This window comes from Lathyrus oleraceus, chromosome 7 (assembly GCF_024323335.1).
Source record: "Lathyrus oleraceus cultivar Zhongwan6 chromosome 7, CAAS_Psat_ZW6_1.0, whole genome shotgun sequence".
NCBI classification, from domain to species: Eukaryota; Viridiplantae; Streptophyta; class Magnoliopsida; order Fabales; family Fabaceae; genus Lathyrus; species Lathyrus oleraceus.
Genome location: NC_066585.1, coordinates 66793123 through 66865211, shown reverse-complemented (window position 1 = coordinate 66865211; position 72089 = coordinate 66793123). Strand labels below are relative to the sequence as shown.

Genomic DNA, 72089 nt, shown 5'->3' with positions numbered 1-72089 from the left:
GCCTTAGGCCTATTAGCGTTCTTCAGGAAAATGCATTGAGAGAAAGAGAGAAGTTTTTTTGGGTTGGAGGTAGAGACCAATGCTGAAGTCAGTTAGAACTTTGGAGGGGCACACTTTTTACACCTGCCAATCTGTAAGTCATAAAGTTTAGTACAACCACATGTAATCCTACACAAGAAAAAAAAGTTGAAGCATTTCTATTTCTCTGTAAGCAGGGAATTAACCCTTGCTGCTTGTAAATTTGTAATTCAAAGTTTCACATGCTCGTCACACAAGAGCAGACGACATGGCCATATGTATCTATAACCTGTCCATATATTTATTACATGTTATGTTGATCATTTTACTGCTATTTTTTTTAAACAATGTTGTGTATCTGATGCAATGATAATAGTTAAAGCTTTATTAAATCCAATCAAAACATCACATCACATGCAATGAGATTCATACGGTTAAACAAAGAAAGTGATGTTACATCAAAACAAACCACAACAAGTGGCCTTGCCCACACTTTCTCAAATAAAGAAAAAACACAAGTTAGGACAAAACAAGGAACTATTACAGTGCCCCACTTAAGCTCCCCCGATGGCTGTCACTGGTATCCCAATGACAGTGTGACACGTGTCCATGTCAGTTGTCAGCGAAGTTATATCCAACCGGACGGAGATATTGATAATGACGTGTCTCCTTGATCCGTCTTTGCCTCGTAGCCGGTAACTCAGGTACCGGACTGAATCTGGTGTAAGGCCAATATCCGAGGCCGGAATAAAACACCAGCCAAGTTGGGCCTGACCCATGATTCTCCGCTTGATGAATAGCTGAAGATATAGACATGAAGATGCTTCTGAAAAGAAAGTAGGATCGAGTAGGACGTGGAAGATGTTATTGTTCCATGGTGTAGTAGGTGTGGTTGTTGTGGTGGGTGGGAATTTGGTGAGTGTGATGAAGGGTCTTACGGTGGGGTTGAGACAGGAAGTATAGTTGTTTAATCCTTCTGTTGATACGAGGGTGAGCTCTAATATCACGGTCATGATGATAACTCATCAATAAACAGAGTAATGATATTAACAATGGAGAAATAAGAGGGATGAGAAGAAGTGTGGAATATTTGCAAATTATTATGCTCACTGAGTCAATAGTCACTCTGGAGTTTATGAAATATATTATTATTAAATTTTAGATTTCGGCTTGAAATTCCATACACCGAATATGAGATATATTATTATTAATATAATTAGAATTATTCTTAGATGAGAACCTCACTATATATATAATTTTCTTTTAAATTTTATCTTAATTATTGGAGTCAATTTAACTATGTCCTGCAATTCAACTAGAAATAGTTTTAATCGTAGTACATATATCTCATATTCATTTTTATTTTTTGCACTTCATACCAAGGTTGCGCTTTATACCAAGGTACAAGTTATTCATTTTTACAATTTATACTTATCTGACTTCATTAACTTGAAGGTTATAGTCATAACTTTACAGCATGTACATCGACCTCTTTGTCTATTAGAAACTCTCTTCATTGTATCATATATATTTTACGATAGATTTTCTCACACATTAATAATTTTAGTTTAATTGTAATTTTGGTTTCTTTATTATTATTATTTTTTTGAGTTATTATCCCTCCATTTTAAAATTCAATTTAATTATTTCTCTATTTTAATTTTTTCGGGATTTTAGTACACCTTTTTGTTTCAATGTAACTTTTTATATGTCATCTAATTTGATGATGTGAGATTAGTTGGTCTAATTGAAATACCTTATTTATAATTATTTTTATTTCAACTAGTATCTAAATAGGCACTCGCGTATTTGACTATCTTTTTTTTAAATTTCTATCGATAAAAATATAAGCAATATTTTTTATTTAAATATAATTATTAGAAAATACAAATATAATATGTGGAAGTTAATAATAAGGATAAAAATGATAAAAAAAATAGGCACCAAAATAATTTTTTTCATTATTTATAAAACAAATTAAATTAAATTAGAAGTTTAACGAATAAATTGTTAATATTATTTTATTAGAAGTATAACTAATGTATTGTAGTTAGCAAACTAATGATTTGCATGTAGAGGGTTTTGAACCAATGTAGTTAGTATAGAAAAGAACTGCTTAAGCATTTGAACCAACTAGCAATGTTGTTATTTTTAATGCAAGTGTCATACCCCAAAATTTGCCCATTAATCTTGCAAAACATTTCTCGAAGCACTCCAACTTATTCTGCAAGGCACTGACCTTAAAGGAACAAAAGCCCAGCTCACAACAGGCCCAATCCAGAAAAAGGCCCAAATTAGCTTGCTCGCTAGGCGAGCAACTCCTTCGCCTAGCGAAGCTTGCGAATACCAGAATTATTGGGCTTCATTCTGAGCCCATTAGGTCACAAATGGTCTGCTCGCTAGGCGAGTAAATCCTTCGCCTAGCGAACCCTTCGCTACAACGCTCGCCTAGCGAAGCTTGCGATATATCAGAATTTTTGGGCTTCATTCTGAGCCCATTAGGTCACCACAATCACTATAAATACCGACACTTCAGACACGAAAAGAGGGAGAACGAAAAACGGAGAAAGGAGAACCCTAGCAAGCAAACCCTAACACTCACGGGAGGCCAACCCTGAAGGAACTCGGCGGCATCAAGGTTTACCTCTGCCCAATTCAATCCGAGTTACCGATTCAAAGTCGCAATTCAATCGCAAACAGGTTTACATTGCTATTACTGCCTTATGTTCTTAATTTGCATATGGCATTATGATTAAATTTATGAAAATATCTTAAGTTTGGCATGTGAATTTTAGTATGTACCTGAATACCTTAAATGATTAACCATATAATTGCTGTAATGAAAGCCATAAGGCATAAAATTGGTTGAAATTGTACTGATATCAAAATCAGAATCCGCAGCCGCTCGCTAGCACATCGCTAAGCGAGCATGCAGCGAGTATTCGCTAAGCCTTCGCTAGGCGAGGCAGGAGCGAACGTGACAGTAGCTGACTTTTCTGTTCTGATTTTTCACTCATGTTTTATCATAGCCATGCATCATTTACCCGACCCTATTTACTGTTGTGATCTTTTTTTTTGTGGTGTAATCCTCGATTGCACCCCGATTTGGTGTTCTGACATGTTTCGTTGAGTTTTGTAAAGGTTCACATATCCCAGGAAAAGATTGCTTGTTAGGTATTCCACTTTATTTGTGGGATACCCTTGTGGAGATTCACCCTGAATTACTCAATTGATTTTAATGTATTAATTTTATGGCAAAGATCCACCCTAAATTGCTTAATTGATCTTAATGTATTAATTTTAATGTGGGGATTCCTCCTAATTACCTAATTGATTGTAAAATACGGCCTTTGAATATGTGATCTTGGACCTCTCTTTGTTGCTTTACGGTATTACGATATTATGGTCATGTCCCGCGAATGTGGGGATACCCTTAGCCAAGACCCTTCGATTAAATCATCATGTCCCTCTAAAATAAATCATAGCCCCTCGGATGTTGCCTTCGAATATATGATTTTGTCCCTCGATGACCCTTCGGTGTAGCCTACGGTTAAATGATGATAGTCCCTTCGAATGCTAAGGTATCCTTACAACCGTTGCTTTCAATGACCAATCGATGACCCTACGATGACCCTTTTACATCCAAAGGATACAACTACTTACTTCTCGATAGTAAGGACAGTTTTACCCTCACAAGGATAGGAAATGCCCATAAAGACCTTGGATCGGTATAACTCTTAATTGCTGGCTCACAACCTAAAACATTTTTCATATATCACCTTTTGCAAAATATCTACTAGAAAATCACCACTTGGTATACATTTATACTAAAATCATTACCAAGTTATATTTTTCTAAACCGTTTTCAAAATCAAACGAGATGAATACTTTGTATACATTCGTACAAGAATCATTACAAAGTTAACCTCTCTTTTCAAAACATTTTTAAGCAATTCACAAACACTTTTTCAGACAAACATAAGTGATCCAGCAATTAAGAGCCCATGGATAACCATGGATACAAAGGGTGCTAACACCTTCCCTTTGTATAATGCACCTCCCGAACCCAAAATCTAAATTAGGGTCTTTCCTGTTCTTTTCCACCTTTCCTTATTGGATAAAAGAAAAGTCGGTGGCGACTCTTGCTATCCGCGACATTGCGATTAAAAGCAAAAACACACCAAAGTCAGTTCACCGTATGACAGAACTGGCGACTCTGCTGGGGATCTTAAAGAGAGGTTACCTTAAAAACAAGATCACTTATTTAAATTGTCTGATTTACTTTTAAGGGATTGCTTGGGTATTTTATGCTTGAGTGAAAGATCCTACACCCGGATCTAGTGTACCTTAGGTAAGTAGCAAAAGATCATCGCGACTATCCGGCGTATACCGGAATGGTCAAAATGATGGCTACGGTTAATGTGACACTTTGGATGTCCTGATGTTCCTCATGTTTACTTGAGGAAAAATTTGGCTTCTGCGTGGTGTCATCAAAGCATTAACCAGACCTTTAGAACCCTAATTGACTCATCCTAGCCATTAGAAAGTAGTGAGATAACTGACTTCGGTTCCGACTGGGGTTGGTTGATACTCGATACTACACTCTTTGAGATTGGACTTTAGGGAAGCTTTGGTCAACCACTTGGTGTTGCACTGAAGTGGACTTAAAGGAAGGTCGATGATTTGAGATCCTTCTAGAACCCGGTTACTATTCTAGGACAGGTTGAACCAACCAAACTTCAGTGGGGAGGGTACTTACCTATGGAACTCATGCAAGCCTTAAACTCAGGAAGGATTGTTGTGTGACTCGCTTGTGCTTGTTATTTACTTAACATCATAACATCATAACATCATAACATCATAACTGTCATACGGTGAACTGACTTTTTGGGTTTTTAATCGCAATGTCGCGGTTAGCAAGAGTCGCCACCGACTTTTCTTTTATCCAATAAGGAAAGGTGGAAAAGAACAGGAAAGACCTTAATTTAGATTCTTAGGTTTGGGAGGTACATTATACAAAGGGAAGGTGTTAGCACCCTTTGTATCCATGGTTATCCATGGGCTCTTAATTGTTCAATCATTTATGTTTTTCTAGTTTGAAAAAGTGTTTGAGAAATGTATAGGAAATGTTTTGAAAAGGAGAATTTAACTTTGTAATGATTCTTGTATGAATGTATACAAAGTGGTTATCTCATTTAGTTTTGAAAATAGCTTAGAAAAATAGTTTGGAAATGTGTGAATTGTGAAAAGTATTTTAGGTTATGAATGAGCAATTAAGGGTTATACCTGTCCGAGGTCTTTCCGGGCATTTCCTATCCTTATGAGGGTAAAACTGTCCTTACTATTGAGAAGCAAGTAGTTTTATCCTTTGGATGTAAAAGGGTCATCGTAGGGTCATCGACTGGTCATTGAAGGCAACAGTTGTGAGGATACCTTAGCATTCGAATGGACTATCATCATTTAACCGTAGGCTACACCGAAGGGTCGTCGAGGGACAGAATCGTAATTTCGAAGGCAACATCCGAGGGACCATGATTTATTTTATGATGATTTAACCGAAGGGTCTTTGCTAAGGGTATCCCCATATTCGCGGGACATGACCATATTACGTAATCGGGGGTAAAAGAGAGGTCCAAGATCACATATTTAAAGGCCATATTTTAAAGTCAATTAGGTGATTAGGATGAATCTCCACATTAAAATCAATACATTAAAATTAATACATTAAAATTAATACATTAAAATTAACACATTAAAATTAATTAAGCAATTTAAGGTGAGTCTCCACAAGGGTATCCCACAAATAAAGTGGAAGACCTAAACGACGATCTCTTTTCTGGGACATATGAACCTTTGCAAAATTCAACAAACGGGTTAGCATACCAAATCATGGTGCAATCGAGGATTACACCGCAAAAGAAACACAACAGCAAAATGTCATGCAAAACAGTGTATGAAGATACGGGAACAGATCAGAGAAGCATAGCACAGAACAAACGAAATATAAACGGCTGTCCCGTTCGCCTCTGCCTCGCCTAGCGAAGGCCTAGCGAATACTCGCTACATGCTCGCTTAGCGATGTGCTAGCGAGCGGCTGCGGGTTTTGAATTTCAGAACAGTATGACTTCAACCTGCGGCATGGCTTATGGCATCCAACACATAATTACATGATTCAGCATTCACAATATTCAGGCACACTTAAATTCACATGCAAAACCTCAAATATGTTTATGAATTCGATTATAATATCACATGCAAGTTAAGAACATGAAGCGGTATCACATGCAAATTAAGAAAATAAAGCGATAATAGTAATGCAAACCTGTTTGCAATCGAATTGCAACCTTGAATTGGCGAGCCGGATTGAGTTGGGCGGTGGTAGCTTCGGAGCGGAGGAGCGGCCTTTAGGGTTTCTTTACTCGGAATCCTTCAAGTTGATCTCCAGGGTTTCTACGTCAGGGTTCCGTCCGTCTTCCTCTGTTTTTCGTCCTCCCTTTCATTACTGAAGTGCTGGTATTTATAATGCCCTTTTTCATGACCTAATGGGCTCAGAACGAAGCCCGAAATTTTTTGTTGTCTGTCAGCCTCGCTAGGCGAGCTGGTAGCGAACGTTTGCTTCGCTAGGCGAGCGTGTAGCGAACGTTCGCTAGGCGAGCGTGTAGCGAACGTAACGTTTGCTAGGCGAGCGTGTAGCGAACAGGCCAGTTTGGGCCATTTTCTGGATTGGGCCATTCGTGAGCTGGGCCTTTGTCCCTTTAAGATCAGTGCCATAAAATGAGTCGGAATGCCCCTGAAAAATGTCTTGAACTATTGATGGGCAAATTTTGGGGTATGACAGCTGCCCCTGTTCAATATTCTTGAACCGAGAGAGTCAGAATGGTATGTGCCGTTCGTGGTCTGGAGGTGAAAGATTATTGAACACTAGAATGCCCCAACAATTTGCGCTTGTCCATCAGTCTTGACGGAGATGGGCTTAAAGATGCCATCCAGGAAGTTTGATGAGGAGATTTCCAGATTGTGTCGTACGTTAGACGATATCTGGAGACATGGGTGTCACACCGGGTCGTACATCAGACCGTATAGTGAGTCATCCATTATGCTGTCGACTTCGCCGGGGAGTCGGAGTATGCTATATACTGATGGGGATAAGGGATCAGAATGGATCATACACTGGACCGTATCTGAATACCAGAGTGAGCTGTTCGTTAGGCAGATGACTTTGCCGAGGATGAAAAATCAGAATGGATCGTACGCTAGATCGTCTCTGAGTTGAAGATCCAAATGGGTCTTATGATAGACTGTATTGGAGTTGCAGGATGAGCCGTCCATTAGGCTGAATCTGATGATAAAAGGGGGTAGTCGTACACTAGACTACACTTCAGAAATGTACCGTACACTAGGTAGCATCTGAGGAGACGAAGGTCCAATTGGGTCGTACATTAGACCGTATCTGAGCAGACTGAGCCGTCCATTAGGCTGAATCTGATGATAAAAAGGGGGTAGTCGTACACTAGACTACACTTCAGAAATGTACCGTACACTAGGTAGCATCGAAGGTCAAATTGGGTCGTACATTAGACCGTATCTGAGCAGAATGAGCCGTCCATTAGGCTGAATCTGATGATAAAAAAGGGGGTAGTCGTACACTAGACTACACTTCAGAAATGTACCGTACACTAGGTAGCATCTGAGGAGACGAAGGTCCAATTGGGTCGTACATTAGACCGTCTCTGGGCAGAATCCGAGGACTTGACGGTCTAACTTGGTCGTACATTAGACTGTATTCGATGACTGGAAGGTCTAACTTGGTCGTACATTAGACTATATTTGATGACTGGAAGGTCTAACTTGGTCGTACATTAGACTGTATTTGAGCAGCATCTGGTCTAACTTGGTCGTACATTAGACTGTATCTGAGCAGAATCCGAGGACTTTACGATCTAACTTGGTCGTACATTAGACTGTCACTGAGCAGAATCTGGTCTAACTTGGTCGTACATTAGACTGTCACTGAGCAGAATCTGGTCTAACTTGGTCGTACATTAGACTGTATCTGGGCAGAATCCGAGGACTTGACGATCTAACTTGGTCGTACATTAGACTGTCACTGAGCAGAATCTGGTCTAACTTGGTCGTACATTAGACTGTCACTGAGCAGAATCTGGTCTAACTTGGTCGTACATTAGACTGTATCTGGGCAGAATCCGAGGACTTGACGGTCTAACTTGGTCGTACATTAGACTGTCACTGAGCAGAATCTGGTCTAACTTGGTCGTACATTAGACTGTATCTGGGCAGAATCCGAGGACTTGACGGTCTAACTTGGTCGTACATTAGACTGTCACTGAGCAGAATCTGGTCTAACTTGGTCGTACATTAGACTGTATCTGGGCAGAATCCGAGGACTTGACGGTCTAACTTGGTCGTACATTAGACTGTCACTGAGCAGAATCTGAGGACTTGACGGTCTAACTTGGTCGTACATTAGACTGTCACTGAGCAGAATCTGGTCTAACTTGGTCGTACATTAGACTATATCTGGGCAGAATCCGAGGACTTGACGGTCTAACTTGGTCGCACATTAGACTGTCACTGAGCAGAATCTGGTCTAACTTGGTCGTACATTAGACTATATCTGGGCAGAATCCGAGGACTTGACGGTCTAACTTGGTCGCACATTAGGCTGTCACTGAGCAGAATCTGGTCTAACTTGGTCGTACATTAGACTATATCTGGGCAGAATCCGAGGACTTGACGGTCTAACTTGGTCGCACATTAGACTGTCACTGAGCAGAATCTGGTCTAACTTGGTCGTACATTAGACTATATCTGGGCAGAATCCGAGGACTTGACGGTCTAACTTGGTCGCACATTAGACTGTCTTTGCAGAATCTGACTTGAAGGTCTAACTTGGTCGTACATTAGACTATCTTTGCAGAATCTGACTTGAAGGTCTAACTTGGTCGTACATTAGACTGTCTTTGAGTGGTATTTGAAGATTTGAAGGTCTAACTTGGTCGTACATTAGACTGTCTTTGAGTTATTGAAGGTCAGAATGGATCGTACGCTAGATCGTATCTGAGTTGAAGGAGTCATGTGTTGAGATGAATCAGGATGGACCGTATGCTAGGCAGTACCTGAGAAGTGAAGGTCCAACTGGGTCGTACATTAGACCGTGTTGGAGTAGTTGAAGATCAGAATGGATCGTCCGTTAGATCGTATCTGAGTGGAAGGAGTCATATGTTGGGCTGAATCAGAATGAACCGTACGCTAGGCTATACCTGATAGTATTTGTGTATGCTGTATTTGCAATGAATATTTGGGATGGGCTTATAGATGCCATCGTTAGGAGGATGTCAGAATGGATGTTGACATGGAGCAGATCTGGAAGATGTATCTGAAGAAGAAAGTAGTCGTACGCTAGACTACACCTCGGAATGTACCATATGCTAGGCAGTATCTGAGGGATATAGTTGAATCTTGACTGTAATTGATAAAGATGTCCGTCTGAATGGACCTTTGTTTTGACTGTGTCAGGAGGATGATTAACCTGAAAAATAAAGTTAGCTTCATGCCATGTCATGATGCATGAGATGCAAATGTTGTATGCGTGCGAAATGATGTAATGAGTGAATTATGCGTCTGGAATAAATGAGAGCATTGTATACATGTATATGTTATGAAATGATGTAATATATATGATGCGGAATGAAAATTGTATGTAGGTATGTGATGTGAAATGAGTGCACTATGTGTCTGAAACGTTCTTCCAGGGGATTCTACTGGGGAAATAAATCTCAGTCTTCTGGTCGGAGATATTTGTATTGATGACCCTTCCTTAGCTAGGGGTATTTGACTTTTGTCTGATGGTAGAAGATATTCAACCGAGCCTGGCTGAGGGTAGAAGAGATGACCAGTATGTCTGGTGATGCCGACCTCTGCTGGGCAATAGCTGGTTCTTGTTGGGGAATAGAATTAGCAACGGATTCATTGGAAAGCATGGTTAGACCTTCTCCTCGATCCTGAAGTCGTGTAGTAATTGCTATTACTATTCTAGGCATGCATTTTTGGTAAACATTGATCATATTCAAATGCATATATCAATTCAAGTTAAATCAATGGACGTTTACGCAAACAAAACAGAGAAAGTAAAACAAAAGCATCTTTTTGGAAATGAAATTGTATTGATTTTGAAAGAGGGCCTATAAACAGGCAATTTGTGTACAAGGAGACAGAAATCCTAGTAAGAGGAAATTGTCAGGCAAACAAAGAGAAAGCTATGCAGAAAAAGTCCTATCGATTCTAATTCCACCACTGTCATTATGTCTTCAAGCCTCTCATCTCCCGCTGTCGGATAGAAGTGATTGGCTTGTTCAGTCCTTGGAACTTGGGTGAAGCTGACAGAGAACGGGACATAGTCTTACGCTTTAATCCCTAAATTTTGCCTGGACCGCCTTTTCAGGTTTTCAGTCCACCGGGATACCCTTTTTTGCTCAAGCCGCCTTTTCAGGTTTCCGACTTGCCGGGTGTACATTTTTTATGTTTATCCCTAACTTTTGCCCGAACCCTTTTGGTTCGCCGGGATGCTCTTACTTTTGCCTAGATACGTCGACCTAGCGGGTCTCTTTTATGCGTAGTATTTTTTGACTATGTCTGCGTTCACGGGATGCGGGAAGTCTTCACCATCCATTGTAGCAAGTATCATGGCTCCACCAGAGAATATCTTCTTAACTACAAACGGCCCTTCGTACGTGGGAATCCATTTGCCTCTGGGATCACCTTGTGGTAGAGTGATGCGCTTTACCACCAAGACGCCAATTTGATATACCTGTCTCTTGACCTTTTTGTTAAATGCCTGGATCATGCGCTTCTGATATATCTGCCTATGACAAACAACCGCGAGTCTCTTCAATCAAATTTATCTGATCGAGTCGAGTCTGTATCCGTTCATCTTCATCTAAGCCCGCCTCTTTCATGATTCTTAGAGAGGGAATCTGAACTTCCACTGGTAAGATGGCTTCCATTTCATAGACTAAAGAGAACGGAGTTGCCCCTGTCGAAGTGCGCACTGAAGTGCGATAACCGTGGAGAGCGAATGGTAACATCTCATGGCAGTCTTTGTACGTTACTGTCATCTTTTGTATGATCTTCTTGATACTCTTATTAGCAGCCTCCATGGCATCGTTCATTTTTGGTCGATACGGAGAAGAGTTATGGTGTTTTATTTTGAACTGCGGGCAGCGTTCAGTAATCATCTTGTTATTCAGATTAGTACCATTGTCAGTGATAACTCTTTCAGGAGACAACAGGTTTCTCAAATAGATATTTGATAGAATCCATCTTAGAAATCAATAAAGTGGTATGATTCAGCATATACTGTCTTAGTCGGCGAGCAGCCCAAGCCAAAGCGCAGCAAGCTTTCTCGAGCTGTGAGTATCTTGTTTCACAGTCGGTACCTTTTGCTAAGGCAGTGTATGACATTCTCTTTTCGACCAGACTCGTCATGTTGCCCCAGCACACCCTATTGAATTTTCTAACACGGTCAAATACATGATTAGAGGTCTTCCTTCAACTGGTGGTATCAGGATGGGAGGTTCTGGGAGATACTTCTTGATTTTGTCATTCATCATTCCATACCATCTCTCGATTTTCTTTTTTAGTAATTTGAAAATGGGTTTGTAGGTAGCAGTCAAGTGTGGAATGAATCGGGCAATGTAATTCAAGGGTCCCAAGAAACCTCTGACTTCTCTCTTGTCTATTTCAGTACCCAGATTTACAATTTCAATTGATTCCTCATGCGGCTGTATGGTCTTTTCTTCTTGTAGTAACAGTCTGACAAGTTCACCAGGGACTTCACAATCTTCCTCGCTTCCATCCTCGGCTTGGTAGATCGGATTTTCAAAGTCATAATGAACAGTAGCAGAACTATTATCAACAGGATCCAGAGTGGATATGGATCGGAAAACTGTTACGTGCGTGTGTGCAAGAAAACATAGCTTGTTTTGAAAAAAATGACAGGAAAGATAAAGAGCGCAATATTTGAATGCAAAAAGTACATTGATTTATTGAATATGAATATGCTTATGAAATGACAAAACCCTTGAAAAATTAGCTATTATGCCCCGGGTATAGACACAATGCTTTGAAACACAAAAATAGCAATAACAATTACTCCTGACTAAAGGAAATCGGGATAGTGTCTTCAGCCTTCCAATTATTGGGTCCGTCACCAATTGTTGGGAAAATCCAGCTATCCAAGTCATAATCGTTATCAGTATCTTCCACAGCATTGACAGTCTCGTCATGATTAGGCAGAGGGGCAGTGATGCCATTAGGAGTCTCCGGAGGATCAAAGATAGTCGCCTGTATCTTCCCACTTCGAAAGCCACTTTCAACATGTTCACCTGTTAATATAAGTTCAGTGAAACCCAATGAGGAACTCCTCAATAGATGGCTGTAGAATGGGCCAGTCAGTGTGCTCATGAACATGTCCACTAATTCTCGATCAGTCATAGGGGGTTTGACTCTGCCAGCCAAATCTCTCCACTTTTGAGCATATTCTTTGAAACTTTCTTTAGATCCCATAGTCATATTCTGCAACTGTAGCCGAGTAGGCGCTAGTTCAGAATTATACTGGTACTGTTTATAGAAAGCAGTTGCTAAATCAGTCCATGTGTGGATGTCAGAGCTCTCGAGCTGATAATACCACTCCAATTGTGTGCCAGACAGACTCTCTTGGAAGAAATGGATCCAGAGCTTCTTATTAGTGGTATACGGCTGAATCTTTCTCACGTAAGCTCTCAGATGCATCTGAGGACAAGATGCCCCATCATACTGAGCGAAAGCGGGGACCTTGAATTTGCGAGGAATGATCACATCGGAGACTAGACCCAAACTTTCAAAATCCAGATCGGGCGCCTTCTGACCTTCCATAGCTAGCATGCGTTCTTCCAGCAACTTGTACTTGCCATCTTTTGGAGAGTACTGTTCATTCTCGTAATCTTCATCGTCATCCTCAGGGTTGAAAGGATCAGCATTCTCATCTTCTGAATCTGTCTCTGTTTCCTCTTCTTGATCCTTCGGAATTCTGATTTTGATTCCCGCAGCCTGTCCTTTAAGCCTTCTTCCCGGGTTAATGTAACTCACAGCTTTCTTGTCTTTCTTTTTCTCGAGCAAGAGAGCTTTCAGTTCCTCCTGCCCCCTGGATAAGTTCAAGATCATCTCCTGGAGTTGAGCATTCTGAGCATGGAGATCCTTGACAGTTTGTTCGAGGTCCATTTTTCTGTGTGGAGGAAAACCGTGAGAACACTGATCCCTTTAGAGTTCCTGTTATGCTATGTTATGCTATGCAATGCATGAAATGTTTTCAAGGCCTTTTGGAATTTAACTTTGCATAAACTACCGAAAAGGGAAACTTTTTTTTTTGTTTTTTGTTTTTTGTTTTTTTTTCATACAAAACAGAGCAAAGTTAAATCCCTAAGTCCTTGAAATGGTTAGTACAATGTTATGATGTCATGATGTTATGATGTTATGATGTTATGAGGTTAAATAAATAACAAGCACAAGCAAGTCACACAACCATCATTCCTAGGTTTTAAGGCTTGCATGAGTTCCATAGGTAAGTACCCTCCCCACTGAAGTTTAGTTGGTTCAACCTGTCCTAGAATAGTAACCGGGTTCTAAAAGGATCTCCAATCATTGACCTTCCTTCAAGTCCACTTCAGTGCAACACCAAGTGGTTGACCGAAGCTTCCCTAAAGTCCAATCTCAAAGAGTGTAGTATCGAGTCTCAACCAACCCCAGTCGGAACCGAAGTCAGTTATCTCACTACTTTCTAATGGCTAGGATGAGTCAATTAGGGTTCTAAAGGTCTGGTTAATGCTTTGATGACACCACGCAGATGCCAAATTTTTCCTCAAGTAAACATGAGGAACATCAGGACATCCAAAGTGTCACATTAACCGTAGCCATCATTTTAACCATTCCAGTATACGCCGGATAGTCGCGATGATCTATTGCTACTTACCTAAGGTACACTAGATCCTGGTGTAGGATCTTTCACTCAAAAATACCCAAGCAATCCCTTAAAAGTAAATCAGACAATTTGGAATAAGTGATCTTGTTTTTAAGGTAACCTCTCTTTTTAAAGTTTCCCTAGCAGAGTCGCCAGTTCTGTCATACGGTGAACTGACTTTTTGTGTTTTTAATCGCAATGTCGCGGTTAGCAAGAGTCGCCACCGACTTTTCTTTTATCCAATAAGGAAAGGTGGAAAAGAACAGGAAAGACCTTAATTTAGATTCTTAGGTTCGGGAGGTACATTATACAAAGGGAAGGTGTTAGCACCCTTTGTATCCATGGTTATCCATGGGCTCTTAATTGTTCAATCATTTATGTTTTTCTAGTTTGAAAAAGTGTTTGAGAAATGTATAGGAAATGTTTTGAAAAGGAGAATTTAACTTTGTAATGATTCTTGTATGAATGTATACAAAGTGGTTATCTCATTTAGTTTTGAAAATAGCTTAGAAAAATAGTTTGGAAATGTGTGAATTGTGAAAAGTATTTTAGGTTATGAATGAGCAATTAAGGGTTATACCTGTCCGAGGTCTTTCCGGGCATTTCCTATCCTTATGAGGGTAAAACTGTCCTTACTATTGAGAAGCAAGTAGTTTTATCCTTTGGATGTAAAAGGGTCATCGTAGGGTCATCGACTGGTCATTGAAGGCAACAGTTGTGAGGATACCTTAGCATTCGAATGGACTATCATCATTTAACCGTAGGCTACACCGAAGGGTCGTCGAGGGACAGAATCGTAATTTCGAAGGCAACATCCGAGGGACCATGATTTATTTTATGATGATTTAACCGAAGGGTCTTTGCTAAGGGTATCCCCATATTCGCGGGACATGACCATATTACGTAATCGGGGGTAAAAGAGAGGTCCAAGATCACATATTTAAAGGCCATATTTTAAAGTCAATTAGGTGATTAGGATGAATCTCCACATTAAAATCAATACATTAAAATTAATACATTAAAATTAATACATTAAAATTAACACATTAAAATTAATTAAGCAATTTAAGGTGAGTCTCCACAAGGGTATCCCACAAATAAAGTGGAAGACCTAAACGACGATCTCTTTTCTGGGACATATGAACCTTTGCAAAATTCAACAAACGGGTTAGCATACCAAATCATGGTGCAATCGAGGATTACACCGCAAAAGAAACACAGCAGCAAAATGTCATGCAAAACAGTGTATGAAGATACGGGAACAGATCAGAGAAGCATAGCACAGAACAAACGAAATATAAACGGCTGTCCCGTTCGCCTCTGCCTCGCCTAGCGAATACTCGCTACATGCTCGCTTAGCGATGTGCTAGCGAGCGGCTGCGGGTTTTGAATTTCAGAACATTATGACTTCAACCTGCGGCATGGCTTATGGCATCCAACACATAATTACATGATTCAGCATTCACAATATTCAGGCACACTTAAATTCACATGCAAAACCTCAAATATGTTTATGAATTCGATTATAATATCACATGCAAGTTAAGAACATGAAGCGGTATCACATGCAAATTAAGAAAATAAAGCGATAATAGTAATGCAAACCTGTTTGCAATCGAATTGCAACCTTGAATTGGCGAGCCGGATTGAGTTGGGCGGTGGTAGCTTCGGAGCGGAGGAGCGGCCTTTAGGGTTTCTTTACTCGGAATCCTTCAAGTTGATCTCCAGGGTTTCTACGCCAGGGTTCCGTCCGTCTTCCTCTGTTTTTCGTCCTCCCTTTCATTACTGAAGTGCTGGTATTTATAATGCCCTTTTTCATGACCTAATGGGCTCAGAACGAAGCCCGAAATTTTTTGTTGTCTGTCAGCCTCGCTAGGCGAGCTGGTAGCGAACGTTTGCTTCGCTAGGCGAGCGTGTAGCGAACGTTCGCTAGGCGAGCGTGTAGCGAACGTAACGTTCGCTAGGCGAGCGTGTAGCGAACAGGCCAGTTTGGGCCATTTTCTGGATTGGGCCATTCGTGAGCTGGGCCTTTGTCCCTTTAAGATCAGTGCCATAAAATGAGTCGGAATGCCCCTGAAAAATGTCTTGAACTATTGATGGGCAAATTTTGGGGTATGACAATAACATATGACATTGTGCTAACCATTTCAAGGACTTAGGGATTTAGCTTTGCTCCGTTAAACAGGTTATGGCTTCCAGGAAGACTATCCGGATTAATCTTGTAGCAATCTCTCCTCAACTCAAGAATTTAGTGTCAGAACTTCCCGATCATGCTCAGTTCATCCAGAAACATGGTTCTCTTCTCAATTTGGTTACCACTGGTTTCAAAGAAGATATGATGAGAGTTCTATTCCAGTTCTTCGACCCTAAACATCATTGCTTCACATTCCCAGATTATCAGTTGGTACCCACATTAGAAGAATTCTCCAGACTGCTTGGGATACCTATCCTTGATCAAATACCTTTTGGTGGTTTAGAAAAGATTCCGAAGTCTGAAGAAATAGCCGCAGTTTTACACATGACAAAGTCCGACATTGAAACCAATTGGGTAACAAGAAGTGGAATTAAGGGTTTACTTGCCAAGTTTCTGATAAATAAGGCCCGAGAATTCTTAAAGGTTATGAATGTCCATGCTTTCAAAGACGTTCTAGCATTACTAATCTATGGTTTGGTGTTATTTCCTAATCCAGACCAATTCGTAGATATGAATGCTATTAAGATATTTCTCACTCATAACCCTGTGCCTACCTTGCTTGGAGACATTCTGCATTCCCTTCACACCCGTACTATGAAAAGGCAAGGGACTCTCATGTGCTGCATACCTTTATTGTCTAGGTGGTTTATTTCGCACCTTCCTCAATCAGTCTTGAAGAATGAGCAGAATTTGAAATGGTCTCAAAGGATAATGTCGCTCTCCCATTCAGACATCCGTTGGTGTCCTCATCTCAAAGAAAATGTTATCGTCATTGATTGTTGTGGAGAATTCTCTAACGTACCACTCCTGGGGATAAGAGGAGGTATTACTTATAACCCAGCTTTAGCCCTACGCCAGTTTGGTTATGCTCGAAGAGATGGTCCACATGAAGTAATTATTCAAGGCACTGTGTTTGACTATGACAACGACTCTCAAGGTCTCCGTCAAAGGTTTGTACGAGCCTGGGGCATGGTGAAAAGAAGTACTTTAGGACAGAAAAAATTTATTCCTATGGAACCTTATCTCAGATGGGTACGAGCCAGAGCTCGTGAACTTGTCATGCCATACCTTGCAGTCGGACCGCTGATTGTTGAACCAGAAGGGGAAGGAGGTACTCCTCAGATCATTCCTTATCCTGATATGCCTACCGATGTTGAAGAATTAAAGAGATCCTGGATCCAGTTGAGAGAGGAAAGGGATACTTTTGAGACTCAGTTTGTTGCAGAAAGGAAGAAAGTGTTAGAGCTCACCAGCCAGCTTAATGAGGAACGAAGACTCAATACATATCTTCGCCCAAAAAGAAGCCGTCCCTGGGAGACTTGAGCTTTCATTGTATTTTTATTTCTTGTAATGAACAATGATTAAAGAAACTATTAATAAAAATTTCTCTCTTTTTGGTAGTTTACGCAAAGTTAAATTCCAAAAGTCCTTGAAAACATTTCATACATTGCATTGCATAACATAACATTGCATAACAGGTATTCTAAAGGATCAATATTCTCACGGTCTTCCTATTAAACAGCAAAATGGCTCTCGAACAAACTGTCAAAGATCTCCAGACTCAGAATGCTCAATTCCAGGAGATGATGCTGAGCTTATCCAAGGGGCAGGAAGAACTGAAGGCTCTCTTGCTCGAGAAGAAGAAAGACCAGAAACCTGTGAGTTACATTAACCCGGGAAGAAGGCTTAAAAGACAGGCCGCGGGAGTCAAGTTTGGAATTCCGAATGGTCCAGAAGAGGAAACAGAAAATGATTCAGGAGAGGAGGATGTTGATCTCTTCAACCCTGAGGACGACGATGAAGATTACGAGAATGAACAGTACTCTCCAAAAGATGGCAAGTACAAGTTGCTAGAAGAACGTATGCTAGCCATGGAGGGTCAGAAGGCGCCCGGTCTGGATTTCGAAAGTTTGGGTCTGGTCTCCGATGTGACCATTCCTCGCAAATTCAATATTCCCACTTTCACTAAGTACGATGGTGCGTCTTGTCCTCAGATGCATCTGAGAGCTTATGTGAGAAAGATTCAGCCGCATACCACTGATAGGAAGCTATGGATCCATTTCTTCCAAGAGAGTCTGTCTGGCACACAGTTGGAATGGTATTATCAGCTCGAGAGCTCTGACATCCGCACCTGGACTGATTTAGCAACAACTTTCTATAAACAGTACCAGTATAACTCTGAACTAGCGCCTACTCGGCTACAGTTGCAGAATATGACTATGGGATCCAAAGAAAGCTTCAAAGAATATGCTCAGAAATGGAGAGATTTGGCTGGCAGAGTCAAACCCCCTATGACTGATCGAGAATTAGTGGACATGTTCATGGGCACACTGACTGGCCCATTTTATAGCCATCTACTGGGAAGTTCTTCATCAGGTTTCACTGAACTTATATTGACAGGTGAGCGTGTTGAAAGCGGCATCCGAAGTGGAAAGATACAGGCGGCTACCTCTGCAAGCACCAAAAGGTCCTATCAGGGGAGGAATGAATCAAATGCTGTGTACGGTCAAAAGGGTCGTAACAAGAAAAATCGTGACCATACCATTGGAGCGGTTACGATTGCAGCACCGCCATCTCAAAACTTCCAGCCCAAACAAGACAAGCCAAGGAGGCAGTTTACCAGGATCAATATGACCTTGGCACAGGCACTGCAGGGAATGCTAAAGGCAAATCTGATCACCCTCATAGATCCTCCTACGAAACCCAACACTACTTCTTCTCGTTATAATCCCAATGCCAGGTGCGCATATCACTCCGATAGCCCCGGGCATGATACAAACGATTACTGGTCATTGAAGAATAAGGTTCAGGATATGATCGAAGCTGGAGAAATTGAATTTGAGCCTCCGGAGACTCCTAACGTCATCACTGCACCTATGCCTAATCATGGCAAAACTGTTAATGCTGTGGATGACAATTCTCACATTTCTAATGTAGCTGATTTAACATCCCCTCTCCTGATCATCAAGAAGAATTTATTGCGAGCTGGTTTATTTCCAGGTTGTGCTGAAAGTTGTGATATTTGCGTACTTCGACCCAACGAGTGCTTAAAGTTGAGAGATGGCATTCAACGGCTGATGGATGATCGCACAATTCTCTTCAAAAAGGTTCCTAAGGTGGGAGACCCTACTGAAGAAATATCTGTGATTGCTAGGTCCAAAGCTCCAGTGAAGATTACCGCTACCAGAGCACCTGTGAAGATTATTGCTGAGCCCAAGGTAGCTCCCCTAATCATCACTGCACCTGGCCCAGTACCGTATTCCTCCAGCAAAGCCATTCCGTGGCATTATGGAGGTGACGTTTACATCCATGGCGTAAAGCAAGTTGGTAATTCTGCTAATCCTAATGACATTGTTGGGACTAGTAGAATTACTCGAAGCGGAAGGGTCTTTTCTCCGGAGATCTCACCTCCAGTCCCCGAAAATCGAGGAAAGGAACCGGTCAACCCCTCTCAGTCAAAGACACCGGTCGAAGTTACTACTGAAGATGTTGCCAAGCAAGAAATGGAAGAAATGCTGAAAATCATCCGCAAGAGTGATTTTGATGTGGTAGAACAGCTGGGGCATACTCCGTCTAAGATCTCGATGTTATCCTTGTTATTATCTTCTGAATCTCATGCCAATGCATTGATAAAATTCCTGAAGACTGCTCATGTACCTCAGGAGACATCCGTCGATCAGTTCGAAAACTATGTTGCTCACCTGGCTGTTGACAATGGCCTAGGCTTTTCTGATGCTGACCTGACATCAGCAGGAAAGAATCACAATAAGGCTCTGCATATCTCCATTGAGTGTAAGGGGATCACTTTGTCTCATGTGTTGATCGATAACGGCTCTTATTTGAATGTGCTACCGAAAGCTGTGCTCGATAAACTTGACTGCAAGAGCATTGAACTGAAGCCTAGTGACATTGTGGTGCGTGCTTACGATGGTGCGAAGAGTGTTGTTTGTGGCGAAGTAGTGTTCCCTATCAAGATAGGACCTCAAGTCTTCAACACTATCTTTCACGTAATGAACATTCGTCCTGCCTATTCCTGCTTGCTGGGACGCCCTTGGATTCATGGGGCAAGTGTTGTAGCCTCGTCTCTCCATCAAAAGCTGAGGTATCCAATAGAGGGCAAGATTGTCACTGTGTGTGGAGAAGAAGAATATATTGTCAGTAGTGTGCAGGCCTTCAGATACGTCGAGATGGATGGTGAATTCTTTGAGACTCCTTCTCAGTCATTCGAAGTAGTTCCTCCGACCAACCCTGTCCTTAAGCCAACTCCCCTTGTGCCCGAGGTTATTCGTGCTCCTCCTGCCATGATTTCTCTGAAAGATGCTCAAGCCGTGGTTGAAAACGGTGGTCGTACTGGTTGGGGTCAACTGATCAACGTACCGTACAAATCTGACAAGTCTGGTCTGGGATTTAACTCTGAAAGGATGGTCAAAGATCAGGTTAATGCTGTAGAAGATGCTGATAGCGATTGCGACCTGGATAGCTGGATTTTTCCAACGATTGGTGACGGACTCAATAATTGGAAGGCTGAAGACACTATCCCGATTTCCTTTAGTCAGGAGTAATTGTTATTGTCTATTTTAGTGTTGCAATTTTTTTTTAGTTTTTACAATTGAACTTCTTAAAGCATTGTGTCTATGCCCGGGGCACAATAGCTAATTTGTTAAGGGTTTGTCATCTCATAAGCATATTCACATTCAATAAATCAATGGACTTTTTGCATTCAAATATTGCGCTCTTTATCTTTCCTGTCATCTTCCAAACAAGCTATGTTTCTTACACACACTCACATAACAAATTGCAGATCCGCACCCACTCTGGATCCTGTTGATAATAGTTCTACTACTGTTTATTATGACTTTGAAAATCCGATCTACCAAGCCGAGGATGGAAGTGAGGAAGAGTGTGCAGTCCCTGGTGAACTTGCCAGACTGTTACTGCAAGAGGAAAAGACCATACAGCCGCACGAGGAATCAATTGAAATTGTAAATCTGGGTACTGAAGTAGACAAGAAAGAAGTCAAAATAGGAGCAGGCTTGGAAAACAGTATCAAAGAAAGATTGATTCAGATGTTACATGACTATGTAGAGATTTTTGCTTGGTCTTATGAAGACATGCCAGGATTGGATACTGGTATAGTAGTGCATCGTTTGCCAATGAAGGAAGACTGTCGTCCTGTTAAGCAGAAGGTTCGTCGCATGCGCCCGGAAATGTCTGAGAAAATCAAAGCCGAAGTTATGAAACAATTTAATGCCGGTTTCCTAGCCGTTACTTCTTATCCTCAATGGGTTGCTAATGTGGTACCGGTGCCGAAGAAGGATGGTAAGGTGCGAATGTGTGTAGATTACAGAGATTTGAATAAGGCGAGTCCCAAAGATGACTTTCCACTTCCGCACATTGATGTTCTGGTAGACAACACCGCTCAACACAAGGTATTCTCCTTCATGGATGGATTCTCGGGTTATAACCAGATTAAGATGGCACCTGAAGACATGGAGAAAACTACGTTTGTGACGCAATGGGGCACTTTCTGTTACAAAGTAATGCCATTCGGTTTAAAGAACGCCGGGGCAACGTACCAGCGTGCTCTGGTGGTTGTGTTCCATGATATGATTCATCATGAAATAGAAGTATATGTGGATGACATGATAGCCAGATCTCATACTGAAGAAGAACATCTCGATCACTTGTACAAATTGTTTGAGAGGTTGAAGAAATACAAGCTGAGATTGAATCCGAACAAATGCACCTTTGGAGTAAGATCCGGTAAGCTCTTGGGATTTATTGTCAGTGGTAAAGGAATTGAGGTTGACCCGGCTAAGGCGAGAGCTATTCAAGAAATGCCAGTTCCCCGTACAATAAAGAAGTCAGAGGTTTCTTGGGACGCTTGAATTACATTGCCCGATTTATCTCCCACTTGACTGCTACCTGCAAACCCATCTTCAAACTACTGAAGAAAAATCAAGAGATGGTATGGAATGACGAATGTCAAGAAGCTTTTGATAAAATCAAGAAGTATCTCCAGGAAACTCCCATTCTGATACCACCAGTTGAAGGGAGACCTCTAATCATGTATTTGACCGTGTTAGAAAATTCAATGGGGGTGTGTGTTGGGGCAACATGACGAGTTTGGTCGAAAAGAGCATGCCATATACTACCTTAGCAAAAAGTTTGCCGACTGTGAAACAAGATACTCGCTGCTCGAGAAAACTTGTTGTGCTTTGGCTTTGGCTGCTCGCCGACTAAGACAGTATATGTTAAACCATACCACTTTATTGATTTCTAAGATGGACCCTATCAAATACATATTTGAGAAACCTGTCCTCTCCGGAAGAATAGCAAGATGGCAGATGATTTTAACAGAGTATGATATCCAGTATACTACCCAGAAAGCAATCAAAGGAAGCGTGCTGGCCGATCATTTGGCTCATCAAGCAGTAGATGATTATCAATCTATGAATTTTGAGTTTCCAGATGAGGACGTCATGCTTGTTACTGATTCTGAAGAACCTGGACCGGATGAAGGACCTGAACTGGGATCCCGATGGACTATGGTTTTTGATGGATCTTCTAATGCATTGGGTAACGGTGTCGGTGTTGTAATCATTTCCCCCAAGGGTGGCCATACTCCTTTCATTGCTAGACTATGTTTTGACTGTACCAATAATATGGCTGAGTATGAAGCGTGTATTTTGGGACTCAGAGCTGCTATAGACCTGCGAATCAAGTTTTTGAGCGTGTACGGAGACTCAACTTTGGTAATCAGTCAGATCAAAGGAGAATGGGACACAAAACATCTGAATCTCGTCCCTTATCGAGAGCGGGTGTTGACATTAATCCCATACTTTGAGGAGATTACATTCGAACATATTCCACGAGAAGAGAATCAGTTGGCAGACGCATTGGCTACCATGTCGTCTATGTTCAGAGTCAGATGGGATAATGAAGCTCCCAGGATCACCATTGAACGACTAGATGAACCAGCATATTGTTATGAACTTAACGCTGATGAAGTAGAAGAGAAACCTTGGTTCCACGAAGTAAAAAGATATTTAGAAGCTTGGGAATACCCTGAAGGGGCATCCATCAATGACAGAAAATTCTTGAGGAAGTTCTCCGCTAAATTCTTTTTGAGTAATGGAATATTATACAAACGTAATCATGACTCGACTTTGCTTCGCTGTGTGGATAAAAAGGAAGCAGAAAAGATTATGGAAGACATGCATGACGGTATTTTTGGGACTCATTCTAGTGGACATACAATGGCCAAGAAGATTCTGAGATCAGGGTATTATTGGTCTACCATGGAAGCTGATTGCCACCATCACTCTAGAACTTGTCACAAGTGCCAGATCTATGCGGATAAAGTACATGTGCCTCCTGCTCCGTTGAACGTGTTGACAGCCCCTTGGCCCTTTGCAATGTGGGGCATTGATATGATCGGAGAGATCAAACCTACGACTTCTAATGGACATCGTTTCATCCTTGTTGCTATTGATTACTTTACAAAGTGGGTAGAGGCAGCCTCATTTGCTTCTGTCACCAAGAATGTGGTGGCACGATTCATCAAGAGTAATCTCATTTGTTGATATGGCATCCCTGAAAGAGTTATCACTGACAATGGCACCAATTTGAACAACAAAATGATTACTGAACTCTGCATGCAGTTCAAGATAAAACACCATAACTCTTCTCCGTACCGGCCAAAGATGAACGGCACCGTGGAGGCTGCTAATAAGAATATCAAGAAGATCATACAAAAGATGACAGTAACGTACAAAGACTGGCATGAGATGTTACCATTTGCTCTTCATGGTTATCGCACTTCAGTACGCACTTCGACAGGGGCAACTCCTTTCTCTTTAGTCTACGGAATGGAAGCCGTCTTACCGGTGGAAGTTGAGATTCCCTCTCTAAGAATCATGAAAGAGACATGTTTAAATGAAGATGAATGGATTCAGACTCGACTCGATCAGATAAATTTGATTGATGAGAAGAGACTTGCTGCTGTTTGTCATGGGCAGATATATCAGAAGCGCATGGCCCATGCATTTGATAAGAAAGTCAAGAGACGGGTGTATCAAATTGGTGACTTGGTAATCAAGCGTATCATTCTACCACAAGGTGATCCCAGAGGCAAATGGACTCCCACATACGAAGGGCCATTTGTGGTTAAGAAGGTATTCTCTGGCGGAGCCATGATACTTGCTACGATGGATGGTGAAGATTTCCCGCATCCGGTGAACGCGGACATAGTTAAAAAATACTACGCATAAAAGACCCGCTAGGTCGACGTGTCTAGGCAAAAGTAAGGGCATCCCGGCGAACCAAAAAGGGTTCGGGCAAAAATTAGGGATAAACATATAAAATGTACACCCGGCAAGTCGAAAACCTGAAAAGGCGGCTTGGGCAAAAAAGGGTATCCTGGTGGACTGAAAACCTGAAAAGGCGGTCCAGGCAAAAATTAGGGATTAAAGCGTAAGACTATGTCCCGTTCTCAGCCAGTTTCAACCCAGTTCAAAGGACTGAACAAGCTAATCACTTCCACCCGACAGCAAGGGATGAGACACTGGAAGACATAATGACAGTAGTAGAATTAAAATCAACAGGGCTTGTCCTTCGTAGCTTTTTCTTTGTTTTCTCGACAATTTCCTCTTACTAGGATTTCTGTCTCCCTGTACACGAATTGCCTGTTTATAGGCCCTCTTTCAAAATTAATACAATTTTATTTCCAAAAAGATGATTGTGTTTTTACTTTTTCTATTTTGTTTGCGCAAACGTCCATTGATTTAATTTGAATTAATATATGCATTTGAATATGATCAAGGTTTACCAAAAATACATACATAAAATGGCAATAGCAGTTGCTAAAAGACTTCAGGATCGAGAAAAAGGTCTAACCATGCTTTCCAACGAATCCGTTGCTAGTTCTATTTCCCAGCAAAGCCAGCTATTTCCCAGAAGAGGTTGGCATCACCAGACAGACTGGTCATCTCTTCCATCCCCAGCCAGGCTCTGTCGAATATTTCTACCATCAGACAAGAATCAAGTATCCCCAGCTAAGAAAGGATCATCGATACCAGTATCTCCAACCAGAAGACTGAGATTTATTTCCCCAGTAGAGTCCTCGGGAAGAACTTTTCAGATGCATAATTCATTCATTACATCATTTCACAGCATACGCATGCATACATTGCTCGCATTTATTGTCGAAAGCATAAAACATCTCATGCATCATGACATGGCATGAAGCTAACTTTATTTTTCAGGTTAATTATCCTCCTAAGGATGGTATCTTTAAGCCTATCCCGGCCATTTATTGCAAATACAACATCTACAAATACGATCAGATACAGTCTAACGTACGGTTCATTCTGATTCAGCCCAACATATGATTCCTTCCACTCAGATACGATCTAACGGACGATCCATTCTGACCTTCAACTATTCCAATACGGTCTAATTTACGACCCAATTGGACCTTTCATTTCTCAGAGACTACCTAGCGTACGGTACATTCTGACGTGTAGCCTAGCATACGGCTACCCCTCTCAAATACTGCCTAATGGATGGCCCATTCTGCAACTCGGATACAGTCTAGCGTACGATCCAGTCTGGTATTTCATCCCCAGCGGAGTCACCGGCCTGATGGACAACTCATTCTGCTACTCAGATACGATCTAGCGTACGATTGGTCTGACCTTTACTTCTCCGGATGCAGCCCAATGGACAACCCATTCTGCTACTCATATACGATCTAGTGTATGATCCATTCTGATCTTTCCTCCCCAGCGAAGTCGACAGCCTAATGGATGACTCACTATACGGTCTAGCGTATGACCCGGTATGACACCCATGTCTTCAGATATCGTCTAACGTACGACACAATCTGAAGCTCTCATCATCAAACTTCCTGGATGGCATCTTTAAGCCCATCTCCATCAAGACTAATTGACAAGTGCAAATTTTTGGGGCATTCTAGTGTTCAATAATCCTCCACCTCCAGACCACGAATGGCATACTTGCCATCCTAACTCTCTCGGTTCAAGAATATTGAACAGGGGCAGCTGTCATACCCCAAAATTTGCCCATTAATCTTGCAAAACATTTCTCGAAGCACTCCAACTTATTCTGCAAGGCACTGACCTTAAAGGAACAAAAGCCCAACTCACAACAGGCCCAATCCAGAAAAAGGCCCAAATTAGCTTGCTCGCTAGGCGAGCAACTCCTTCGCCTAGCGAAGCTTGCGAATACCAGAATTATTGGGCTTCATTCTGAGCCCATTAGGTCACAGATGGCCTGCTCGCTAGGCGAGCAAATCCTTCGCCTAGCGAACCCTTCGCTACAACGCTCGCCTAGCGAAGCTTGCGATATATCAGAATTTTTGGGCTTCATTATGAGCCCATTAGGTCACCACAATCACTATAAATACCGATACTTCAGACACGAAAAGAGGGAGAACGAAAAACGGAGAAAGGAGAACCCTAGCAAGCAAACCCTAACACTCACGGGAGGCCAACCCTGAAGGAACTCGGCGGCATCAAGGTTTACCTCTGCCCAATTCAATCCGAGTTGCCGATTCAAAGTCGCAATTCAATCGCAAACAGGTTTACATTGCTATTACTGCCTTATGTTCTTAATTTGCATATGGCATTATGATTAAATTTATGAAAATATCTTAAGTTTGGCATGTGAATTTTAGTATGTACCTGAATACCTTAAATGATTAACCATATAATTGCTGTAATGAAAGCCATAAGGCATAAAATTGGTTGAAATTGTACTGATATCAAAATCAGAATCCGCAGCCGCTCGCTAGCACATCGCTAAGCGAGCATGCAGCGAGTATTCGCTAAGCCTTCGCTAGGCGAGGCAGGAGCGAACGTGACAGTAGCTGACTTTTCTGTTCTGATTTTTCACTCATGTTTTATCATAGCCATGCATCATTTACCCGACCCTATTTACTGTTGTGATCTTTTTTTTGTGGTGTAATCCTCGATTGCACCTTGATTTGGTGTTCTGACATGTTTCGTTGAGTTTTGTAAAGGTTCACATATCCCAGGAAAAGATTGCTTGTTAGGTATTCCACTTTATTTGTGGGATACCCTTGTGGAGATTCACCCTGAATTACTCAATTGATTTTAATGTATTAATTTTATGGCAAAGATCCACCCTAAATTGCTTAATTGATCTTAATGTATTAATTTTAATGTGGGGATTCCTCCTAATTACCTAATTGATTGTAAAATACGGCCTTTGAATATGTGATCTTGGACCTCTCTTTGTTGCTTTACGGTATTACGGTATTATGGTCATGTCCCGCGAATGTGGGGATACCCTTAGCCAAGACCCTTCGATTAAATCATCATGTCCCTCCAAAATAAATCATAGCCCCTCGGATGTTGCCTTCGAATATATGATTTTGTCCCTCGATGACCCTTTGGTGTAGCCTACGGTTAAATGATGATAGTCCCTTCGAATGCTAAGGTATCCTTACAACCGTTGCTTTCAATGACCAATCGATGACCCTACGATGACCCTTTTACATCCAAAGGATACAACTACTTACTTCTCGATAGTAAGGACAGTTTTACCCTCACAAGGATAGGAAATGCCCATAAAGACCTTGGATCGGTATAACTCTTAATTGCTGGCTCACAACCTAAAACATTTTTCATATATCACCTTTTGCAAAATATCTACTAGAAAATCACCACTTGGTATACATTTATACTAGAATCATTACCAAGTTATATTTTTCTAAACCGTTTTCAAAATCAAACGAGATGAATACTTTGTATACATTCGTACAAGAATCATTACAAAGTTAACCTCTCTTTTCAAAACATTTTTAAGCAATTCACAAACACTTTTTCAGACAAACATAAGTGATCCAGCAATTAAGAGCCCATGGATAACCATGGATACAAAGGGTGCTAACACCTTCCCTTTGTATAATGTACCTCCCGAACCCAAAATCTAAATTAGGGTCTTTCCTGTTCTTTTCCACCTTTCCTTATTGGATAAAAGAAAAGTCGGTGGCGACTCTTGCTATCCGCGACATTGCGATTAAAAGAAAAAACACACCAAAGTCAGTTCACCGTATGACAGCAAGCAACTAGTAATGTTGTTATCTTCAATGCAACGGTATTTATTTAATACTAGAAAAAGAGTAGATTTGCAATTTGAGCTAACATGGAAACTGTTGGTACCATTTAGGGGTGTTCAAAATCAAACCAACCCAATAGAAAACCGCAAACCAAACCAAATCAAATCGAAACCGCCAAAAATCGCATTTGGTTCGGATTCGTTTGGGTCATTTTTTAATAAAACCGCACGGTTTGGTTTGGTTTGCAGTTTGTATTTTGCAAACCGAACTAAACCAAACCAAACCGCCTTATGTTACAACCCAAAGTTCACTTATCCAACATCCAACCCAAACCTCAAACCTAGTATGTCTTAACCTTACAATTACAAACGATTTTCTCTTAATCACACTTAGGGTTTCAATTTCAACCTTCTTAAATCTCTCATAGTAGTATCACACATTCTTCTCATCTTCTTTTCCATGTAGGTCTCGCCTATTCTACTCTAATAAGTCATATATTATGTTCTTTCTTTCTTATCTTTTATGTTACTATTTTCTCTTCCAATTACGTTTTTATTGCACTTTTCTTCTCAATCTCGCATCTCTTATGTTCTTTTTTTCATCTTCTCTAATCTCTCATCTCATATGTTTTTTTATGTTTTATTATAATGTCTTTGATATTATTTTATGCTACTATTTATATTTGTCTTTTATTCCACTTTTTGCTAATCTGGTTTTTTGTATATTGAATGAAACGTTTTTGTCTAAATATGATGAATTTTTATGTTACTTAGTAATGTATGAATGACTAAACACAAAGTTATGTCGTTATTTATAGGAGTATATATGACTCAATAAAAATATTATAAAAAACCGAACCAACCGAACCAACCCAAACCGCATTGATTTGGTTTGGTTTAGTTTGGTTTTATTTCTAAAAGTCAGTCGAACCAAACCAAATCACATGCTTTTTTCTCTTACGGTTCGGGTGATTTTTATTGCAAAAACCGCCCAAACCGCACAGCGAACACCCCTAGTACCATTGACATATAACCTAGAATCAAAATGGGTCATCAATACCGGTAATTTTCTGCAAAACATCCTTAAAGTTTTATTTGGCAAAAATAGAAATGGCGAAAGTTTTAGTCATTTTTACTTACTTGGATTTATTTACAAGATCATTTTTGTGAATTGATTTGTAAAATAAAAGGAAACAATGCAAGTTAAATTTATATTATAATATATTAATTTATTAAAAAGATTATATACATTGGTTGCGACACCGTTTCTTTTATTTGGGGGTTTCATCGCTATTTTCCCTTTCCTTTGAAATAAATAAAATCTGATGACGACTCTTTATTTTTCACGGCGCTTTAAATATGTTCTTTCGAAGGATTCCACCAGAGTCGTTTGATAGGAGTATGATGAAGTTGACGATTCTTCAATTTTTCTTTCTTCATCTTTGAGTAATTGAATTGGTTATTTATTTCTTAATTTTATCTAAAATTCATGAAGTCTCTCATCTTTTGATTAAAGAATTGGATTAGATTTTTAATTCTTAACTCTTATACATTGATTAGTGATAAATGTTCCAATATAATTTCTAATATTTCTAAAATTTGAAAAACATTTAAAAATGGTATCTTAATCTTCTTCTCCTCATGTATTCATTTTCTCTTTATCGATACTTGGAGAAACTCCATATATAATTTTAAGAGTATCCCACATTTCCTTAGCGATTTTATAATGATGAACATAAATAAATTTACTATTATTTAGAGACATTACTATAAAAATCTTGGTTTTGAAATCTATCTCAAATTTTCTCTTTTCCTCTTTAGTCTAAATGGAATCAGGTTTATCTACTACTTTTCCATTTACTTGGTAAGTAGGGATAAACAAACCATTGATTATAGTTTCCCATACTTCATAATTTATACTTTGAATAGAAATTCTAAACCTAGCTTGCCATTTATCAAACCTACTACTATTAAATTTACTATCATTTAGAGATTACTATAAAAATCTTGGTTTTGAAATCTATCTCAATTTTTCTCTTTTCCTCTTTAGTCTAAATGGAACCAGGTTTATCTACTACTTTTCCATCTACTTGGTAAGTAGGGATAAACAGACCATTTATTATAGTTTCCCATACTTCATAATTTATACTTTGAATAGAAATTCTAAACCTAGCTTGCCATTTATCAAACCTACTACTATTAAAAAGTGATAGTGTATTTAGAAAAGATCTCTTGTTGGAAGTTATCTTACTCTTGGTACGTTTAGTCCTTAAACATGAGTTAGGATCCGATGATACTTGTTAGACATGTGACTTCGTACACACGAGAGAGAGAGGGAGTGAAAAACTTTTAGAATTAAAATCAGAGTTAGAAAACATTTTATAAATGTTTTAGAGTTATGCAACGGAAAATAAAATTGCAGAAGATAAAATGCGAAAATATAAAAAGTTTAGGGAAAAGAGAAGACACTAGGAGTTATAGAGGTTTGGTTGAAAAAGAAAAAACCCAAACTCCTCTCCCCAAGAATTATTATTGATAATCTCCAATAAACTTAAGAGATTTTAGTAGGTTTAACTTTCGAACCCTTTTATACAAGGAAAAATAAAGTTTGTGCCTAACTTCCAACCAAACAACAGACACAAGAGAGAAGTAATGAGTCATCCTTCCCAAATGATGGATAAGAGGGATTCGTCTCTTTTTCACAAGAAACTTGGAGCAATTAGTTTTCAAGTTTTTGATAGCTTTTAACATCGGGATGAACTCACAAACCGAAACTTAGTCTTATACCAGGAAAACCAAGAGCCTGTGAGATTTTACCTCCAGACTAATCTCGAATTGAAACAAGCTTTTACCATCGGGCTGAGCTTTAACAAAAACTTGGTTTTATCGCGGGATAACTAAGAACCTGTGAGATTTACCACCGGGATGATCTCGAACCTTGAAAACTTTTGAACATGTTGAACTTTCGAACCTAAACAGAGACTTGATCACACAATCCCCAAAGCAAATATTTTTACGGGTTTAACTTTGAACCTAAACAAACAATCCCTAAAAAGATAAAATTTTCAACCAAGGTAAAAACTAAACTTCCTTGGTGAACTTACAAAACTACCTTTTCATAAATGCAACTTCCCAACTCACAGATTAACTTTCTCGAAAAACACTCAAACTAAAATTTTTAGTGAGAGAAAGTGAACAAAAAGATAATTTTTAGAGAGAGAGTGAGAGAAGTGAGAAATGAAACCACATTTCTGGATGTTAAAATATGTGGGAAGGAACCTCTATTTATATGCAAGAGGTTGACACGAAAAAAGAAAAAGTTTAATGGCCAATAATGATAAGCCAATTGGTTGACACAAAACTCCTATCGATTGGTTAGGCCTAAGTTAATCGATTATCAGGTTTAAAAGGGAAAGGAAAGATATTTAACCATTGTACCTTATTAAGATGTTGTCCTAATCGCTTATGACATATTTTTGAATTGACCCAATCGATTGGGTTAGGTTCCAATTAATTGGCAAAGACAAAAATTTCCCAGAGCTTTTCTGACAGTTCTCAACTCATCTAGCATGACTTCAAGGAATTTTTAAAAATATTTTCTTGAGAAAAAAGTTTGAAAACTTGTTTATCTGTGTGTATTATTAGCCATGCACTTTTACGAGAAAGTCCTTATACTCTTACAATATATTCACTCAGGCGTGTTGAGGTAAACTTTCATATACTTCAAGACTTATGAGATACTTCATTATTGTAGACTCTTGATTGAGTTTACTTTGAGATTATTCTTGATTTATATTCCATTTGATTTCCGTCATTAGAAGATTCAAGTCCATCAACCCTAATTACCTGACTTGCATATTTAACCACGTAACCGCTTTATATTTAACTTTAGTTGTTGTCATTAAAGCTTGGTTGTCATCATTAAACACTTATTTTTGTCATCATCAAAAGTAATTATCCCCATTAAAGACATATCTCGCTAGAAGTAACCTGCAAAACAAAGTTCCACAAAATTGTATTAACTTAAGTTTATTTTCAATCCAAGAAATTGTGAAAAGAACATGACTAAGTATGTGCATTTATGCATTATTCCTAAACGTCTAAGTATGTGCATCAATTTAATATGGAGCAAATTCCTAAGTCTCACAATAGCATTTATGCATTATTTTATATGTTTTGCATTCCCCTGTGGCTTTATTTTTTTATCCTTAAAGTAACTAAAGTGGCAAATCATTCCTACTTACTTTTTAATCCATATTTGTCATAATTTCCATTTATTAGAGGATTCCTCAACACTAACAAATCGTTATCTATTTATAAGATGTTCAATCAAAGAAATAAATATATAGCAGTAAAACATATGACAAAATAAGTCACTAATTCCATATCATAACACAAAAGACTACTTTCTCATTAAACTTCAGATTAACCAACACAAGAAGTTTTATCTCGTGGTGAGCAAAGTAAATACAATAGAATAGGTACCTAAGTTCAACATTTATAAATAGTAAAGAAAGAAAATATTAAACCTAAGAGTGACACTTCAACTACTTGTAACTTTCAACCAGCAACAGACATCTTGTGTCACGATTGATTGTGCAACATTTCTTCATAAATGATGGGATGAGAGGCGCGTCAAACATTGGTTTTTCCTTTCTTCTTTGTTACTAAATTTCTCTCTCTAAATTTCTGAACCTTTTTCTCATCCCAGCGTGGAGTATCATCAAAGCACCGAAACCGAGAACCTAACCTAAGTCGTAGGGTCTGAATGACATTCGAGCTAAGTATTTTTAAAAATCATTCGAAAATCGAATAATATAATTATCTTATGGTATGATAAATTTTGATATAAATAACATTGTATTCTCTATCGAAATGGTGCAAATTAGCCCTTATAAATTAGGGTCAAAGACATAAAGTGCATTAAGTCACAACTGGTGTACCCCCTCTTAGAAGCTAGTCACTCTAAAAGCGTACGCGGTGGATCCTGAAGACGTCAAACTCGAACCAAACTCATACATGGGGACAAGGAATGAGATCCAACTCTTGGTCACGAGTGGTCCCTAGTGACATTGAAGAATTATGCCAGCTCCCAACGAATGAGATATATAATTCTGAAATGTCAAAGATTATAATAGTTCCCTATAAATGGAACGATTGATTCAAAATGTAGCAAGCTGCTCCATTTCCCAACAAAGAGAAAGTATAAAAGCGAATCAACACAAAAGATGTGAAATCCAAAGGGAATCAGATCAATGGGAAAAAGAAAGCAGTTCAAGAATAACAAACAAATAAAACAAGTAAACTAGTAGCAGAAAATAAGTTTAACATAATAATGTCATTACAACGTCTCAAGGGAAAGCAAAGGCATGCAAGCCAAATCAAGACATTCCAAACTATTCATCATGATCCCCTTCAGGGACCTTATCATCTCCAACTATAACACTATCCCGAACCACTTTCTCTGGGTCCAACTCTTACGGGGAACCTGAACGCCTATGCTCGACAACTCCACATGATGAATCACATATTTGAAGGCTTTGAATACAATCTTAAGACCTTCATCAACAACATCATAAAGTCTCCTCTTAGCTACCTTAAATTTCTCCTTGTAAGCCTCACGCTCTTTAACCAGAGAATCATTCTCCTTTTGAACGACATCTTCAACCTCGATCACTTGGGAGGTCAACTTCACTAAAGAAGCCCCCACCTCTTCGAGAGCCTTTTCTTTAGCCTCAAAGAATGCTCATAAGTCGAGTAGATCACCTTGATGGCCATAGAAGAAAAAGTGTCACGAGTATTCACCTCCTTTTGAAGGTCAGCCAATCTTGACGTCTTTGTCTGGAGGTTGGATAAGTTCTCTTGGAGTTGGGACTGATCATGAACGACCACATCATACTTGCACTTCTAGGAATCTCTCTCTTTAAAAGGATTGGGGCAAAATTTTATCATCGACCCGTGACCGCCATAGACATTAGGAAGGCATTACAGAACATGTGAAATGCAGCCAGCTTCTAAGATCAATTTTGTCTTCTCCGCATCAAGGAGATTCTAGAGATAAATAAGATCATATCAGATATACAGATTTGTGTTTCCAACAAGATACGAGATATCTGAGATCGGAGAACTATCAAATATTTTTATATTAATATTTATGAGTTTGATGGACCTAATATTTGGAGATCCGTCAATAACTTCTTTTGATTATATTTCTTTAACTAATTTTTTTCTCTCTTAAAAATTTTAAAATGGTTACATATAAATTAAGTTAAATATAAAAACGACAAAAACAATATCAAACGACTCTCTACTTAAAAGAATATCTCGAAGTTACGTTTCCAAGACTCGAGGGTCGGATGGCGTTTGTTCTCACTCCTCATGTGACCTTGTCACGATGACAGTATGGGAATGAGAGCAGAAGATTCTCTTAACAATTACTAGTAGTATTTCATTTTGAAACACGATGGGATTGGATATTGGATTCTCTTAACAATTACTAGTAGTATTTCATTTTGAAACACGATGGGATTGGATATTGGACCATGAAATTTGATTATGTTATGACTTACAGTAATTACAGTCTCATAAAAAGTTGAATAATAAAATTAGATAGGTTTGTTTTAATAAAAAAGTTAATATTATTTATTAGAATATTCTTATTAATTATACTTAATAAACAAGAATAAATTGAAAGTTAATAAATATAAATATATCTAATAAAAAATAATAATAAATGTTATTTCCTTCATTTAAAAAGAATGTCACTTTTAATTTTTTAATTTTTTAAATATATCAAAAAAATTAATTGTTACTTTTTGACCAATAATTTTCCTTTTTTATCTTTTATCTTACTTAAAAGAAACTGAGGGAATATAAGATAATAGATAATTATTTTAAGATCATTGAATATAATATTATTACCATACCAAGATTTTGGAATTCATACGTCATAGGACTGGGAGAATTATCCGTCTCCACTTTTAATCTTTTACCCAGCAGACAAGGTCACTTTAGCATAGCAATACTTATGATTTAACAGCACTTGGCCAATTGAACCCAGAAACTTATCACATTATCACTTCAGTTTCATGAATCACTTTAGTTTCATGAATCACTTTAGTTCCAAAAGCAAGATGTTATTATTTCTTTTGTAAAAGCAAGATGTTATTATTTCAGTTTCATGAATCACATTATTTAAGTTTTGTTTGTCTGTCAAGCTAGATGTTATTATTTCTTTTGTAAAAGCAGAAAACTTATCATTTGTAAACAAGACTATTTCTTTTGTAAACAAGAATATCATTATTTCTTCGTGATCGAATGTCTAGCCCTTTCTTATTTTTGAAAAAGCAGACAACTTTATTCTCCAGATTAATATTTGCCTAAACAGGCATCAAGTATTCTTTAACAATGGGAGGCCTATTTGTACAGAAAGTATTGGCATATGTGTAGTATATTTATTGTCAAGCTGATTCAAGGCTTTCCTGAGTAACCCCACGGGTTGTTCTTTGCCCAATTCCACTGGTCCCTGCACATTTCCTCTACACCATATTTGGCCCTGAACAAAAGGTTCAAATTATTAATAACTAAACAAGAATTACAGTGTAAAATCAAAACTTCTTTATCAGATATATCAAGTACAATGAACCATAGTGTGCCAACTTAAAACCTGAATGATTGGTTCCAACTTAAAAATGCTGAAATTAAGTACTTACTTCCAACCAAGTTCTTTCTCAGCTTTCGCTGTGGATGCATAAACCTCTGTAGCATCTCCTGGCCTTCTTGGACACAATTTCAATGCAATTTTCTGAAGATATAATATTCAATGTAAAAAAGAGAAACATTCATGCATTATATGCATTACTGCGCATAAATATACCTTTATATCAGAAAGATACATGATTGATTACCTTGCCAGAAGCTTTCTCAAATGCAGCAACCATTTCAAGCACAGATGAACCACGACCAGTTCCCAAATTATAAGCAGTACAACCTGAAAACCAATTTGTCCCATTTTAGAGAGATGCAAGACAATCAATTTACAAATGCAAATACTTTTAAAACTTCCTACAATCATGTTGCAATTCCAGTACATGCCTAACATAACAATCTTACTGATAAAAACAAGTTAATTCGATTTGGTAAACAAAGGGAGATAAAGAACAACTCACCAATGTTTTCTGATGTGAAAAGCTTTCTCAGGGCAGCAATGTGACCATCTGCTAAGTCCATCACATGGATATAGTCCCGTATCTTATTTTATTTAAGAAAAAAGAAAGACGGTCAACAGTTTTGCAAAAGTAAAAAATTCATGGACAGACAAAACAATCACTGATTCATACTCTCTAAATTTTCTAACCAAGATTTGAAATGTTAGATTTTTTTTCATTTCTCTAATGTAAGATTTTTTTAAAGTGTCTTGTAGGGTGGTGTAAAGAATATCTGTGATTTGTGCGTACCGCAGAGCCATCCCTTGTAGGATAATCATGACCATATACATTGAGCTCAGGTAATCTTCCAACGGCTACTTGCTGTATATAAGGCATGAGATTATTTGGGATGCCTCTGGGATCTTCACCAAGTTTACCACTTTCATGTGCCCCGACTGGATTGAAGTACCGCAGTAAAACGATTCTCCATTCTGGCTCAGCTTTCTGAATATCTCGTGCAATTTCTTCAAGGAAGAGCTGTAATGTGAAGTGTCAAAGGAAAAACAAAGACAATTCATTAGAACCCAAAAAAAAAAAGTAACTGTAATTCAGTGAGTCTTTAATACTTCAAAAAACGTAGAACAATACTAAATAGAAAACTATCAGGTTGAAACCATCACAAGGGAAAACAAGAAAAAAATAGAAGTAACCTAAACGAACAAAAGGTTACCTTGGTCCGTCCATAAGGGTTCATGGCTTGTAACTTGAAATCCTCCACGCAGGGTATCTTTTCAGGTTGGCCATAAACAGTTGCAGATGACGAGAAAACCATCTGTGAAGAAGCACACACATGTTAGGCCAATCATGTAATCAAGATATCTCGGCTGTTATATGTAAACTCAGACGGCTCATATTCTAACTTCACAAAATCAACATCCATCCAATCATAATCATTCACAAATATTAGAACACATAACTGCACCGAACCTAAACATTCAGCACCATCACACTGCATTACTAATTTTCAAGACGTCGCCAAGTCAGACTTGGCGATCTTGACAGTTGGAATGAAAATCAAACTAATTAGATATAAGTTATATTTTAAATTCAATTTGATTAAGTCAAAATGCAAGTTTATTTTTGGTTCCATTCTAGAAAAAACCAGAATTAATTCTAAATGGATAAATGATCGATGAACATGTAAAATAAGGTAAAATAGGGCAAAATAAAATACAAGAATCCAACCTTTTTACAATTATGCTTAGCCATAACTTCATAGAGATTGATAGTTCCAACAAGATTATTATCGAAATAACGACGAGGATTTTCAACACTCTCACCAACTGCTTTTAGTCCAGCAAAGTGAATCACAGCATCAAATCTATTTCATCAAGAATTAATCAAAATCAATAATCCACTAACTAATCATTTAATCTTATCAATCGCAACATAATTAGCAGTAATCTTTTCCGTTCTTACTTAGATTTTGAGAAGAGTTTCTCCAAATCATCTTTATTCCTGAGATCTCCCTGAAATTGAAAAGCTTCTTGAATTCGTAACTTAATATACTAAAGAAACTGAAACGACGATGAAAGAAACGAAACGAACCAGAGTGAATTCGAGATTCTGAGAGAGGTTAGAACCAACAACTTCACGGACGCGCTCCACTGCTTCCATAACAGAATTATCGAAATTATCAATGATGGAAACGTTGAAGCCGTTATTTAGAAGCTGAACCACCGTGTGAGTGCCGATGAAACCGGCACCGCCGGTTACGAGTATCTTTTGCGACGAAGCCACCATGTTTTGGAGAGAGAGAGAGAAGTTGTGAAATGTGAAAAAGTGATAGATAGGTATTTGAGTTTAGGATTTTATATACAGTTATGAAATATTATTAATTAATATTTTTGGGTAATGGAGATAAATTGGGGATAAGGCATTGGGGATCGTGAATTATTATTTTTTGTTAGTTGTAATCGGTTTTTGATTTTGTTAAATTTGGCGCGAGGATAATTTAAGATAAGATTAGTAATTCTGTTCTGTATGTGGGTCCCATTGTTGGGTTTTGGATTGGATCGCCAAGTAAGCGACTTTTCAACCGCGCGTCACCATTAAGCTTTTTTTTCCTTAGTAGCTTTTGTACCCTATTTTAAAAGGGAAATGGTTCGATATGATTTTAAAACGATGAACAAGAAGACACACTTTCCGAAAGTAGTTTCTTGAACTAGAAGTTTAGGTGTAATAGCTTATAGGGTAGGTTATTAATGGAGTTTGATACACTGGTTGGATGTGGATTTGGATTCCACTCAAAATAGCTTAAGGCCATAATATGATAAAACCATGATTATTAGTTATTTATATAATGAGTTTAATACTAGTGCAGTAAAAGTATTACATATTATATATAGATAATTTAAAATTTACAGATATACAAAATTATTAGTTAATAATGAAAAATAATTTACAGCATCATCTCTTTTTTCATGTTAAAATATTCAACAACTTATTATTAAAGAAATAATAAGTGTTTTCTAATAAAAAATTAAATCCAAGTATCATAGGTAAGAAACGCAAGTGTAAAAAAAAGTATTAACTGATATATTTAATTAAAATATTTTATACCAAAACAATACAATTTAAATAAAATCATATTAATTTTTTATATTTTTTTTAGCATTAAACATTATTTTTGTCAAGATATTGTTTTAAAGTTAGCTTTAGACATCAATAAATATTAGATTCATTTTGATGTTGTCATAAATAGTGATACTTTTTTGGTACAAAAATATGTGACACATTTATTAAACGTAATTTCTTTTTTTTTACTCAATAAACAGAATTGTCACATATATTACATGGGCTAACAACTTCCATGGAGGAACGAAGAAAGGCCATGGAAGACATGCATTTGATTAATTTGGAAAAACAATATATTTAATTCATAATATTTAAGACTTATTTCTATGTATTTATATTTATATATTTATGTCTTATCTTAAATTAATAAATATTTGTTTGTACATCATCTTCAATAAATAAATAATTTTTATGTATTATTTAAAATAAATAAATATTTATTTATGTCTTATTTGATTTTAAATAAATATTTATTTATTTCAAATAAGACATAAATAAATAAGTCATACCTATTTAAGATATATTTAAATAAATCATAATATTTAAGACAAATAAGTAAAATAAGACATAAATAAATAAGTTATAATATTTAACATATACTTAAATAAGTTATAATATTTAAGATATATTTTAAATAAAATAAAAAAAATAAAAAAAATAAGATATAACTAATTAAGACATATAGCAAACAAATTAGGACAATTTAACCATGCTTATCCTAGTGGTGTATGGGCACTGTGTCAAACAAATGGGAGAACTTGGATTTAACTCTCATTTGTGGAATTTCTTTTTAGAGTTTTTAGCTATTAAAATTATCAAACTTAAAAAGATACAAAATACACGACAAGTATGTTTAAAATTAAAAATAAAAATTTAGAAAAAATTCAACTTAACAAAAAAATAGGAGAACCTTTATAAGACATAAAGGAAATTCAATTTATTTTTTTAAAATTTGAGTAAGAAACAATAAGAAAATAAAGAAGTGGAGAATTGAGAAAAAAAGGGAAAATGTGAAGAAAAAGAATAATTGACACTGAAATTTTTGTGTGGAGATCATAACGAGATTAGATACAAATTGCGGCGCGATGAAAAATGATCGTAATTCACTCCGTTTCTCATACAACACATCGTGCGATGTGATCTATTGGCCGACATGTTTTAACTTATATGGAAAGGAAAAACATCTAGAAAAAAAAGGTTGGACTGTTTTGTTACGTTGTTTGGAGGGCGAAGCAAAGTTTGAAGCTCTGGAATACAAGTTTTCATCATCAGAAGTCAAATTATAACAGGAGTTTCATGTATTGTTTTTTTATTTCTTCAGTTATGATTTCTATCAGTGTGAGTAGCTAAATTTTTATTGATTGGGGTTTGTTACATGAATATATCGTTTGATTGGTTATAGTTACTTTTAGGTGGAAGACGAATAATTGATTTGAACAAGGTGTACACCTTGCTTTCGATTGTTCGATGATAAAAAGGGCGTGCACCCAATTTTCCTTTTTAATTCGATATTTGATTCAGAAGAGTTTTAGCGGAAGACTAGTAATCGGTTTGAACAAAGGTGTACACCTTGCTTTCAACTACTCGAGGATAAAAAAGGTGTACACCTAATTTTTCTTTTTTAATCCAATTTTTGATTAAGAAAAGTTTTAACGGAAGATGAGTAATCGATTTGAACAAGGTGTACACTTTGCTTTCGATTGCTCGAGGATAAAAAGGGTGTACATCCAAAAAAAATTAATCCATTTTTTTTATTAATGTTCATTAGCTTCTAAACTAGGTGAAATATGATCTTATCAATTAATTTTAACGAATTTGAACTCGTACAAAATTTTTTTGTCGAAAATGCATATTTACATATCTAAATCTCACTTCTTATAATCGTGTTAAACTCTAAAAGTTTTAAATGACAACAAAGGCAGAATTATAATAGATAATAATAATAATAAAACTAAAAAAATAAAATCAAAACAGGGGTGCAATTGGTAAATATGATGTGGTTGAAAAAATAACAACAACTCACGAAAACGAATATCGATCAGAAAGGAAAGATGGAAGCGGCAGAGGAGTATCTCGCGCGTGGTGCGGCGTTGTGATGTGCATGGCAATGAGACAACTGAGAGTTGTTGAGGTCGGTCGAGAGACACTCGATAGGGGTGGTCGGAGTTGCGGAGGGTGGGCGCATTTAGTTTTTTAGAAAATCTAGAAGTGATGTGTGGTGGTGTTGAGCCTACTTCCGTTTTCGGCGAAGAAACACGATGGTTTTACTGAATCATGTTATGTTTCCTTCTTCTTTCTTTTTGTTTCAATTTTCTGGTTTGGATTGTTGTTATTGTACCTGCTATAATGTTGTTTCATGGTGTTGTTGTTTCGGTGTTGAGTGGAGGAATAAGATGGTTATGGTTAAGATGGAAGGAAGAAAGTGAGGAAGGTTATGGTTGATGATTGAAGGTAGGAAAAGGAAGTTATAGTGGTGAGGAGAGATGAGGGTGACAATGAGAGGATGATGAAGAGTGTGGTTTTTGCATGATGATTTTCCTTATTTCATTGTATGATTCCACCATGTATTTATAGAATGTGTAGGTGAGGTAAGTCTGAGAGAGGTGTAAGAGTGTGGGTGTAGTGAGAATAAATGAAGAAAAGTGTGATTAGGGGTGCATGAGTTATTGAATGTAATTCAACATTCAGGTTAGTTTAGTTTTTAGTTTAATTTGCATTTAAGTTTACATTTTCTTTAATGTGCATTGAGTTTGGGCGAATCTATATACGGCCAAAGTAAGATGAACTTGTAACAGAATTAACAAAAAAAAATATTAGAGAAAGTTAGTCATGTTTCATTCTCTCTCTCTTTTCTCTCTATAATTATTCATCATCTTCTTCATTCTTGTGCATCAATAGAGGTTCATTGTTAAACTCCAACAATTGGTATCTAGAGCCCCGGTTCGACTCACAGGGAAACATGAGTGTAGTGAGGTATGTGGTTGATTTCGTTTCTAAAGTTCCGTTAAATTGAGTTTCGAAATAAAAGAGAATCACATATCTTAATTCTTAGGGTTTGGGAAATAAGAGTGTTGGTGAAAACTGAGTAATTTGCACAAGAATGAAGATGAACAAAGGAAACATTAGCTTGAACATAAAGCTTCCAGTATTCAACTGAAAGAATTTGAATCAATGGTCGATTCAGATGTGTATGTTATTTGAAGCTCAAGATGTTCTTGATCTCGTCAATGACGGTTACACATCAGTTGTAGAAAATGCAACAAAAACGCAAATAAATGCGCAACGTGAAACTAGGAAAAAGGACCAGAAGTCACTGTTCTATATCCATTAGTGTGTGGATACGAAGGTGTTTGAGAAAATTGTTGATTTGATGATGGCGAAGGTTGAGTGGGATACACTAGCGCGGTGCTATGACGGTGACGCATCAGTGAAAAAGGTCAAGTTGCACTCCTTACACAAGCTGTGACACCCAATGCCGAAGATGGCGGAGAGTAGTTGTAATACCCAAGGCCGAATGGGCGGGGAGTGGTTGCCCGAATTCACATCGAAATGAGAGGATCTTGAGGTTGTGCATGTATGTGACTTCATGGTTGAAGTAAGGTTTATAAGGATTGATCGGTACTACCTATACCAACAATATGCATCTTCTTTTCGGTAGCTTAACAAATAAGAACTCCATAGTTAAATATGTTTGACTTGGAGTAATATTTGAATGAGTGAGCTTTTGGGAAGTTTTCTAGAAAGCATGTGAGTGAGGACAAAGCATGTTGAAAAGGTCCGCGTTGGTTTGTGGGGTCAGTCAATAATCTTGAAAGCAGTTTGGGGCGTTACAAATGGTATCAGGGAAAACCTCTCCCGATACGATGTGGTTCGTGGATGAATAAAGTGAAAGTTGGTGGGCATGTAACACTCGAGGCCGAAGAGGGCGGATGGACGAAGAGTGGTTGTAACATCCAAGGTCGAAGAGGGCGGGGAGTGGTCGCTCGAATTCACATCGGAATGAGAGGATCATGAGGTCGCCCGAATTCACATCGGAATGAGAGGATCCTGAGGAATAAAAAACAATAATAACAAAATAAATAAAATCAAGGGATTTTGAAAATTCACTTGGTATTGGACCAAGGATTTTTAAATTAGAAAATATATTTACCATCATTATAAACATTCATTTAATTTAATTATTTAATTAAATAAATTAATAAATAATAATAATAGAAGTATAATTCTAAGTGAGACAAAAACGATATGTGAAAGTGCATGAGACATGAGCGATATGATGAAGCAAATTGTATGAAAGAAATAATAAAATGGGAGTGATGCCATTAATAATATAAAAATGTAAAAATAGAACAAATAATAAAAAATAAATAAGGGAAATACTAAATGATTAATTACTTGAAATAAAAAAAAATATTTTTAGATTTTTTAATATGTTAGTAGATTAAATTATAATTAGTGCATAAAAAATAAAATCAAAATAGGAATTAAAATCGGGTAAAAAATGAATTAGAAACATGAAGAATAAAAAAAATAAAGGAAAAATAAGTTGGGTCATTGGATCAAGATGGTTCAGGTCAAAAGGTCAGAAACAGGCAAGCCAAGGCAAACTCACGTGGGTTGGAGCATATGTGATATATGTGGGAATGATTGTGCCACCTGCCACTTTGCAGAAAGAGCAGATCTCATGCATGGTTAGGATTAAATATGGATGGGTATGAATGTTCAAGCATATGTTCATCTTAAATTGATCATAAGTTACTCAGTTTTTTATAAAATTAAACAAATGAATAATTAAAATTCATCTACTTGATCTCATGAATAATATGAAATGCTTAGAATTAAAAAATAAGCAACAAAAAATGAAATTCAACATTTAATCATTTTTTACCATTTTTATTTATTGAGATTCAAGAACACTTTAAACTCTTGATTGTGAGTCAATGGAATTTTCATATAAAATAGTGGTGATTAATATACTAATTAATTCCAACAAGAATAATAATGTAAATAAAATTAAATAAACAAATATTAATTCATATTTAATCAATTTTGCTTATGGAGGGTCAAGAAATCTTTTCAACTCTTGATTTAAAATCAATTGAATTTTCATGCAAAATTGTGATGATTAAGATACTAAATAAATGAAACAAGAATAAAAATGCAATAGAATTAAATAAATGACAAGCATAAGAGCATACCTAAAGTAAAATTCAATAAAGAAATAAAGAAATGACTTGAAGAAAAATGAATAGAGTTTTGAGATAATTTTTGTGAATGATTGGTGGTGTCATTTGTGAATGAAATAAGATTTATTTATAGACTCTAGAAATGATAGTTTATGAATTATGTAAAGAATGTGAGTGTCTTTTAGAAACTTATTTAATTAAATAGTGATTAATGTTGTAATATATGCATGGGCTAATGATGTAATATATGGATGAAAATATGATATAATAAATTAGAGATATTTTGAACTTTCTAGAAACATTAGTTTTTGTTTTATGATTCATGAAAGTAATTAATAAAATTCAAATGAATATTTTGATGATAAATCAAATAATTATGAATTTATTTTTCAAAATGCATAATAGAAAAATGCAATTTTAGTTAATTTCTTCAACATGTAAAACATTGACTTTATGTTGACTTTTTACTAAATACATATATGTATGATTTTGGTGACTTTAAAAAAATGCAAGTGTCTAAAAATGAAAAACTTGACAAATGGGAAATGTATTAAATGAATTTAAAATACTCAGACAAAATTTGGGTATGATAGTTGCCCCTATTTAATTATCTTAAACTAGAAGATATGAATGACAGCGGCCTTCGTAGGCGTCTACTTTATTCGCTAGTTGTTTAAGTTGCTCGCTAGTATGTATGTTTTGGTTCAAGAAGTCCTTGTTTGTTTGATCTTGAGTAGCTATGAAGCTTTCCATCATCAACTCGAGATTTGACTTCCTAGGCATGTTAGGAGCATTATTGGCTGGTTTTTGATATCCAGGCGGAACAACTGGTGTTTGGCCAGGTGCATAAAGGGCATTGTTATTCTTATACGAGAAATTGGGATGGTTTTTCCAACCAGGGTTGTAAGTATTTGAATAGGGATTTCCTTGTGTGTAGTTCACTTGATCAGTTAGGACTCCTGCTAATATTTGACATTCTTGTGCAGTGTGTCTAGGATTTCCACATAGCTCACAATTTGGAGTTACAGCAGCCACGGTGGCTGCGGGTGGTATGGTCAAGTTATCTAATTTTTGGACAAGGGCATCTACCTTTGCATGAACATGGTCAAGGCTACTGATTTCGTATATTCCACCCTTAGTCTGGGATTTTTCCACTGGAGTTCGTTCACCTCCCCATTGGCAATGGTTTTGGGCCATGTTTTCAATGAGTTGATAGACTTCGGTGTATGGCTTATCCATAAGTGCACCGCCCGCGGCAGCGTTTATTGTAAGTCTTGTGTTGTACAGAAGCCCGTTATAAAAAGTGTGAATGATCACCCAGTCTTCTAGATCGTGATGTGGACATATCCTCATCATGTCCTTGTATCTCTCCCACGCTTCGTAGAGAGATTCCACATCTTTTTGCCTGAATCCGTTGATTTGAGCTCTCAGCATAGCAGTTTTGCTCGGCGAAAAGTATCGGGATAAGAAGACGTTCTTCAGCTCCTCCCATGTTGTAACGGAGTTGGAGGGCAAGGATTGTAACCAAGCCCAAGCTCTGTCTCTTAGAGAAAAGGCAAAAAGGCGCAGTCTTATCGCATCTTGAGATACACCATTCGCTTTTACAGTATCCGTGTATTGCACAAACTTGGTCAGGTGTTCATTAGGATCTTCTGTTGGATTTCCAGCAAATTGATGTTGTTGGACGACTGATAAGAGTGAGGGTTTCAGTTCGAAATCGTTTCGATTAATAGCGGGGGCAGCAATGCTGTTGTGAGGTTCTTGTTGAGATGGGGTAGCGTAGAATTTGAGAGGACGATTCTGTGGTACTTCGTCAGCCATGTTTGATTTTTCTTCTGATTTAAGAGGAAATGAGATATCGGGAATACCGTACTTTTGTTGATATTCGTGTATTCGGCGTCTCACGTATAGGAAACGCTCTAATTCGGGGATTGGTGGTGCTAAGTTATCGCCTTGTGAGCGAATACTTGGCATACAATCAGGGAAAGAAAAGGAGAGAAGATTTAGTTTTTGTTTTTGCCTTAGTCTATACCGTGCAACGGAAAAATCGCACTATTTGACTAAAACAGATCCCCGGCAACGGCGCCAAAAACTTGATGCTTGTCGTGGCTATATATAAAATATAGTTTGTCGAGTACTTGACTGCAAGTGCATAGTCTAGTCGCTTTAGTTTTAAAAGATATCGATCCCACAGAGACCCATGGTCAAATTAGTGCTACTAACGTCACTATGTTTAGCTAAGGGAATAGATTAGTAAGAGTTCGGGGGTAATATAGTAAATCTAAGGGAAATTTTCGGTTTTAAGAAAGAATTAAAGGAAGGGAATCAGTATGCAGCGCATTAATCGTCAGGGATTCGATAAGTCACCGATGAATATTTTAAATGCCAAATATCTCTCAGTAGAAAATGTTTATTTAAAAGACTTTATCTCACACTCTCGTGGTTGTTGATCTGGCCTATAACTTTAAGTCAGAATGTACGTTCTCGCTGTCCCATTTGAAGTCAAAATTACTTTTTGAAAATAAATAAATTCTAATTATTTTTAAAGCGCTCTCGCTGTTTTTAAACCCAATGCCTAATTTTTACTATCCAGCTCGAGCTTCACGCTCTCGCGATTGTTGGTTCTCACCTTAGTTAATTTCTCACTCTCGTGGCAAAATCGTATTAAATAGCTTTTCACGCTTTTGTGATAAAGTTAATTAAATTCATATTAAAAACTTCAGCCTAAAAGGTTATTTGAGAAAAAGGGTTTTCACCGGTTATTATTAAATCCCATCAAATTAAGTTGCTACATACCGATACCGGTAGTTTAGCCGGACATATTTAATAAGGCAATCGCAAGGCATAAACAGATTAACTCAGCGGCGAACATGCTTATAACAATAAATGGGCAACAATAATAATAATTCAATAAAAACCTGGATATTGAAGTATAGAGTATAACGATTCTTGGAGCACTTGAGCAGTCATCCACAAGTCGGTAGGTTTTGCTTCTTCAATACAGATTACTACTTAAAATTAAACAAAGGTGTAGTAGTTCCCCAGTGTAGGAAACTACTACTATGGCTAACTGAAAAACTAACTGGAAAAGGGAAACTATGAAAAGAATGGCGAATACAATAAGGCAACGGAAACAAGGTTGCTGGAAAGAAAGAAAAAATGCTGAATGCTAAAAACTGGAAATTAAATTGCAGAGCGTTAAATCAAAGTAGGCGTCCCCAATTTTTCCCAATTGAGTCCTTTATATAGTGTCCATTAGGTCTTGGTAGTTGAGGAATTCAAGGAACACCTTGTCTTGAGAGAGGAAATCGTGGGAAAAGTTTGTTGGAGGAAATATAGGCACTTTTGGATGCCTGTTGTTGACTGCTTCAAAGCGCAGTTTATGGCCGTGTGACGCTCGTCATGGGCCTGTGACGGTCGTCACAGTCTGGGCTGTGACGAGCGTCATGAATGTGTGGCGATCGTCACATCATCAAAATATGCTTCTTCTGCTCTTCTGGTTTTTCTATGCTTTTTTACTTATTTCTTCTTCTTTTTCTTCCTTTTCTTCATTTTGCTCTTTAATGCATGGAGATTTAAATACCTGCAAAAACAACACGAATACTTGCGCAATAATCGGGATATTAATCGAAATGATGTGATTTTTGAGTGTAAATAGAGGCAATTATCTGATGTGTTTTCGCGTTATCAAAATGCCAAATAAATTTGTTGACCAATTGTGATGACTTGTTTATGTTTGACTCTTGTTGTTGGGTCTTGGCCAAGGTTGATTGACTTTGTCAAATTAATATCATTGGATTTAGGGGATTGATGGAATGTACATTCCATCTCCCAAAATGAATGGATGATATTAATTTGGTAAAAGTCCTCCTTTGACCAATTTGTGTTTTGATCCATTCCCCTCCCACTTCATCTTATTCCCTTTCTTCATTCATTCATTCATTCCATTTGGCCTATGACATCTCAAAGTCCTAATGCTAGTTGATTGAAAAATTGACATGAATATGGATGAGATTATGTCACACCTTTTGCATATTCTTTTTGTGTGTGGTATGTTTCATGAGCATAGTCTATTATACTATGTCTCTAACATGCATTAACACCAAAATTCTATTGCCCGACCTCAAATAGTTGTGACTTCTACATAAGTCCAATTATGATTGCTTAACATAGCACTAAATTTGTGACATAAAAGGCATAAGCATTCTAGTTAGTGAGATTGTAAGTCTCCCCTCTTTCATGGTATTGTATGGAAACTTGACCTTCTTTCCTTCCTTTGAAAGATGTTTTGGTTTAAAGATTCATGCTTGTGATAAGTGGGTTGAGTGTTCTCCAAAGAATGTCTTGAAATAAAAAGCAAAAGCAAAACAATACTAACTTCTAACCAATTAACTACTGATTTTTAATTTCAAGCCTTTAATTTAATGCAATTTACTTTTAGCACTCTATTTCATTTGCCATTGTTCATATCATTCTAATTGTTTATGTTAATGCAATTTTCACTTTGTCCATTTGGACCATATTGTGTGATATATTTTGTTTATGTATACTTTGCTTGTTTGTGTGGTCTTTGACCATTAATGTACATAATAATAACAAAAAACCCTAAAAAACTTTTGAGTGGACTGCTGGCTTGATCTAGGACAAATGGACTTAGAATCTAGGCAACCTTCCTATGCTAAAGGACTTGGCCAATACCAACTTGTTGAAGAACCAAATGCTTGTAATTTAAAATTCATCTGATACATCTTTGAAAACCTCTCTAAGTTCATCTGCAACATGATCATTGTGAAGCTGTTATTTTGAACCTGTGACTTGTGGGATTCATCTGTTACATGGGATATTTTGGAGAAGATCATGGAATGGATAAGCTTGGATGTGACCATCTTTATTTGATGCCTTGATCTTCAAGATAATATAATTGTGCATTTGTGTGTTGATTGATTCTAAAAGTCCAAGGGAATTCTGAGTTTCTATTGACATTCTTGTCTATTGAATTGCTACCCATTTGGTCAGATTTTTTAAACTCTAAACTTTTAATTTTGTGCATAGGATAGTCTCTTCATCTTCTCCCTATTTATTTAATTTCAAAATATCTCCCTCCATTTTTCAAAATCTTCTTTGTGTGAACTACTTTTGTTCTAAACTTTGACCACTTTTGCAAAAAGATAGAAACTTTGGCCTTATGCCATTGCATTTTCAAACTTCTTTTCTTAAATCAAACTTGTAAATAGACTTAACTATACTTGACTTAAACTTTCAAAAATCCAAAAAAGAACTAACTCATTCAAACCATTTTTAGGCATTTGTGCCTTTCAAACTTAATTTTTGTTAAAAATAATGCATCCACTTTGGAATTTGTATCACGAACTACGAGGTTTGATCCCTCATTTTTATGTTGGTACGTAGGCACAAGACCGAAGGTCTTGTCAAACACAAAAATATAATTAATGAATTCTTTTCTCATCCCCCCATTCTATTTGTTTGTAAACATCATTTTATACCAAGTAAATATGCACACAAAAAGGGCTCCCTAGGAGTACCTAGGACACTTTGGGTGCTAACACCTTCCCTCTGTGTAACCAACCCCCTTACCTGTAATCTCTGAAATTTTATTAGTTTTGATTTGAAAACTTCTTACTTTTTGGGTTTTGTTCGTACTTTTTCCCTTTTCCCTTGGAAACAATAAAAGCGCGGTGGTGACTATTGTTATTTGATCTCTAGCTTGTCAATAGCTTGATGATCATGAATTTCCCGCTACAATATGTACATGAAATCGATATGTTATGAAATATGACTTTTGTACATCGCTTAGTATTTATAAATGAATACTTGTGGATTGTTGAGCCATGTCGTATGATGGTAAATATGTGATTCTTTAATAAGATGATATGATGCATGTTTGTATAAAGCGTGATGAATTCTAATAATATATGTATATCTGTTATACATTTCATATTATTATGTTTTTCTATAATAATTTGAATTCTCACCCTTCTGTTGGAATGACGTTCTATCGCGACATCGCTCAGGTACCAGAGATAGTGGTGCTTCACACAAGGATTAGATTCGAAGGCTAGTTCTTGTTGTATTTTAAATAGGTTGTCTATAATGCTCTGGTCATGTAACACTTGGGTTTATGGGATTATTTTTATTTGTTTTAATGTTGAGAGATATTGTTGTGCTCTCTTTTATCTTGTTATTTGGATATGTTGGTTTTGATGTTGAGTGGCCTTAGAGCCAAAAACAATATTTTGTGGTAGATGATTTATGAGAATCATCACTATTTACCATTTATGAAGACATATGTTATTCCGTTGTGTGAGTTTGCATGTTGGTTATTTGGTTTTAATTTATAATCCGTGTTACTTGTATGTGACCATGGCATGTGTTGTTTCTGGCAGAAGTAAATATGACGCCCTCGTGTATGCATGCTTTAATTTCCTCTGATTATGCAATTGTATGCTGTATTTGAGTAGTAGTAGTTTGGGGGGGGGGGTGTTACAACTCACATTAGCTTGATCTAGTTGGTTTGCAGCCAACTGTTTGGTAAGTGCTTCTATCTGAGCGGTTAATGTTATGCTCTAATCAACTACATGAATACATTTTTTTCATTGCCCACTCGCTTGAACGATACTCATTCTAACACATGTTCTCAGTCAATGTTTACAACTCTTCATAAGTTTTTAATCTCAATGTACCTACAATCGATGCATCAAGAAGCATTCTCGTTTGTGTTCTCAACGTATCGATGAAGTGTGTCATATGATCTATATAAATCATGTTGTGTTTCAGACACTTTCGGAGTAACAACTTGAATCTTTCCCGTGCATTAGATAGTGACTCTGCCTTTTGTTGAAAAAAACTTGTAATTGCAGCTTTTCTTTTCACAAACTGCATGTTGGAATAATACCTCTCGAGAAATTTGTCTTCGAGCTCTTTCTAAGTCTGGATAGTTCCATTTGGGATGCACTGCAACCAATCCTTTGCCAAAGAAAAACCAAACAAACATAATTTTACCTGATCGTCAATGATGTCACCATCCGGTTTACACATCGAGCAAGTCTCGTATAATTTAGTGAGATGCTTCTAAGGATCTCTTATTGCTTGCTCGTCGTACGAGTTTTCCTTCAAACCTGTTAGTACATGATTTTTTATGTAAAAGGTTATAGAATTAGACGATTGAAATCCTAAAAAAATATGGCCGGAGTCGGTCCTCCCGCAATAGTCCCCCAACGTTTGACATGGTGGAATGACCATCTATACCTTTTCTTCTTTTACTTATTTTGTAGCTTGAAGTGCTTCTCTTTTTGTTTTGCAAAGTGCACACATTGTTCTTTCGATCCCATGATTGATCGATATCAACATCGAATTGGTACCTCACATAAACAAAGAAGAAATATCATAGTAGCATCGCACCAAATAACATAAAAAATAGAGAGAGAAAATAAAAATAAAAATTAATAACAAAAGAAAATAAAAATTATAAATTACAAAAATTAAAACGAACAAATAGAATACTAAAAATGTCGCACTAAATTGCCTTGTTGAAAATCAATAGTCTCTGGCAACAGTGCCAAAACTTGATGACCTCTCGGTAAGTGTACCAATAATATTGAAGTAATAATAAAAGATTCGTCTCCACGAGGATTGGATTTTAACAAGAAAATCAATTGCGAAATTTAGTAATTAAATGGGGGGGGGGGGGGGGGGGGGGGGAGTTTCGTTCGAAAAGCGGTTATAAATGAGAAATTAAAAACAAGTCATTCAGGAAGCTAAATGAGATTATGACTATTTATCGAATCCCCTTATTTTTTACTTGTTGATGAATTATGCACCTGTTGAGTTTCAATCATATTATTATCTTAATGCAAATTAATATAACCACTACATCAATTCCTTGGTGTATAACCCACTAATTTATACGGTAATTCCCTAATTCCTTAGGCCAATTCATAATGAAATTAGGCTTTCTAAGTGTGTTAATTCAAAAGTAATAACTTCTAAATTCCTATTCCTAGTTCATTATAAAGTTGAATAAATTTACTAGTTAAGATAATTAGACTAACATTTAAAAACCTATAATCATCTAGATCGGTTCATACACCCGTAAGCGATAAAAAACATTAAACACAAGAATATTTTAAATAAGATAATAACATTAAAATTAATAAACAAATCTCAAACAAACATATGATCCAACAGAATAAAAACAAGTTTCATCTCAAAAAGCCCTAATCCAAAGGAACTTAGTTACTCACTAATAAGATGACAAATATCATGAGTGGAGAAGTATTCATCATTAAAATATATGGAAGAATTGCACTCCAATGACTCTAATATACTCCAAAATTGGTCTTTGAATGACCCTGACTGTCACTTTTTATCTCTGATTCGGAACCCCCCCAAAAGTGGCCAAAAGATGCTTTAAATAGCAAGAGGCGTGTCAACTGAAAAACCACCATCATGCCTATGATAGTCAGTATGGTGCCGTGATGCAAGCCTTAACGCCTCAATGGGATGCATTACGGGTGCGAGAATTCCAATGGATAAACACAAGAATATTCTCCATTTTCTTCACATTTTTCATTAAGTTTTTGTATATTCCTTGTATTGGCTTTTTGCTCAATTCTTCATAGTTTAGAATGGTTTTTTTATCATTCTTCTTCCGAATTTACTCGAATTTCTTCATAAAAATCACATAATGACGACTGTCATCATGATTCTAATGTAAATATTGAATCCCGATATGTGGAATTCCTTGGAACCTTATCACAGAGTATAAGGAATCAAATATTCCAACAAATGAAGAACCTCGTGAGGATGGTTCTCCCCGAATTTTAAAAACACAACCCAAAAATTCTTCACGGATTATTGAAACATAACCTAAAAGTTCTTCACAAGTTTTTAAAACACAACCCGAGCTTAGGATAAGCAAGATAGTATGAAAGTCTAAGGATTTAAGACTGAATGAAATTGAATCTCGACTTATTTCTTTTTATCTAGTAGAAGGAAATAATGAGAGTTCTGTTCAATAGATTCTTATTATTCTTCAAGTGGAAGATGATCCTTAGACTTATAAGGAACTAGTAGCTTCAAAAGACTCCTCCTTTTGGAAGGATATTTTCTAAGATGAAATGGATTCAATAATGTCAAACCACACTTAGGAGCTTGTTGATCTACATAAGGGACCAAGATCCATTGGATGCAAGTGGGTGTTTAGAAAGAAGTATCATAGTGATGGTACACTAAACACCTACAAGACTAGATTAATAGACATGACTTTTAGAAAATAAAAATGTGTTGATTATTTTTACACATATGTACCGGTAGTAAGGGCGAAGACAATTAGAGTATTATGCATATTAGTTTCTTTGCATGACCTTATAGTTCATCAAATGGATGTTAAAGCAACATTCCTAAATGGAGATCTCGATGAGGATATTTATATGGAGCAACCAAAAGGTTATGTGCTTCATGGTAATGAACAAAAGGTGTGCAAGCTTTTCAAATCATTGAATGGATTAAAATAAGCACCGAAACAACTGCATTAAAAGTTTGACTCAGTCATACTTTCATATGGATTTGTTCCTAACTCTTGTGACAAGTATTTGTACACAAATATGCATGAGAACATTATGATATTTCCTTGTCTCTACATAAAATTTGCAGTTATTAAGACAACTAGATTTACTAGCAATCCAAATTGTGAGTATTGGAAGGCCATCACAAGGATATTCAGTTATCTTTTGAAAACTAAAAATCTCAGCCATAATTATGGTCTTTTTTGCCATATTAGAAGAATATACTGATGCAAGTTGAATACCGAGTGTTGGAGATCATACATCTATAACTTGGTGGATATTTACTCTACATGGGGGTGAAATTTCTTAGAAGAGCAAGAAAAAAATGTGTATCACTTCTCAACCATGGAATCAGTGTGTGGCTCTTGTTTTCGCTGGTCAAGAAGCTGAATGGTTGAGGGAACTTCTGTTGGATATTCCATTGGCTAAAGATAATGTTTCAAAGCTTTTGTCACATCTAGAAAGTTAATCCACTTTAGCTCGAGCATACATCGAAGTGTTAGAACCTGATCCTAAACTAAATGGGAATTCAGAATGCATTAACATGTTATTTATAATTTCTTGATATATCCTATTCTTTATTTGGGCATGACCGTTTTGTTGTGGTTTACAAGGTGTGAAACATTTATATACAATACCATATTATTCACAATATGCATCAAATACAGTAGAAAAACATTCATCGGCCCTATCACTATGAAGGACTTTGATACTTATACTTAATTTATTTTCTACTTCTGCTTTAAATTTTTTGAATGCATTAAAGGCACCATCTTTATGCTTTAAAAGATATACATGTGCGAATATAGAGCAATCATCAATACAATTAATGAAATAACTATTTCTCCCACGAGTTAACATGTCATTTAATTCACATAAATCTGAATGCATAAGATCAAGCAAGTTGGTATTTCTTTCTACACTATGAAAATGTTTCTTAGTAATTTTTCATTTTACACATATTTCACATTTTTTGAACCTATTAACATTACATGAAATTAAACCAGATTTAATTAATCTTTTCATAGCGCTAATACCAATATGAGCTAATCTAATATGCCATAAAGAAATGGATTCAATCATGTAAGCAAAAATAGAAACTTTATTAATAATGTTGTCAATAGTACAAAGCTTAACCATTCCCTCAACAAAATAACCATTTCCCCACAAATACACCATTACGGGTCAATATTAACTTGCTCGATTCATACACAAATTTAATACCCGGTTTTCCCTAAATATCCCTGTAGGTGTTTAATTGGCTGCATTATATGGTAAAACACTAGCTGGATTCTAATGTCTTGACTGATGTCATGACATGGTGTGGATGTGTGACTGCAGTGTAGGTTAGAATATCTAACTGTACTCTGATGTCTTGACTGATGTCATGACACACTTGAGTAGTTACTGCAGGATTAGCTAATACAGGATTTATTGAATGTCAAACTAGAGACTGTGACATTCATCCCTGTCAGCAGCTACTGAGGAATAGAACAGTTGGTGTTCTGTTAGAGCTCAGTATTCATTTGCAGTCTGGTTATCAAGGAAGAACCAGACCTGGCATAAGGCCTACTGTGTGAATGTCAAACTGGATGTTATGACATTCATCATGGACAATATATACTGAATAATAGACAGAGTGGTTTTCTGCTACACTTCAGTATGTCTCTTAGTTTGTTCTTCAAGAGGATAACAGAACTAACTTAAGGCCAAATGTGTAAATGTCAAATTGGATGCCTTGACATTTATTATTGTAAGCTGCTACTGTAGAATGGACAGGTTGGTCCTGTACAGTTCAGCAAATTATGTACAGTCTATTTTCAGGAAAAACAGACTTAGCATATGGTCCTTGATGTCAAGCTGAATGTTGTGACATTCATTCCTGACAGCATATGCTATATTGTAGGTTGTTTAGCTTTTCTGTTTCAGCATTTTTCTCAGGCTAAAATCCAGGAAACCAACAACCAAGCTACAATTAAGGAACCTAACAAATAGCCTATTTGTTAGCACACTAATATCTGGAAATTAGTTAGAATCCTATGTGGCATTATTTGTGGAGGTCTTGGAATATATATAGGCTCAAAATAAGGAGATATATATGGAGAGATTTTAGGATTGAAGACCTTGTTTGTAGCAGAAAGTTTCTGCTGACTTTGTAACAGCAAAGAACAAGTTGCTGCGATTTTCTGAAGGCCCAAATCCAGTTGGGTGATTAGGTTATAAATAGCACTTTGTAACCTAGTATGTGTAAGCCTCTTAGAATGAATTTTTAGGGGTGTGTGTAAGGTAAACCTCCCAATCTGTGGGAAGGTTACCATGTGTTTCTCAGTGTTCAAAGCTGAGAGTATTTGTAACTCAAAGCCTGTAGGCAAGAGTGATTTTGTTCTTGAATGAAGCTGTGAAGCTAGTTCAAGGTGTGGTACCATTACATTGTGATTGTAGTGATAGGAATGGAAACTGGAGGTTTCTATCTAGGAGTTCCTAGGTATAGATTGCATTGGGTAGGGATTAAGTGAAGAGTTGTAAACGGATGAGTTTAGCTTTGAATTAATACTACTGATAGTGGATCTTCTTCCTGGCTTGGTAGCCCCCAGACGTAGGTGATGTTGCACCGAATTGGGTTAACAATTACTTGTGTTTTTACCTTCTGCACGTTATAACTTTGTCGGTTATAAAATAAGGTCAAACTGTAATGCTGTAACAGCTGATGTTCAAATCAATGTTGAGACATCATGCTGATAACTATGCAGGCTCAACAGAAGTAAGTGCTATGTTTGATCTCTGCTGTGCCTTTGTACCAGATGGACAGAACTGGGTGTTCTTCCACTCTATGGTGATATAGTAGCAGATGTCGTGACATCTGTGAACGTGTGCATATTAGTACAATGGTTAATAACTATCTTGCTGTATTAGTTACAATGTTAGATCAGATGTCATAACTTGGAGTAGAACATCTGAATTCTGACTACACCAGAATTTCAATTGGTATCAGAGCAGGCATCCTGTTCTGTTTCTGGATGAGATCCATGGGTGATACTTTCTGGTATCTTGCAAGGAGTTATGTTAGTACTGATGCTGGAACCTGTGGAAGGTTCTGTGATTACCCTGAATGGTCCCTTGAAGTAGGTGGATGGACTATTCATGACAGGAATGGTGTGTACCTGTCTCTGGAGGGTGGCAATTGGCCTGTGTGTGGGACAGCTGTGCCAGTATTGAATCTCATTCAAACTTGGTATGGTCTTGGAGGCTGATTTGGTGAAGTGTGTGTTCATAGGTTGAGTTGTATTATGATTTCCGCTGCATAATACCTGGCAAAACTCAAACTCTGATGTTGTTTCCCCTCATGTGGATGAAAGGCTGCTGTATTCAAGATCTCATCATAATCTACTGAAGATGTCAAAGATACTTGAGTCTCCTCAAGTCCACTCATCATGACGTTCTCACTTCAGGATGGTAAGAATCACTTAATCACTGATTCTTTTACTCACTTGAGTAGGGTGTATGAAGACCTTGAAGACCTTCAAGGAAGGTTTGTTCCAAGGAGGTGGAACTAATGTTCTATGCGATGTTAGAACATGTTGTTCAACAAGTATGCAGCTACTGGTTGAAGAGCAGATGTTTTTAGGTATCAAACAAAGGGATACTTCTGTTTGGAACCTACTCCTGACCTGGAAGAGGAGACATCTGTGTGTGCTAAGTTGACGAGGGTAGGGTCAACTGTGTGTGTGCTCAAGAAGGTCACCTTTAGAAGTCTGATCTCTAGAAGTTGAGCTGGTTGAGATGTGACATTGTGCAATCTCCTGCTGTTTGGCATATTCCTGTTGATTGATCAGGGTTGGATAGCTGTTCCCTGAAGTACTATGGAAGACAAGTCCCCTGGATGTTAGTAGTCAATAATGGGATAACCTGATTGTTATACCATTTAAGAGGATTGGAACCATGAATCTTGTTATTCAAACGCCACGTTTCAGAAGTGGCAGTTCTTTCGAGGAGTGAGAATATGAAGATTCAGAGGTTAGTTGAGGTAGTATGCTCTAGCAATGCATATTTACCATTGATTGGTGCTGTTTTGTAGTACTTATGGTCAGCTGGAGTCTGATTGGTGTGATTGGAGTATGTATAGGTATAACTCATAGAGTTAGTTGCCACTGGTAGGGATGGTGAATGTCAGGTTGAGACATTTATATACAATGCATGGTTATTGGTGTGGAGTTTCCATGATTGTTAAGTTGAGGGGGAGTTTTGGTTAACCTCCTCAAGTCTGGTCAGCCTAGGGTCTGGTTGGCTGTTGACCTGTGTCACATGGGTTCTGGTGGTTGTGTGACACATTTGCAAGGAAGAATTCATCTCTCTTATTCCTAAGGGTGAATTTAATCTGGGAAGACTTTCAAAATTGTCGAGGTGCTTGCAAGCAGAAGATGTTGACACAAGAAGAGTACTTTCAAAGTAGTCTTATGGTGGAAGTATCTGAAAGGATAATTGGGAAAGGATTTAAGATCAATGTCTACTTGTGCCAAGTACAAGTGTTTAATTGATTATCCTTGGAGCTCAAGATAACTGATGCTCTTAAAGATGTTGGTACATCACTTCTTCAAGACCCTGTGCAGAATCACAGGAAGGATAGTACATTGGCTTATGATCTATCTCTTTGGTGGTAGCAAAAGCATATGATCTCTGAAAAGGTTTCCTGGCAAGAAACATGTTCAGCCTTGGTATGTACAAGAAGAAGAAGACGGATTTTTTACCAATATACCCCACTTTTTCGAATAAATTCCCAAAATAACCCAGTTTTCAAAAAATTTCCCAATCTACCCCACTTTTAGAGGGAGGCGCCAATTGGATTGGCGACCCCTCTTAAAAATTACAAGGAGGCGCCAATTGGATTGGCTAGGGCACCTGCCCTAGCCAATCCAATTGGCGCCTATGTGTATTTTTTAAGAGGGGTCGCCAATCCAATTGGCGACTCCCTTAAAAAAGCCTCAAATGAAAAAACCTTCAACATGAACGTTGTAGATCTTTTCAAGACAATGAATTTGGATATAAATTTTGCATCATTTGGATTTTTTATGAGAAAGTTATGGGCAGTTGAAGTTGGACTTCTGAGTTTTTCAACTGTAATCTGACCTATAATGTCTTGCATTATTTCATGTGTTTCTTTTAGAGTTATGAAATTTTGTCCAACATAAAATTTGAAGTAAACATATTAAATTTTCCAATGCACTTGGTCCCACCTCAAAATAATTAAAAATGAGTGAGTTAGGTTCCTGCGAAGTTGACCTAAAATTAGGGTTTCAACTGTAATCTGACCTATAATGTCTTGCATTATTTCATGTGTTTCTTTTAGAGTTATGAAATTTTGTCCAACATAACATTTGAAGTAGACATCTTAAATTTTCCAATGCACTTGGTCCCACCTCAAAATAATTAAAAATGAGTGAGTTAGGTCCCTGCGAAGTTGACCTAAAATTAGGGTTTCTGTCAAAATGATCTATAATGTTTTGAAATGAATGATGAGCTTCCAAGTTTCAAATGGATTTTTGATGAACATGAAAGTTGTTCATATGGCGACTGTTGTTAAAACTTGAATGGAGGCGCCAATTGGATTGGCTAGGGCAGGTGCCCTAGGCTAGGGTAGGTGCCCTAGCCAATCCAATTGGCGCCTATGTGTATGTTTTAAAAGGAGGCGCCAACTCAATTGGCGAGTCCCTCATAAAATGCCTTTTTTGTCTTATAAATAGATGCGTTGTGTGACCTATTGTTCCACAACTCATATAATCATTTGGCTATCATGTTTGGTGTTCGTCGCCGATACGGTAAGGTGATTTATGCGAGAGACAAACCTCAATTGCTGATGCTGTTTTGGAACATCACCACGTTAGATCAACTGAAGAGGGAGCTGGTTCGATGGTTAGACGGGAAAATACCAGAAGGGGAAAAAATCAGAAGTATTGAGAGACTTGACAGTATCTTTGGTTGGGTGCGAATGAAGACTGATAAGGATGCTAGGGAAATGATGTTTGGTCGAGACGACATTAATTTGATTGTTGTAATCAGTTAGAATTATTTATGTTTTCATATGTTTTGTACTGATGTTGGTTATGAAACTCGTTGTAACAAGAACTTAATGATATATATTGATTGATTGTTACAGAAATACAATGTTACAAAAAGCATAAGATCAAGATAAAATGTTACAAAAAGCTTAAGGTCTAGATAAAATGTTACAAAAATCTTAAGATCTAGATGATGCTCCTTGATTGGGACAGTTGTTTTTGTTGTGTCCTGGTTGACGACAGATACTACATAATCTTATCATTTTATCTGTGGAATCCATCTCTGTTCTGATACGTGTGCTGTTTGGCCTTCCTTTCTTCTTTCTACGCATCTCTTCATTGTGCCAAACAATATCTCCTTCATATGGAGGCCAGTAATCCTCCATTGGTAGTACTGAAAAGCTTTGACTATATACATTCATGATGGTGTTTGCCTTGTACACATCAGATAAATGGGTGTAAGCGTCTTGACGAGTATAAGCGCATGCTGCAATTACATGGGAGCAAGGTATGCGGAAGGCCTGAAATTTTCCACAATCGCACCAACTTCTGTGTAGTTTAACCGCGTAGGCTAAATTTGGTCTCCCCTCGCTGTTGCCCATTGTTTCCTGGACGCTGAAATTTTGTCTTTGACGGTCAAACACTGTTACAGCGTGTGTCGTAGCTTTGATGCTCTCCTCTTTCATGACCTTCATGCAACACTCACTGAATACTTGTCCAGACATTAACACTGCACTCCATCTTTCACCTGTGGTTGCGAACATAGAAGCCAACCTATAATAGGTTGATCTTACCAAGGCGGTTATCGGCAGGTTTCGAATTCCTTTGAAAACCCCGTTCATGCATTCCACAATGTTTGTTGTCATGTGGCCCCATCGACGACCACCGTCAAATGCTCTTGTCCACTGCTCTACTGGGATGTTATTTATCCATCTCCCCGCGTCTTCATTAGACAGACGAATCTCATCACGATAATATTGAAAAGACGGTTGAGTTAAAGCATACCCAGCATTCACCACCTTCTTGCGAAGATTCTTATCTTTTATAGCACGCATGAAGTTTTGTGCAATGTGTCTGATACAGTAGACATGTGTAGAAGGAGGATCATGCCATCCGTTGTCATGGTTGTTGTAGGCACTTTCGATGGCAGCATGTCTATCAGAAATCAAACATAGATTGGCTTGTGGAGCGACATGCGTTCTGAGATGTCGAAGAAAGAAACCCCATCCACCAGCAGTTTCACCTTCAACAAGAGCAAAGGCAATGGGAAATACATTGTTGTTACCGTCTTGTGCAACTGCCATGAGCAACGTACCCTTGTATTTTCCGTATAACCAAGTGCCATCAATTTGCAGGAGAGGTTTGCAGAAAGCGAAACCTTTGATGCACGGGTCAAATGCCCAAAAGAGACGGTGAAATATTCTATTACCTGTAGCACAGGTTCCGTCTGGCATCATTGCTGGCACTGTCTCCAGAATTGCCACAGTTCCTGGGACATAAGTTTTTAGTGCCCATAAAAACCGTGGTAATTCCTTGAATGAGTCCTCCCAGTTTCCGAAAACCTGCTCAACAGCCTTTGTCCTCGCAATCCATGCTTTCTTGTAAGATGGAGTATAATTATATGTTGTTCGGATATGGGATATAATTATACTCACCTTCACTGATGGGTCTTTATTTACCAATGGCAGAATGTCTCGACATATCAAAGTTGTGCTCAGTTTACGGTGATCTTGTTCAACGGTTGTTGCGACGCAACTGTGTGGTGGGTCTATTGAAGCGATCTCCCAAGAGTCATTTTTCTTCTTGTAAGATGCAGCCAAACGAAATTTACAAAGCATGTTACGACATTCGATAACATACCTTCTAGAATCAGTGCGTTTCATCGTAAAGTCAGCAAAGTTGTTCATGTGGTATTTTTTTTATTGCCAAGACACATTCCTCTTTGGTACGAAACATGTCTCCCACCTTTAATTCGCCTACTGGTCTCGGATACGGATTATAGAAGACACTGTCGGACATTTCATCGTCGTTAAGAGCCATATTTGTCATATGTTGAGGAGGAATATAGGCATGAGTAGGAGGTATTGGTGGTGGTTGAGCCTCATCTTCATCGTCGTTATTCAGGATGTGATCAACCTGTATCTCAGTCTCCTCTTCTTCTTCATCAATAACGTCGACCTCTACTTCTGCTTCTGGGTTGAGTTCATCTGACCATTGTGCATCATCTGCAGCATCTCCACCAGCTGGATCCTGATCTGTTAGTTGAGACTGTTGAGACGGTATACATGGCTGTAGAGTAATGTACAACTCGATACAATCCATGCCTGAATGTTCATGACTAAGAAACATGCTTTCAACATCTTCATCGTCTCGTATCTTTAGGGGGAAAAACTTGCATTGACCATTCTCAAAAAATATAGGATTCTGATATGTCATCTTTGACACATTACCTGATGCTATGAAGGATTGTATTCTTTTTTTGAAATGCAAAAAGGTTGCATTTCTCTTCATCGTGACTCTAATGGTATCAGTGTTTTTAAAACAAAAACCATGAATCTCAGACTCAAAAGTTTCACCGTTGCAGTGAACGTTGATACTGTATAATGATGAAGATGACATTTTGGAGATGAAAACTATTTTGCAAGTGCAGATGAATGTGAGTGAAGATGCTAAGTATTTTGCAGATGATAAGTATTAATGTGAGTGAAGATGAATGTGAGTGAAGATGAAAAGTATTTTGGAGATGAAAAGTATTTTGCAAGTGCAGATGAATGTGATAGTAAGACACTTAAATAGATGGTATCAGTGTCTCACATTAAAGCTAGTCTGAGATACCGTGTCAAGCATGCAAGTAATTTCAGAGATGAGGTGTCTGTCATGCAAGACAGTGTGACCTGATGTGTCAAGCATGCTAGCTAGTCAAGAGTTGATGTGTCTGTCATGCAAGACAGTGTGAGTTGATGTGTCAAGCATGCTAGCTAGTCAAGACTTGATGTGTCTGTCATGCAAGACAGAAGTGAGTATTCAGCATGCAGGATACTAGAGAGCCACGTGTCTGAGATGATGTGTCAATCCTGCAAGACAGTGTGAGTTGATGTGTCAGCCAGGCAAGCTATCAAGAAGGTAGTCATCAGCATACAGGAGACAAGACAGACACGTGTCGGACACCTAAGATGGTCAGAGATGATGTGTCAATCATGCAAGCCATCCATAAGTGTTTTGTTCAGCATGCAGGAGATAACAATGCCACGTGTCAGACATGCAGAAGGTGGCGCCAATTGGTTTGGCGCCTACCTTTAAGGCTTGTACATGGTCGCCAATTTGAATGGCGCCCCCATGGAGTCAGTCCTCGAAACCAAGCATTCAGAACTAGCCTTGCATGCATGTACCCTATGGTGTCGCCAATTTGAATGGCGCCCCCTCCTTAATATTGTACATGGTCGCCAAATGAGGTGGAGACACCATGCAAACACAATTTTTCATGCACTCCTCCATTTGCCTATAAATTGATCCACTCCTTCAACAATTCTTCCACACCAACATTCTCACTACTTCATCTACATTTCTCACTACTTCATCTACATTACTTCTTTTACAATTTCATCTTCAACAAAATCTTCCATTTTCATATACACCAACTCCCCAACAATATGTCTTTACTCACAATGGGCGAAGCACACAGAGGAACAGTTGCAAACATCGCGACATACGTAAGTTTTTTCTTATACTTCTTTTTTATGTTTCATCTCCACCAACCCCATTTTATTTTGAAATACCGACTTAGTCAAGTGTTACATTATTTCTATTATAGGATGTCTCAAGGTTTCGCACTCGAGTCCACGAATTTGTCCCAATGGACCCGATGATTCAACCTTATGTTGAACTCGCCGGTTTTGGTCACCTTAGCAAAATTATGTCTTGGTCTATAGATAACAAGTTCATTCTAGCCTTATGCGAAAGATGGAGGCCAGAGACACACACATTTTGGTTTCCAACCGGTGAGTCTACCGTGACGTTAGAAGACGTCTACATGCTTTTAGGACTACGAATTGAAGGCAAAGCTGTTAATGGTAAGACCAACTTTCCAAATTCAATTTGCATGGAGCTTTTAAACACTGATTTGTTAGATGATAATGCTAGGGGACAAGGTATACTACTTTCACGCCTAAAGTCATATTATAATAGTTTTTATTTAGATGAGCATTCTACCGAAGATGCTCGAATCATCAAAACTAGGTGTTACATTATGTTGTTACTAGGATCCTTTTTATTTCCCGAAGGTAGTGGTTCTAGCATGCATATTATGTACTTACCTTTACTTAGACATATAGATAGAATAGGTAGTTATAGTTGGGGATCCGCATGTCTAGCCTATCTCTATAGTTCTTTGTGCAAAAACTCCCACAAAGATACTTCTACATTTTCTGGATGTGCTGTTTTGCTACAAGCATGGGGATGGTCAAGACTACCGTCTCTAGCACCGGTCAATAACAACCCCTTCACTTTTCCATATGCAAAAAAGTAAGTTGTTTAAATTGCTATATCTTTACTTCCTTCCTTACAGTTTATTACCCATAACTAATTTATTTTAACTTTTTGGTGTAGATGGTCGGCACGCGGTATGAATTACAGCAGATGTCCGAGACACTGTATTACTCAATATCGCAACCTGTTGGATCACCTTCGACCGGCAGACGTAAGCAAAATAATTACATTATTTCTTCATATTATGTTAACTTTTTCTACATTCATTTAAATCCTATTGTCTTTAACATTTCAGTTCATTTGGCGTCCATACCTTAATATGGATCATGAGCATCAGATCAACCCTGAAGACGCAGCTGTATGGACAACATGCACACCGATAATACGGTTCACAACAATGGAGCTGCACAACACCGATCGTGTGAAGCTGCAGTTTGGTATGGTCCAGAATATCCCAGATCCCCCAGCTAGCCTAGGAGAATGGCATATGCGTAAAGTGAACGACCAATGGAACTACAACCCTTGGCAAACCTTCGCAAGATCAGAGTGTCGCAAGTGGAAGCACCATCATGACCATGTCTTAACTGAAGCAGTCATGCCAAATGAGGTAAAACCAAGTCGTACTTATATGGCTTGGTATAGATCAGTTGGATTTCAATTCATCGCCGATGATATGTACCTCTACGACCCACGCCAGACAAGTTACACACAAGAAGGCTCAACATCTAACCCCCAACAACATTCTCAGCCCGGTTACTCACAACCACCTATCCGACAAACTTTCCGTTCCACAAACACACAAACATACAACCAAAACATGCCATTCACCCAACCCCAAAACCAAGAACATCCCCCATACCACCACCAACAAATGGACCATCAACCTTCGACCGAACATCGCTTCGCACCCACACCATCACTCTACCAAAGTCGCCTTACCCAAAACACTAACCGCCCCATCACCTACCGTAGCCAAGAACCCAAACATCACAATACCAAAACATCCCACAACCATATCTCTTCCAAACACCCCAACAACCTTTCCAACCTTTCCTAGACCCATCATTGTCACCCATGTCCCCCTTCAACCGTCCTGGTCGCCCATCCATGAGTCAACCACACCCCAACTTCTCTGGCATGGGTCATGAGCTCAGCTACGCCGGTACACCATCATTGAATACTGAAGACTATGCTGAGTTGGCTGAATACCTCAACGGATCTTCTCCTGTAGGAGGTAATGACGCTCCTGGACCATCAGATGAACAAACACCGGTGCAGAATCGTCAACGTGGGTTAGGGCCAAGGGTTAGGGTAGCTAGGGGATGTGGGACCGGAGGTCGGTTAGGTGATCCCGGTCATCACTGTCGCATTACGCGAAAAACCGGCGGGAAAACAAGAACAACAGAGCCGCCACCGTGCGTTATTTATCCCAAAAGAGGGAAAGGAAACGCTCAGAGTAAACCTGGAAAAGACGTGGTCTCGCGACCAAAGAGAATGGGATCGGGAGTCGGTTATGCGAAGGGAAGGTATTAGCACCCCTACGCATCCGTCGTACTCGACGGGATCCACGCACAATAGGAGGGAGAATGGTTGCTGAAACACTGCTCAAAACACACACACACTGGCTGAAAGAGACACAAGAAACAAACAAGACTGAAACTGACTCGGCAGGATATCACATCCTGGGCCTACTTAGTCTATCAAGCATAGACATCAGAGTCAAAGTAGTTCGACGGGGGAAACGACACATGCTCGCTAGGATGTCGCATCCTATGCATACGTATCTCCTCTGGACGAAGGAGAATCAGAGCATTCGTAGCTCGGCTAACACGTACACAAACAAATGCAGGCAAAGGCAAACGTGGAGCCTGAATGCCAATCACTGGGCTTACATCAGCATCCGAACCAAAACACACACAAGAAGGCTAACATGGAGCCTGAATGCCAATCACTGGGCTTACATCAGCATCCGAACCAAAACACACGCACACTGGAACCCGAATGCCACTCGATGGACTTACACCAGCTTCCAAGCACACAACAAGACACAGGATGTGGAATGCCAATCGCTGGGCTTACATCCACCTCCTAACACCAACACAGGAAGAAGAAGGGTCTCGATTGCAACTAGGGCAAGAGAAAGGGGAGGTCTCAATCGCAACGAGGGCGAGAGAAAAGAATTAGTGTTAGTTGTTAGTCAAACTCGACAAGACATCGCATCTCGTGCCTACGTATCTCATCTGGACATGAGAATCAGAGTTGCCGTAGTTCGGCTAAACTATTCCTGTTGGTTTGTGTTTTTTAAGTGGATAACGTCACTACGCAATCTACCGGATGCTCGACCTTCGGAGACTTACTCACCTGTAGTAGAAGGAGTTAACGGATCCTTAAGAGGGGATAATGTTTGTTTGTGTTTTAGGAAAGCTCAAGCAAGAAAGGAAGTCCTATACGAAGGAACCGTGCTACCTTAATTGACATGCAAACGAGACTACGCGGAGTCTAGCAAACCTAGGGGATACAATCACACCACACAAACATATACAGCATGAAATAAACACACCAACAAGGGGCTCAAACATCAGGGCTAGGCTTTAGTCGAGGGGTCATATCAACCTCAACAAACAAGCCTCTGTATCGGGGTAAGGTTAGCTCTTAACCTTGCCATTGAGGGGCTAAGGTGAAGCTGATGAAAGGTGAGTGAAGATGAGACTTCACAGCTCTTATCCCTGACCAGGGAGAGCTTTAGACAAAGGAGCGTGGGTCCAGAATGGAGGGACCCTTCTACGCTCAAGACTCTGACTCGATTGTGCAACAACACAAGATCTTGGGTTTGTGTCCCAATGCATCAACACACAGCCGTGCGAGCAGAGGGACGACTCAACAGAATAGTGGGGGATAGATTGCATATCCCTTGGCTTCCACCAATTGCCTTAAATAAGGACTTTCCCTGCCTGGCACAAAATGTAAACAACCACAAACATCGCCTCTTAAGGAGGACTTCAGACAGTTGCCTGGCCAATTAACAGGCCAGGTCTTCCAGACTACATGAAGTCAGCAGATTATACCTCAGTGGTAAGCAACCACAAGCTAGCAAAGCAAAGTTCAAAATGAACTCAAAGCCACTTAGGTACCTGTGAAAAAAATCTAAAACAATCAGTTAAACTGTATAGACAAACAACCAACAGTCAATATTAAACAGACAGACAAAGCATCATCAGACAATGAGCAAGGCACAAGCACAAGTGAATTTGTTCTCAAAGCCTACAAAACAACACAATGTTAGCCAACATCAACCAATAATCAGGATTAAATGAATGAGGCACTCCAATCATGGCAGTGTGCCCTTGAACCTGAAATCCATAATCCAAACAGTGAGTCCAAACCACTAGGTCAAAGCCTAGGGTCAAAAGAGGGAAAAAATCCAGAACAGAAGCTGATACTCCACATGAAATTCATTTACTCAAGTGATAACATGTCCTAAAATTAAGGGAGCATGCAAGACCGAATTATTTCTAAGCCTAGGGGTAGAATAGTCATTTCACAGTTAGGGAGTAATATTAAACTAAAATTCTATTATGAGATCCTAATTAGAATCAATTAAAATCTAAGTTAGATTTAATATTCTAAAAAATCCAAGAGATTACCTAATTCTAATAATATTTCTAATTGTTTCTAAAATTCTAGGCTAATATCCTAATTAACTTTTTCTAATTATTAACAGCAACTAAACAAGTAACCTACTAACCACACCTACTTATTTCAAAAAAAACTATTAGACTATTCTAAACATCATGCTAAATCAACAAATTCTAATTCTAATTTGACAAATAAAAATGATAAGATTCTGAAATTTATTTCTAATAATATCACAATTAATCCTAATTACTAGTTAACCTAATTAACTATTGTAAAAACCAAGCCATGGATTATTCAGAAATTCAGCAAACTGGGCCTAAAGGCTAAGCCCACACTGAGGGGGTATGGATAGCGAAAGGAGCATGGAAATACCGAAGGCTCGGGCCTAAGGCCCAACCAAACCCAAGGCTGCATCAACGGGATGTATATCCCTTCTTCGCCTTCCTGTGAACAAAATGTCTCTAAGGAAAAATGGAAACAACGCGTGTTTAAACAACTCCGCCACGCCGGAGCTCATCGCCGGTGACGGCGGAGCTCCTATCACCCCCAAAACCATGTCAATACAGCGAAATTCCAAACCGAACCTACGCACGGGAATAGTTTCCCTTAACTCTCCATAATCCGTCCGAATCGAGGATGTCCTTCCAAGAAACCAAACTCTCACAGGCGAAATCACACGGAGGATTCGCGTCAACTCAAACAACTAGCTTAGGGTTCACGATCTCTAAGAACGACTCCACAATACGGTGGCGAATTTATGCCGAACTAAAGGGAAAAGATAAATACCTCCGATGTGAATTCCGACGAGGATGAGCTGAAGAAGATGGACGTGGTTTTATTGACGGTGAAGCGCCGACGATGACCGAGTGAAGTAGACGCCGGTGTTGGATCCAGAGGCGCACGCGAGCAATCGAGGCGTATAATGAGTGATTTCTCCGTGTCGGACTTCCATTTACGTTCAGCCACAAGGAGGCGTTCGTCACCGGTTCAGATCGAACCGATACCGGTATTCCGAAGTCGTTAATGATGTTCACAGGTGATTATCCTTCCTCTTCCGTATGAATCTTTTACGCTATATTCCTGCTTCTTCCCTATGGATTCTTGCGGTTGTTTCTTCTTCTTCAGTTTCTTTCTTGGAGTGATTCTGGTGAGATGTTGATTGTTGATGGTGAAGGTGTCGTGAATTTGTTACGGTAGTCGAAGATTCTGTGAGTATGGTTGAAGATTGACACAGTGAATGTCGTTGAAGAATCGAGGTGGAAGTGGAGGTTGAAGCGGTGGTTTAGCTCTGCCGTGTAGAGCTTCGAATGATGAAGCTCCCACAACAATGGAGGATGAGCGTGTACTGAAGGTGAGGATTGAGTGCAGAAGCTTTTTGGGAATCAGGGAAAAATCTTCCGAACCCAATGATTGGCAATGATTGCCTCTTATATAGGCTTGATACAAGGGGCAAATTGGAGAATTGGATCTGGGTTGTTAGATCCTGATTTTTGCCAGCTGGATTTAAGTGAATGAGAAGGTGAGTTTTGAATTAAGTCACGTGGGATTTAGAAAAATGAATAGCACGCTTCACTCTTTGATTTTTTCACTGAAGTCTGGATATTCTCATTGAACCAAATTGGTTTGGATCCCTTAACTTCCTGAACTGCTTATTGTTTTGAAACTCATTGCTTTGAACTGAACTGCTTTTTTTTGGATTATATGTCTGTGTTGGTGCGCTTAGACAACTTGCTCTGTTTCTGCAGGTTTTCTTGGTTTTTGATTCTGCAACAGGGTAATGGTTACGACTCAAATTCCATTTCTTGCCTTGCATTGCCAACTGTTATGGATTTTGCTGGTGTAGCCATTAGAATCACTTTGATCCTCTTTTGCAGGTAGCTCTGAAGTTGCAGTGGGATGCTTGGTTAATATGACTTAGCTCAAGTCAAATGTTCCAACTCTAGTCATTATGTATTGATCTGGTATGTATGGTTATGTATGCGTTGGACATGTTACCGTTTGTTTTGCTTGCTACCACATGATGCTTCTAACCCTGTTGTGCACTATTGATGCTGAATGGTGTTATGGATATGCAGGTTAGGTTCCTTGTAGCATGGCATTGCAGCAGGATAGGGTGTTTTAGTTCCCACCATTTCAGAAACTACACAATCAGAGATACAACTGTCACCTGCTAGGGAAGGTTTAACCACAACTCTGCAACATGATACGTGTCGGATTGCAGGTTGTATGCCCATGAGTTACTGCAGGAACGTGTTTGTAGCATGTAATGCATGTCCTGTTTTGGGTCTGCAATAGGGCTTGCTTGGATGTGACCAGCCTGCTGCAAGAATGTAATTTACTTGCAGTTTAGCTTGGTGCAGCTGCTGGCTCATGCTAGTTCTGCACAATAGGGTCTGCACCGTAATTCTGGTTCAGTTCCTTGCCATGCTCACTCCCTTGGCCTTGTTTCTTTTGGCAAGTCATGCTTCAACAAATCCATTTCTAAATGCTCTACATTACTTGGTGTTAATTGCCTTGACTTCTAGTATGTGGCTCACTTTTATGCAGGTTTTTGGTGGTATTTAAATGCAGAAATTTGGTTTTGGAATGCAGAATTTTTGCTGTATTTTATGCAGAGTTTTTGTGTGTTTTATGCAGAGTTTTTATGCAGAATTTTGGATGCACTTTAATGCAGAATTTTGTTTATGCAATGCAGAATTTCTAATGCAGAATTTTGTTAAATGCAATGCAGAATTTCTAATGCAGAATTTTGTTAAATGCAATGCAGAATTTCTAATGCAGAATTTTGGTTTTGTACAAATGGATATGGGTATGATTGGATAATGGCAATTGGTTTTAAACGGATAAACTAAATTGGATATGATTTGTGTTGAGTATTGGATAAAATGGATTATGGTAAAAAAATGGATATGAAATTGGATAATGATTAAATTGGAATAAAAGTGGTTTTGAGGGATATGGAATTTGGATAGCCGTTAAAAAATGGTTAAATGGATTTGGTTAACTAGAAATGGATATGGTAATGAACGGGCTCTAAAAATAAAAGTGGATTTAGATTTTGATTAAATGGATATGGGTTAAACCAAATGGATACAAATGGATTAATGAACTTGGATTAAAATTGGATAAATGGGCTTAATGGGCTTATGAGATTTTCAAGATGAGATATGGATATGAAAAAATGGTTAATGGGATAAACTTGTGGGCTTAACAAAGGGAATGAATGGGCTTAATGCAACCACGATTAAATTTCCACAACCAAATCACCTTTTCAGTGATCAACTAGGATCATCCAACTCAACTTGAATTTCCAAGATTAATTCGAGAAAAAGAACGAAAGGATTTCTTCTTCAAGATAAGTATTTGTAATGACAAATGACCTTCTTTGGGACATGAAGGAAGCGTCTCAAACCATCTCTCGACCTCCTAGCCCTTAGTTGACTTACAATTGACTTGTATGGACCTCAGATAACTTGGTCACGCACTGTGGACTTTGAGCCTTCAACACTTGGCCAAAATGCATCAGAAAGAACCTTGGATCACGTAAGCCCTCTAGAACACCCATAGACCTTTTCCATCATGAAAATCCCTTGCTCTCTTGCACAGATGACTTCTTCTGATCAGTCTTGCCTGATAAAATGCAATATGTTATGCAATGCTAAGGCAATGTTAATGACCTAAAAAATGAAATGGATGTACAAATGGGAGGGTGCAAATTTGAGGTGCTACAATCACCATTAGGATTCATTGTGTAAAATCCAAATTTTATTAATATCTATTCGTATTATGTCAAATTTATCTTTGTGTAAACTCCAAACATTAGGTTTCTTTCATAATTCTAAAATAAACACATATCATAATACAAAAATTTATAGGTTAGAAACCCTAATTCAAGGACTTGTTATTGTTATGTTGAAGGGCTTGAATTTGGTCCCTTTTGGCAAAATTCACATACACATATTTTGACAGAAACCCTAATTTTGGGTCAAGTTCGCAAGGACCTACCTCACTCATTTTTAATTATTTTGAG

The 72089-nt window shown here is 38.1% G+C and overlaps 2 protein-coding genes and 1 non-coding gene across 5 annotated transcripts in view; 2 read left to right on the top strand and 1 right to left on the bottom strand.

Moving 5' to 3' along the window:
• Positions 1–344, top strand: part of LOC127107956 (CBS domain-containing protein CBSCBSPB1) — a 6386-nt gene extending 6042 nt beyond the window's left edge. For all 3 annotated transcript variants that reach the window (XM_051045308.1, XM_051045307.1, XM_051045309.1), the window contains one exon: positions 1–344. This exon is cut by the window's left edge and continues 135 nt beyond it. In XM_051045308.1, coding sequence (XP_050901265.1) covers positions 1–39 — 39 coding nt within the window. In that variant the 3' untranslated portion in view covers positions 40–344.
• A 35195-nt stretch (positions 345–35539) lies between these two features.
• Positions 35540–38421, bottom strand: LOC127107955 (bifunctional UDP-glucose 4-epimerase and UDP-xylose 4-epimerase 1). The gene is made up of 9 exons (NM_001420966.1): positions 38087–38421; positions 37958–38007; positions 37724–37859; positions 37209–37310; positions 36788–37015; positions 36500–36581; positions 36239–36321; positions 36044–36135; positions 35540–35886 (listed from the first exon to the last, which is right to left on the bottom strand). Exons 1-9 carry the CDS (start codon positions 38279–38281, stop codon positions 35802–35804), a joined length of 1053 nt encoding a protein of 350 aa, NP_001407895.1. The 5' UTR covers positions 38282–38421; the 3' UTR covers positions 35540–35801.
• A 7207-nt stretch (positions 38422–45628) lies between these two features.
• LOC127108932 (small nucleolar RNA R71) lies at positions 45629–45735 on the top strand. The gene has a single exon (XR_007796430.1). It is a non-coding gene; the product is annotated as a small nucleolar RNA R71 (small nucleolar RNA).
• The last annotated feature ends 26354 nt before the right edge of the window (positions 45736–72089 follow it).

What these genes read in the sequence shown, in the direction of transcription:
- LOC127107955 (NM_001420966.1), bottom strand. Translation starts at nt 38,281, where the DNA reads ATGGTGGCTTCGTCGCAAAAGATACTCGTAACCGGCGGTGCCGGTTTC. An exon ending in AAACTCTTCTCAAAATCTAA is followed by an intron (nt 37,860 to 37,957) that starts GTAAGAACGGAA and finishes TTGATGAAATAG; the next exon opens with ATTTGATGCTGTGATTCACT. An exon ending in TTGAGAAAGCTTCTGGCAAG is followed by an intron (nt 36,136 to 36,238) that starts GTAATCAATCAT and finishes TTATATCTTCAG; the next exon opens with AAAATTGCATTGAAATTGTG.